We start from the raw sequence: 72,089 nt of genomic DNA, 5'->3' as shown, positions 1-72,089 counted from the left end.
GGCCAAGTTCAGTTTCCGTGCATGGCAGCCTGGTCGTACCCAGAGATTCTTAGCACCCTCTGCTTCCACTCTGATCCTCTCGCTGCCGTAAGAGGGGGAGTGAAAGCCGCTGGGGACTGAAGACCATTTGTTTTATCGTGCAGTCATATGCTGGAGGGTTTGGTCTTTTCCTCTTCACGCTGACCAGGCGTCTTGAAGAGAACCACTCTACACGTTCGTTGCCACCTAAGTGACGTAACAGGGCTTACCATCGAGAAGGTGTGCATGAGTGGATTTTAGGGAGGCAGGCCAACCGGACTTCTCCTAAATCTTCTGTAATAGAATGATATTGGATCCATCAGTGTTTTAGACTGAGTGTCTGATAACACACAGGATACCTGTTCCCTTCTAAGCCCTGTTCCCCCCTAATTTCCCTCTATCTCTATACCCGAACTGAAATATTACTTTGATATAAAAGCAATTCCAATAAACACCTTAATATAAATGAAGATGAATGAAAATGAACATAATGATTATAAAAAAGCAATACACAATAACAGCAAATGAATTATATAATGAAAGCATATTCATTCCCATAAGGCCAATTTTACCCATTAAAAATCTTCTCACATTCACGCATTAAAACCGAAAAAAAAAAAAAAAAAAAAAAGATCAGCGAGCTTCAATCTAATTTCATATTTCTGATAAAGAAGTTTACATTTGAAGAGCAGAGACACGGAATAAACGACCCCCACTGCGGTGATCACTTTTCGGAATATACCTCCATCAAAAGGGTAAAGGAAATCGCTCAGCTGATACTACTGTTTTAGCAGGCATGGAAAAGGGAGCGGCTCATAAAGGCGAAATAAAACAGCATTAGAAAAAAAGACCTTCCCTCAGATTAGAATAGAACTAAACAGGCCTACCAGTTTAAAATTTTCTATCGCCCTTGCAAGTGACCCAGATTTAAGCTGAGGTTGGGTTAACGGGATAAAAAATTTAATTTGTCGATATAAGCTAACGAAAGATATTCCAGATGTTCTGTTGGTACATATTCATTGTCTGAGTCATTTACAATGCTCATTTGTGGCTTCTACAGCCTACGAAACGATCACCACATCGACGGAATGCAGACGATGACGAACAAGACAGACACCAACTTCTTCGGTCGACAAATATTTGATTCCGAACAGATGGTTTTAGAATTCACTGAAACGGCTGTCCTACTAGAGAAATGCAGAAAAGCTACTAGTTAAATAAACCGCATCGCCCCTGCCCACTGATGACAGATGCACGCACGCGTTCCGTTCACGCTAGGGTGGTGCACAAACAAAAGTGGCACGGCACAATAAAGACTACAAATGGCTTGTTTTCGTTCAAACAGTGATAAACTTCAAATAAACCCTCCAAACAGAGACCATTTTACACCATTTTATAGAGCAACTTGTCTTACAACCGGCAGCTCTCGAGACTTATTGTGGGCAGGCGCTGTTTATACTGGTTCGCGTGCACAGTTCCAACTCGCAACTGTTGTGGGACTTCATGTTGTAATCCCGTCATTTTGTTTATACGCTTCAAACACTACGGTGTGGTCATAATTGTATATTGGACGTGAGTATACCAGAAACGGCACAATGTTTGCTTTTGTAAGGCATTTCGGAACAGTCATTATTCAAAACCCACACATGCACAAGCATTCCTATTCTTGCAGGATGAAAAAAAGAAGAAGAAAAAGAATGTAGAAGAAATGGCTGACTGTTCGCATTTGTTTTGTGAACGTGTCAGTGCGATTGGTGCAATATATATATTTCTAATATATATATTAGAAATATCACTGCTCATTCGAAACAAAATCAATCAGACCAAGTTCATTAAATTTGTCAAATAGCATTCTATGATTGTTTAAGTATTACGGGACCTTGCTTTCCGACTTTCCTTCACACAAAAGCGCCCTCGTGTGTAGCACAGTGTAGGATCGCCGTCCTGTCCACACCAGGTGGAAAAGACCCGAGTTCGAGTCCCGTCGATGACTAGGGGAATTTTTATGGGCCTTTGTCAGTGGCTGCTGAGTTAGTCGGTCTCAGTCGAGGAAACTAGTGTTGTTCGTTCAGCAAACAGAAAATCGACCTCAGAACATGCATTTTACAGACAATATCCACGGAGCAATATGGCCTTAGTCGCTGATGCTTCTAAAACCCTTCAACAACACATAAACGTAGGCTCTGATTAACGAGGTATACGTAGGTGTTTCTGAAAACTATGGTTATATCTAAATCATTAATTCAGTGGGAATCCAAAATTCCCACTGAATTAATGTATTATGACTGGTGCATATATTTTATTCAAATTGTTTTGAAAATGAAACTTAAAAAAACAGAAATGATATAGAAATAAATGTGCTTATATTATTAATAAATATAAACCACGTCTAGCTCAGGCGAACCTGGTGGAGGCCAGCCAGAGTATGATGGGTAGCCTGACTCACCTCCCAGCAGTGGTGGCAGGCAACACAGACTCTCACCATAGGCCCTGCAGCCAAGTAGCCAGAGATACAATAACAGAACATAATGCTACTTACATAAACCAGACATTACACTTTTTCTGGCTTTTACAGAGATTCTGTACGCCTTCACAAAGTATCATGGCGCAAATGTGGGAACCACCGGTGGCGCCTTCCACAAGAAAAAGTGCAGCCATTATCAACCCACTGCAGGATGGAAGCCTCCTCAACAATTCATGCTGAGGGAAATGGACCATAGTCTGCCACGCTGGTCCAGTGCGGGTTGGCAGATCGACCGTATTCAGCAGTCAGGGGCTTGAACCCCGGTCTACTCAAAGAGCGTGTGCTACTGCACTCCCGCTCCTGACCACTCGGCTACGGAGGCATGTGATCCGATAAATGGAATTTGCACGTTTCAGCAAGGGAACAACAGATTTAACTCTGGAAACCAATGACTGCAACTTCTTGCCAGGGTTTACACTATCACTATCAATATGGTAGCATCGCAACGTCCTAGCAAGACGTGCAGATACGCCCGGGTAGTGGGAATAGAAGCAGTGGCAATAAAGTCACTATTGCGATTCAAGGACTTCAGACTGATCTCAGTGGGCTGCTCTCTATTAAAAGTGTTTGAAATATCTATCTTATCAGCACTGATTGACCAATGCTTCTCTCATAGACCTAAACATCTTCATACTGTGATCCCCAAAAGATCTACATATACAAACCTACTGGACACCCTACTTAAAATTCAAACTGCTCTCAACAGTAAATCTCAGCTGGACGTCATCTTCCTTGATATTTCATCTGCTTATGATAAGTTTTCAATTCCCGCTCTCATCTACATTCTGGAAAAATACTTTGACATTACAGGAAGCCTGTTAAAAACCATCAACCTCATCCTTACGCCAAGACAACTCATCATCAGCCATAAATTCTTCCAACAGGAGCGTGTTATAACGGGGGGGGGGAGTATCGCAGGGAGGTGTCCTGTCTGGTTTGTTGTTCGCCGCGGCCCTTGAACCTTTCCTCGCAAGGTACACTGATTTCTTATCATATGCAGATGACCTCAAATTATACTGTAAATGTATATAAAATCAAAAGACCCTGAACAAACCCACCTGGTAAATCAGCAAGTCGCCGTCCTGATCAACAGTCATGTAGCCTGTCTACTGCAAATAGGTCTGGAGCTAAACATATCTAAATCAGTCCAAATCACATTTACAAAAAAGAGAATCAAAGTTGATATCAGAGCCTATCACAACGAAGTGCAGATAAGGAAAGTAAAGTCTCACAATGACCTCGGCTTGACTTGGGATGAGGGCCTTACTTTTCAGAACCATTTTTCGACCATGAAATCGAAGACTTTCTCGGCGATGTGGGCAATTCGACAAGAGCTAACGTGGTTACTCAATGTCGATGTAGTCGGAGGATACGTCCAGCGGTGCCTACAACCTATCGCATTATATGCATCACCAATCTGATCTTCTGCCTCGACTTCGTACATAAACAGATTCCTGGCAGTCGAGTACTGGGTAATGCGATGGATGAACAGGGCAACGCATTCACAGGAATATTCTTCTTCTGTCTCAGATGCTAACTGGTGTGATTGACACCCCCAGTCTTCATGGAGTTATCTCTACTCCACGTGCTGGACGCAGTAATGACAACCCCCTACTTACCGTTGCATTCTACACTGCCCAACCTGTGCTGTCTGAATAACTTCTTTCCGAACAACGCATTCAACCTTTTCAATTCATTGGTAATAGACCCTGTGAAATACTCTGAAGACAAGCAGTACAGAGTGAAGAGCCTCTCTGAAGCGCACAGCTTGCTTCAACTATAGAAGTATGAAGAAGAAGCTTGACCTAGAAAGTGGCTAGAAACTTTAACTTTATAAATAGGATGGAATGACCAAAATACAAAATAGCTGTTGTACATCTACTTTTATATGATACTGTGAATAATTTCCTCTTCTAATGTTGTCGATAATTACATTCTTTAAATAATACTGTAAATGATTTGCACTATTGTAAATACTGTATTGTAAAAATTGCTATTCCTGCGTTTTTGTACACCCTTCTAGCCGGTCGACTGCATAAAAGGGGGTGAAAACAATCACTTGCGATAATAATAAACGGGTTTAATAATATATTCCCATATAATTGAAATCTATCCAAAACATGTGGAGGTTATCCGTACCTAGATAAATCCGACCTGATCCTAGAGATTTCAGCATCCCTGTCGCCAGTGTAATCACTGTGGGACCACGCTCAACTAAATAACGTTCGTGCTGTGTTACGTAGATGTCCTGGAGCATGTGTCGACTTATAATTGGTGAAATGTCCTTGGCATGTTGGTTTTCTATATATTGAGAGAACCTACACGCCGAACTAAGACATATAGAATCGAAAGAGCTTGATCTACCTCGAACTCCATGGTAAATGAGACAAGGAAATGAGATATTGGAGGAGCAGCACCTCTGACCCGCGTGGAATGGCTGAGAGCTTATGATGTGGCAAATGTACACTCCCGCCTAAAAGTTGATCCTATATTTTTATTAAAATAGGACCAACTGGTTTACAGTTTTTACTAAAATACTTTGTTATGTATAAAAATCAAAAATTCTTAAATAATATTTAAGAAATTTCTAGAACATTCGGGAATATTCCAGAAAGTTATTAACAAGCAGGACTTTATGATCGTGTAGCGGTCCGAAAACCAGAAAATCGAAAGGAACGGGGCTTGGGCTAAGAGCCATCTACATCGGAAAACTGAAGAGTGGAAAAACATACTGGAACGGATGAATTCCAATTCGAAATTTTTTGATCCAAGAAGAGTTTACGTGAAACGATCAAGAAAAAAAAAATAGTTTAGTGCCTACAGTTTAATGCTTCCATCATGATCTGGGGCTGCTTCTGTTTTTCCGAAGTGGGTGACATCGTCAGAATTAAAGGAATATTAAGAAAATAAGACTATAAAAACATTCTAGAACAAAATGCAATATCCTCTGGATTCTTCGATTTTGCGGAAGGAATTTTATATTACAACAAGACAATGACCCAGAGCACAGCTGTAAGCTGTGCAGGGACTTTCTAGCAACTAAACAACAGGTGGGGTATGGCAAATTATGGTGTTGTTGTTGGGTTTTAGGAGCCTCAGCAACTAAGGCCATATTGCTCCGTGTATATTCTCTATAAATTGCTTGTGTTCTGAGGTCGGTTTTCTGTTAGCTGGACGAAAACCTCGAGTTTCCAGGAGAAAAGACCATGCTACCCGCGCCTGAGATCGATTAACTCAGCCACGTTGTGAAAAAGATTCGTTAAAATTCCTCACGTCATCGACGGGACTCAAACAGATCTTTTCCACCCAGTGTGGGGAGGACGGCGATTCTACCAACTGTGCTACCCACGAGGGCACAAATTATGGCGTGCTACTCCAATTGCCTGACTTTAACATAATATAGCTTTTATGGGATTATCTGGACCGTCAAGTCCATGAAGTCTGCCCTTCTTCACAAATTTTAAGGGAAATCTTTTAGATCGCTTGGAATAACATGACACTATTAGACTCTTAGTCAAGATACTATTATAAAAGTAATCGCCAGAATGCCACGTCTGTGTAAGGCAGTGATAAAATCTCGTGGAGGATATTCTGTTGAAGAATCGGTATAGTTGTTAATATTAATCATTTCAATATTTTTTGCTGTAAATTTTTCAATGCTTAATAAAAAAATCTTAAAATACTTTATTATATGTGTGCTTTTTTTATATTAAACCTTACATGGTCATAGCTAATTTCAAAAAATAACGAAAACTGTTGTCAAACGCGTTGTAATTCCAAACTTTTAGTCGGCTTACTTCCGCAGAGTCTGACAGCTAATGTTCTCCACCTTTGTTCTCCACGCCTCCCCCCCCCCTATTTTTTACCGTTCACAATCTGTATCGGTTTGTTGTAGCGAATGAGCATACGTTGCTAATCCCCAGAAAATAATGATGTTATTTGATACTACTTGTCTTTTAAGTTAATAAAGAAGCACATTGCTCCAAGAACTACTTAATGTATATTTTGCTTTTGTTCTTATCACTTTTAGTACTTTTATCAGTCTTAGCATTTATCTGTATATATAAGTTGTATTTTATTACTATTCTTAATAAGTTTCCGTACACTGCATTTCATTTTTACAATATGTTTAATAAAGTTTTATTTTACAGTTCTACGTTTCGTCGGCAGTGATAAGATTTGTTTCAGTATGCTTATTCCTGACGTACAAGGCCTTTTTGCTAATATTAATTATTTTGCCAATGAACACAATCATTAACCCTCACACTGGCTTGAACCACGGTCCACTCAATCGCGTATGCATTACTGATCTGTTCTAAACTGACTCATTTCTTTTTTTTTTTTTTTTTTTTTTTGAAGTCGCCACTATTCATAAACGGTACCCAGACATTTTTCTGGGGAAGACAAACAGACACCCACATTACGGAACCTAGTGTCCGCCCTTCAACAGCCTAGTAAGAGGTGGAAAGTAATGTCTAAAATTCAGGAGTATATACTTCCTTGGTTCCCCTCCCCCCTCTCTGCAGACACCCATGCGAATATTGAGATGGTTCAAAATTTTAAACAATTAAAAAAAAAAATCAAATAATGCACAGTGCTGTTTTCATGGCAATAAAACTGGAACTCATTTACTAACCCAATTCATTTTTTATTGAAAAAGTATGACGAATATTTTTCAGCAGTTTTGTCTCTGGGGGTATTGTTTGCAAATGTCAGCGACCGTTAGCTATGCAAGGATGACATTATCGATGGGAAGGGAGGGTGACCTCGTAGCTCTGTCTGAAATCACTAGAAGGTTAAGGGTCAAGTGGGATTAGCGAAGAAAGTGGAGTGAGAAATAATGAACTTCGCAAGGGTGGTCATCGTGCAGGAGGTCTCCAGACACATTTCTCATTAGGCACATTTCTCTGGGTATGGGGGAACACACACATTGTGGACAAGTTAAAGATATTTAGCCGTGCCATAACACATATAAGATTTAGTTTATAGAAATAAACTATTTATTACTGTAACAAATTGGCTTTGTAATTGCTAAGAGGATTAGGCATTTGTATGTGGAATACTAAAAAAAATGGAGCACGAATAATATATGAAAATAAAGCAATTCGTATACCGTATATTCATTCAATTCATTCTGTTCATGTCAGTTATGAATAGAATGTGCAGAAACCACCCAAACTGAATTAATAACTCTGTGAATTAATAACGAGAATGACGGTAATTCATGGGACGTAAATGGAAACGTTTACCCTATATTGGCAGTGAAAGTATTTTTAAATACAAGTCGGACATGAGAAATGGGCAGCATATTTGGAAGGTGTTTTATATAACACAGAAAGTGCATATACTCTGATTAAACTGCATATTTCGCAGAAAATATCATGAAGTTAAGCCAGATTCGTCGAGACATGCTGAAGAGAATAATGTGTATTAAAAACCATCAAAAATATTGAAGTTTTGGAATTGGCAGCAATAAATGCTTCAAAATCGTATTTCCCCGGAAGTCGATGGTTTTTTTTTTATTCCTGTACAATATGAGTGAAGAAAAATTCAAACGAGTGGATTACTTTTTAGATACGACAACGATGAACAAGTCAAATTAATGCTAAGTCATCTGTTTACATTGGGCTTTATTTTTACCTGACGAAATTCTGGCAGAATTTGACTTTCTGAGCTGCAGATGTCCAATGGTTCGAAAATAATTACATTCAGAGAAGAATAACGCGTTACTTCCGAAATGGTACTGCTGCTCGTCATTGTCCCACAATCTTATAATTCGTTTATGACTCAAAAAAGCTGTGAATTCCATGCACTCAAAATACTACGGAAGCATGGCAAAAAAGAAAAAAAAAAAAAAAGAGAATTTATTAGGACGGGAGCATATGGGACGTCATAAAATAATAAAAGAATTTCAAGGAAAACAATGTTGATAATCAAGTGGAGCGTGTTCTTTGCGACGAGAAAGGTGTAAAACGAAAGAAGATGGCAATGTATAGAAAAAGTAAAATAATGCAGATGCTAAACGACTTGAGAAACACATAAATTAGAATCATGACGGTGGTAAAAAGTAAAGTAAGTGCAGCCATTATCAACCCACTGCAAGATGGAAGCCTCCTCAACAATTCATGCTGAGGGAAAATGGACCATAATCTGCCACGCTGGTCCAGAGCGGGTTGGCAGATCGACCGTATGTAGCAGTCAGGGGCTGGAACCCCGATCTACTCAAAGAGCGTGTGCTACTGCACTCCCGCTCCTGCCCACTCGGCTACGGAGGCCGTTGGTACATGACCGTAAAATTCGATCAGTGACGGACTACCTTCATGGTACTGCACATAGGATTTCACTATAAACAATTACGTTCATAGAAGAATAAAAAGTCATTTCTGAAATGTAGTTCAAACGGAAAACAATTATAAATAATTACAACAGTTTTGTATGTATGTAATATCCGGTTATTGACAAAGTTTAGTCTCACCCCTATACAGCCATCTGCTTAGAAGGGTGTGCGGAGAAGCATAACAATTTCAGTGACTTAAGGATTTCTTGAACAAAATTAAAGATATGTATATGGGCATTCTTAAAATAGTTAAAAAATTGTTACTTCATGGCTGCGTAATAATTAGACAAACACATTTAGCCTAAGCTAGATGTGTTTGTCTAAATGACATGTTGTGTTTGAATGTGAGAGGATTTCTCGCAAGGGATGATTGTTTGGGCATATGGGCCAGTACATCGTTACTCAACTCTGACAACACATTCCCCATCACATTTCGAATAGTAGAACTACCTACAGTACTTTCATGTATTGCCTCATTTTGCTTCTGGCAACGCTGGCTTCTGCTTTTTGAGGACAGGAATCATGAAAATGTTCGGTTGGTTGTTGTACTATGCTGCCATCTTTTGTCTTCATAACTGAATGACAACTGAGGGTGCAGCAGGTAGAGATTTCCAGTTTCCAATAAGAATATGGAATCATCAGGATGCCGCTACTGATCGCCTAAAACTACAAACTGCTGTGAGGGATTTCACAATGCACTTAATTCCCTATTCCACTGCAGTCATCCCAGCATGTGGATTGAACAGGGTCCTGGCTTGCCACAGATTGACACCGGCTAAGGCACAGGTGTCCGTATAGAGGTGAAAAAGAGAAGATATGATGCACTGCATAACTTGGTTGTCACATTTGTGCAGGAATATGAGCAGGTAGAAGACAAACTGAAATACTTGCAGAGATTGGCTAACTTACAGTAATGAAAATTCTATTGAAATCTTTCAACAAATCACTGAAATATGTCTAAATTAGTTGTTTGTTGATAAAAAAAACCAATAAGTGTTGACTGTTCACTTTGTAAGACAGAGAAAAAATAATTTATTTTTTATAAATAAAATAAAAGGCTTTAGTTGCAATAAAACCAGAGCATTTTATTTCCTGTAATTTCCCTTACGAACATTTACATTCAAATATTCTACTTTATATTAAAATCAAAAGTTTTATAACAAAAGTTATATTTGTATTATTATTTGTATTAGTAATGGCCGCATGGTGCAAGAAGGCCTATGGCTTATGCTGCACCAGCCAAAAAAAAAAAAAAAAATATATATATATAAAATATTAAAATAAAAAATATTTTAATATTAAAAAATATATATTAAAATACATCGTACAGAAGTAGAAATAAAAAAATATAAATTCAACATTTTGTTGCGTTTTGAAATGTAAAATAAATTGTTTTTTTTGTAAACTAAAAATAATGTGAGCATTCTTCCGTGTGAGCAATTTTTCGTGTGGGTATTTTTCTTGTGAGCATTTATGACAGTGGGGATTTTTCTGTGCGGAATTTTCGTGTGGGCTTTTGTCAGGGAACCCTTATGGGCATGCTGTGATCCAGTAATTGTTTAAATCAGTACAGTATACCACAACCCCAGGGGCTTATATTTGGTGAGTATGGGCTTGGCACATCCAGGGTCCTGAGCTGGACATCATCATTCTTCTCTTTCTTGGTGATTCCCTTCTACTTTTGACTCTCTCTCTCTCTCTCTCTCTCTCTCTCTCTCTCTCTCTCTCTCTCTCTCAGGGTAACTAGGGATTTTTTTTTTTTTTTGGCTGGTGCAGCATAACCCTCAGGCTTCCTTGCACCATATAGCTGATAATAATAATAATAATAAACCCGCGTGCGCGTATACTACTTAATCCGTGGATTTTGTGGTCTTTAAATTAGAATTTTGAAAAAAAGTTTTATCTAGTTACTACTTTTGTGAGCTCTGCAGTCGCAAAGTCTTTCCTTGCTGATTCATTCCAAAAAGCCTCGATGCATTTCGCAGTTGTTATTAGGTGAAAATTCCGATTTATTATTTACTTATTGGGACCGGTAAAACACATCTTCCCGTTTATTCTTGTTCAGGTTTTGCCTGAAGCAAAGGAATGCTTATAAATGCGCACCGTTGCATTTATCATCAAAAATAAGGAACAAACAAGGATAAGGCGTCGAATACGTAGAGAATTTTCGGTTGGCTGCCGAATTAGTTTTGGACACAGTGTGTCAGCGTCAAAAAAAGTTTTCAAAGCCCTGACATACAGTTTAAATTCTACGTTTATTGTCAGAAATTATTATCAGAATTTCCGCATGATGGGAACCTTATCTACCGCCTCATATTTACTGCCTTTTAGTTTCCTTTTAGTGCTAGTGAGTTGCTTAGGACATAGATTCTGTGAGGACGAACATTTACTGGTAAATATCAAATTTATTTATAAATGCAAAATTGTTTTAATTGTTTTTATTACAAGCGCTTATCGTAAAATTCCTTTAAATAGTTAGCAAAAATATTCAATGAGGTATTAAATCCAGTAGCTTCTGGAACTGCTCCCCAGGGGGAACGCGACGCATTTTCAACACATGTGGCACGCTGTAGGGATAGTTTGCCCACCCCTATTCTAAAATATTCAGACCCTTTACATATACCAGCGGTAAGTGCTGGATAAAGATTCACCTTCTACGTCATAAAATCAAAACTGGACATTATAATACATTTCCTTTTTGAGATATTTCTCACAACTATTGAAGTGGCTTGGACACCATTTTCTTCCAAAAGCGTGGAAATGGTTTGGGTTCCGTCTCGGGAGGAACTGACGCATTTTTCACAGTGGCTGAACCGCATTCTGTAGAACTGTAATCACAAGCATGCTGTTTTAATCGAAGAAACTTTTCTTGGGAGTCCATCTGGCGCGCATCATTGATCAAAAGAATAAAATGTAGCTTTGGGTTTTCATGATCCTCCAGTATCTAATGTACATTTTTTCCCTCACTAAAAAAAATGGCAATCTTAATGGGCTAAAAATATTGCAGCAAAACAAAGGCAACGTTTTACAGGATTGTCAAAAAAAGTAACTTAAATAACTGAACATCACTTATATTTCAATTACCTTTTTGGCCAGCCTTTAATATGTTTTGTATACAAAGCTATATTCGGTTTAATTTTTTTCGAAATTTCACAGATGATCAGAACTACATTTGGCAGAAAAGTTCGAAAACCGCATTCAGTTTAGTTTCCACAAGAAAAGTAAATGCGATTATGTTATTTCTCTTACAGTGTAAAGACAAAAAAGAGACAGAAGACCACCTTTTAACATTAGGTTTATTATAAGATAAACTGATGGAAAATTCGGTGCATCTAATCTTTTATCCTCTCTATTAAGGAATATGTTGCTGTTTACCATACAATACAGGACTAATTATTCCTATAAAATTCCAACAAATTTTATAGGAATTCAAAGTCATAACAACTTCAAGTCAATAAAATTTACCACGAATTATTTATGTTTATGTGATAATATAAGGAACAAAAGCCCAATTGAGTTTCTGCAGTCTTACAGTGATTGGCTTGTGCTGTCTGGAATTTGTTTTTGTTATTTTAAGAGAATAAATTGGCGAGTATACAGTAAGTAGCATCCTTCTTCAGGAAAGTTATCCTTTGTCACGATTAAAAGATCATTCTCTCCAAGTACTGATTATACGAAATATTCAGTATTCGCGCTTCTTAAATGTTTTTAAATAGTTCTATACGACCTCGAGTGAAAGGCATGATGCACCACTCCAAATTCTAAGGAACATCCACGCGACTTATCCGAACGAGGGGATTCTTGATAACATAAGTCACCTGTTCCTCAAAGACGAGATGCTCTTTTACCCTCAGTTTGGATAACACGGACGATGGGTCGACTACTGAACACGCGCTTACTCGTGCAGGAAGAGGCCAGTTGACAGTTGAGATGCAATCACTTTGACATCGTCCACATTGTTGCCCGCCGGGAGTCTTCGTAAGGCATTTTCAGAATAAAGGACGAGTGTGCGGAAGTATTCGGCACTTTCATCCGGAAACTGTATCCTTATTTAGGTGGTTATATCTGGCAGGGATCGGGTTATTGCACGTGTCTGTGTTCAGAAAACAGTCAACAAGACAGTGCGGCGGCCTCTTGTATACGATAATCTCTCTCTCTCTCTCTCTCTCTCTCTCTCTCTCTCTCTCATCGTTGCACTGTTTCTTTGAATACTAGGAGACACGAAGACGTTGCCTTAAACCTACTTAGACCACAAAACAGCAGTGAAAGGGACACCGAGACGGTCCCCTAAAGAGCTATTACACCATAAACACTATCTTTAACTAGGGAACCTCCCTAAGTCAGCTGCGTTTGTATAAGAATGACATTCCGTCGAAAACTGGCGGCCGTCCTGGAAATGTGGCAGCTGTTTCATGTCCCCCTCTGTTGACGACGGCGGTAAACAACCACAGACGTAGCCGCAAGCGGATGGGCAATTAGGGAAGATGGTGCGGAAGGATTAATTTTCTTCAAGCAGCTGAGCAACATCCGGAATAATATGTCTAGTTTACTGGTCAGTACGCATGCGTCATGAGTGGCTGAGAAAACGATGGACAGTAAACTTTACTTCGAGTCCTATATCGTGCTCGCTCTTCTGCTCATCAGGTAAGAATAAATCGTGGATAGTGCAATTAAAAGTACTGTCTATATAGACTAGATATTTGTGGTACAGAAACAAATTGGCAATTTAAGTAACCCACTATTAAGATTGCTTAACATCTCATTTCTGAGGTTGTGACAAATAAAATGAAATAGCATAGTAAGGCAACATAGCATCGCTGGAAGGATTACCACGTACTTGGCTGACTGGTCTGCTAGATAGTTTCGACGTTCATTGTTTCATTAAAGAACTGATCGTTTTAGGAATCTCATTCTTACTTAATCTCACAGTTCTGTTTTTTTTTTTTTTTTTAGATTTAAAAGAGAGAAAGAGACAGACAGATTCATCATTGCTAAAGATATGACTTTAAGTAAAACGAAAAACAAAGACTGTCACAAGCTTTCCAGAATTTATTTAAATGAATTTAAATGATTGCTTCTGTGCCGCCTTGTTCCATGTAGTTTATTCGGTTTGATCAAAATCTGCCACTAGTGATTTCAGAATTTTAGTTTTGCACTTAATAGCTTTACCTAATACAAATAATAGTTGTATTTTAACTGGTAATAATAGTTGTATTATTATTAAACAAATAATAGTTGTATTTTATGTTTAGAATATGTCATGCAAATTTAGAAGTGCGTTTTTACGCGAAAATCACAATACTGACCTCAAAAATGAAAACAGAAAATGCCAAATATTGCCTTAAAAACTTTTAATTAAGATAGAAATGGGAAACCAGTCATGATCTCCTCTTCCTACTTCCCTTCTCTAGTACCCCCCCCCCCGCCCCAATACTCAGAAATTGAGAGTCTGCGATAGCTTAAGAAATAACGATTACTCTGACACACATACATCCTGAAAAAAAAATTCAAGATATGTTAACCTTTGAATTTCTTTCTGTCGTCAAACAAAAGGACGTACGAGGTCTAAGAAATTTCAATAAAAACAGTTCTCTAGTAATTTACATTAATTTTTCCAAAACGTATTTTTTGGTTGTCGTAATGGAAATACAAAATCATATTTACAAAACTTGCTAATTTTTGTGGCTGACTGGTCTATTAGATCTATTATCGAAAAAACAAAAAAGATATTGTAAATGAATGTATACAACACGGTCCAAAGAAGCCCATTATCAGAAACTTAGCCGAGTGGTCAGGCTCAGGGGTGCATAAGTATATGTGCTTTGAGTTAACCGGAGTTCAAGCCTGTGATTGCTAAATACAGTGTTGTGTCTTGTATTCTTTCTGTCTTGTAAACTCCTCTGACAGTGTGGTCGTCCGGGAGTATAAACAGAAAATTGATTTATTTAAATGAAATAACTTGATTCCCTTGTCACGTTTTTGATGCAAGCGTCTAAGCAGCCATCTCAACTACCTATTAATAAAATTGTCTCCAATTACACTATGTAACAAAAAATGTTTATATTTAACTGTTTCTTATAAGTATGTATTGAATCCATCGGTATAATTAGTTTTTCTATATTTTATGTTTTTGTGGTATTATGTATTACATAGGTGCGTACCAATACTGTGATATACACTGAGTGATCACTGAATTATAACCACCTACCTAATACTTGGTAGGTTTTTCTTTTGCCCTCAGTACAGCAGCTATCCGACGTGGCATTGATTCAACAAGATGTCGGAAGCGTTTGGGAGGTATGGCCAGCCAAGCTGTGTACTGTATAATGCGGCCAGCAAGCAGGCATGGAGGTGATTGGTGTATCCAGACGCCTGATATGCCTTTCCATAGTGTCCCACAAGTGCTTTATGGGATTGATATAGGGGGAGTTCGGAGGCTAATCGATATGCTGGAAGTCAGAACTGTGTTCCTCAAACATTTCTGCACAAGTGCCCGATGGCTCGGCGCATTGTCATCTTCGAAGACACCATCGCCATTCCGGAAAAAAGTGTAACATAGCGGGGTGTACACAGTCAGCAAACAGTTGACGATAGCGGAGACCAGTGATACGTTGTTCCACATGCACCAGGGGTCCAAGTTCCTTCCAGTGAAACATGGCCCACACCATACAACCGCCTTCACCGGCCTGCACTTTTGATACCATGCATGATGGATGAAGAGCCTCATGTTGTTGACGCCAAATCCGTACACGACCATCCACAGTGTGGAGTAAATAATGTGACACATCCGACCAGCACACCTTCTTCCAGTCTTCTAACGTCCAACTTGCATGCTCTTTGCACTAGGCGAGTATTTTATGCCAATGAACCTTTGTTAGGAGAGGATGCCGTAGGGGTCGTCTGCTGGTATACGTGCGAGTGTGCGATGCATGGTCATGGCAGATATTGTTCCGGGTTGGCCCATGTTGTATTAGATAGTCAATTCTTGAACAGTGCTGCGCCTGACCTCTGCAGTTTTGCCGTTGGGTTGTTGTTTGACCATTTTGATGCCAGTTCTGGTACGCTTTAACTACGGCGGCTCTCGAACACCTCACCAGTTCAGCCGTTTGGGAAATCGAGGCACTAGCTCGTCAAGTTCCCACAATCTGTCCTTTATCAAAGTCCAATAAATCCTTCCTTTTACCACCTACTGAACCACTGACACCTTATCTATGCTACGTAAGTCGACTAACTGCGCACTCTCGTGGTCAACAGGTCGCATTCACTTTTCATAAGGGTGGTCATAATTCAGTGATTACTCAGTGTATATAAGAACCTATAGTGTTATTCTATTAATTTTTTTTCTCGCAGTTTGCTATGGTTACCAAACGAAGGTGTAAGTTATCTTCAACTCTTAAGATTATTACTAAATATAATACTACTCTTATACCACGACAAATTAATCTGAAATGACCTTCAGCTCGTTGTGCTGGGTTCGTTTATATTATACACACGTGTAGGTCCGAATGAGGTGAAGCATATGCGTCATTGGTAGCATAAGTTTCTCAGTGCACATGAAGCCTATGCGTATTTGGGAATGTCTATGAGCAATCAAGACAAGTTGTGGGCACCTCATATCTGCTGTGGTAGTTGCAGGTCAACATTAGAAGGCTGGTTTCGTAGCAATTAAGTGTATACCATTGCTGTGCCTCGAATAGTGAGTCAGCCCATAAACCATGACTACTGCTACTGTTGTATAGTGGCTATATCAAAATTTAAAAAGTCTGCAGTTCGAAATGCTGTAGTGTATCACAACATCCCGCTCTCCATTATTCCAGTGCCATGCCACACAACAAAGGTTTGCAAATTCCCAGTCCACCTTCCGGAAAAGAAGCCTCAGAATTGGAAGTTGAATTTGAACATGATAATGGATTACATCTCAGAAGCCTATTCAAGTAAAACGCCATATTCCCCTAATCAGCAAGAATTGGATGACTTCGTGAGGGACTAGCTCTAACCAAATACAGTGCAGAGGTCCTCACATATCATTTAAAAAGAATGGAACCTACTAGATCTCAGCTGCAAGGCTTCTACAGAGAAAAAAGACATGTCACTTATGCACGTTTTCACACTATTGTCAAATCGTGTACTATTATTTTGATTTGACTGGTCTTTATGAAGAAATTGGCATTAGTCACAGTCCAAAAGAACAGCATCTTTTCAGAGATAGTCTAAAAGCTGTATGGTTTCGCAATGGAAATATACATCATCGATTCCTTTTGCACACCCTGTTAAGATTAAAGAAGACTACAGAAATGTGAACCATATGCGAGTATTAGACAAAATTAAGTATAACCAGTATATTTGGAATTCCGGCGGGGCCTTCAAGGTGCAGAAGTTCCTTCTGGGTTTCCAAGGCGATTCCAAAGGGAACCTGCTTTCTCTGTCTCTGAAACAGCAGACAGTAGATAAACTCTAGAGGAGACCAGAACTGATTTGCAACCTTGCACACACAGCGTAGTAAAAATAAATCCCATGGTTTTAAGAAAAAACGCCTTGCTTCCATCACTACATATTATCAAGTTGGAAATGGGTTTTAGGTTACGTTAGCAGGGGCGGCTCGTTGGTAGGCACTGCGGAACTGCAGCACACCCAGCTTTTTAAATCTAAATATACAGTCAACGGAGTTATATGAAGTTTTGTGAAGAACAATGCAACCCAATGCATATTTTCATTAACAGGTCCCGCATATAGTATACTCATCTTCTATTTCCAATAATAAAAAAAAAAGATTATTTAGTACAAGTATTAAACAGAGCCCGGGCCATCCAGGCCCAACCATAGCCTAAGACCTTTGGTTCAAGGGAAAACAACTATTTCCAATAATCATTTCAATAATAAACGAATAAAAACACGAAATCGTTTTCAACTTTGAAGTTTAACCGTAGGCGAAACTGTGCGCTAGACACTTCCACATTTTGCTTCCAGTGATTGAGTAAATTCCTGGTCGGTGGGTTGCCAATACGCATTCTTTAGAGGTGACAAAACGAGTCAAAGAGAAACTACTGAGGCATATCCCATGATTGAAAGAGAAAAACTTCTAAAGGAATTACAAGTTTTTTATAGCAGACATGATATACACGATTACTGCAAAGTAATTGACTTGCTGAAATTTATCTCAGAAAATAATCTAGCCGAAGTTCTTGGTGAACTTACAAAGCTCATAAAAATTCTTTTGACCATTCCGATGACTACTTCAGAGCCCGAACGCTGGCATTCGACATGAATGCCAGCGTTCATGTCGAAATGAATAAAAAGAATAAAAACATTTTAAGGAGCATTATGAACCAAGAAAGGCTAAATGCAAAAGCAATACTTTCAATAGAGAAAAGCTTGGTCAACAGTGCACCAAACTTGAATGAAAAAGTTATTAATCTATTTTCAACAAATAAAGCCCGAAGAACGGATTTTATTTTAAAATAAAATTTCAAGATTACTCAAGTGTGTTAATGGTAAGTGTCTAGTTAATGTTTTGTAGTATTTTTAACTTGCTTATTATTATTACTATCTATGTCTACATGTTTTATAACCAAGGAAATTTAATGTAACTTTAAGAAGCAGCACACCCCCATATATCAGAGTCACGAGCCGCCACTGTACGTTAGGTGTGTGTGTTAAGCGTCAAAGAAACTAATGCTATGAGGGAGTCAGTATATTGTGTCTGTAATTGCGTGTATTTTTCGCTTGCTATGCTGTTTGCTGGACTAAATATCCGAGTTTCTGGGATAAAAAAAAAAAAAAAAAAAAAACGTTGAATTAGTTGGTCTCGCTAGAAACCAACTAATTCAGCTACGTTGTGAAATAAGCCCACAAAAATTTCTCGCTTCATTGACGTGATTCTAATTAAGACCTTTTCTGCCAGGTCTGGGAGAACGGTAATTATTACTACTAGGGGCTAGTCAAACAATTTGTTAAAGCAGTGGATCCTTTAAATTCTGATTAGATATTGTTGGGCATTAATAGAGTAATAAGAATAATAATAATAAATAGGAGCAGTTATTCAAGTGTAATAATTGAGACAGATTTCAGCTTTATACTTCCAGTCCTTTGTAAATAAAACGAGTTAATAGAGACTAGTGATGGTCTTCGAAAAAACCTATCAAATTTAACCCGGTGTCCAGTAATACCAGAGAGGGTTTGGACCGTGTATTTTGAGAAGAAATATACTAGCCAATTTTGTTCCACGTCGAAGGCGAGAGCCAATGCTGATTACATCGTTTAGTGAAAGAATGTAAAGCTCTTAGGCTGATAAGACGCTTAAAAGCATTCAAAATGTATGTTAAGGTCAAGAAGCCCAAGTTTTGGAACACCTGGGTTCTAGAAATGGTGTAAATAAAACCCTAGTTATGCTTAACCCATTTGAGGAGCCGATACCCAACTGCTAGCAGGTTCTTTAGATTGGAATGAGCAGCACTAGACCAAACTTCAGACCTATATAGAATAGATGAGTAAAACAACACCACAACGTTTTTTTGGATAATATCTAAATTGCTAATATGTACCAGATTTTGCCTTAATAGTCAGCTTCTTTTTTAGGGAGGAGGTTTTAAGTTTTTGTGCATGAATATTAAAAAGAAATTTCTCATCAAAGTACTGTATAGTCCCTGTATGTTAAACCTGCAGGTGGTATGGTAATGATCTGAGAAGAAGATTGGGTCAAAAGTCTAGTTAATAAGTTGATTAAAAATGATAAAAATGGGTTGCAGAATGTCATCAAGCTCCGTTACTTGCATTCTTACCTAGATTTTTTCAGACCAAACCTGAATGTGAAGGGCATGGGGGTGGGATTCCACTAGGACATACTGTAGGTCACTAGGCCAATGGAGAAGAGATACTAAGGAAAGTGGGATGAAGGTATGATGGGAAACAATATTCCCAAGTCTTTATGCACAGGGACCTTTGGAACTGTTGGTCCAGAAATATTCGGAAAAATTAGGAAAGGAACTTTATTTCTGAGATAATGAGATGATTATAATTGGGAAGTAATGGTTAATTAACTGGTTGTTGGTACTGGCTTCCTCAAGGGTGCCAGAAATGGCCAAGATGTTTCAGTTATTTGCATAAGAGAAACAAGTTGAACTCCTAGAAGAAATAAGGGGAGAATTGATGAGAAATAAGGCCGAAAGGGCTCCACCCTATGGAATGCCAGTTGAAATGGTTTTACTATATACATCTGACCTAATGGAAACGAACAGTAACCTATCAATAAGCGAGGTTCTAATGAAGTTGAGGGTAAATGAATAAAAAGAAACAGCAATGTCGAGATAGATAATACCAAGTTGTGCCTTCTGGTGAAGAGCCCAGTGACAAGAAAGAAGGTTTCAAATAGATTAGTGACAGTGAAGATATGCTTCTTTCCATAGTATACACTTGAGAACTCAACCGAAAGGATCTGCTGGGTAAGGATAAGAAGTAATGCTTTTATGCATGATCTTCAACAAGGAAAATGAAATGAGGGAAGGGACAGAAGTCTTTAAGAGCCAAATAATTTTAAATCTTGAGAAAGGAAAATACTTTGAATTATGGCCAAGATTGAGGAAAGGATCTGTCTCTCAAACACCCACTGAAAATGGAAGTAATGGGATCTAAGATGCATACACTAGCAAGCTTAATGATAAAATAAAATTTGAAACAGCATCAGGGACAATTGCACAGAAAAAAGGTAGTTTTTAAGCTGATGAGTTTCAAATTTAAAGGAACTGATGGGGGATTTTTAATAAGTATTCTGTGGCCAAGATGGGCTACTCAAATAAAGTCCAGCCATTCGCTGGGTCAATTGGCTGAGATAAGGATTATTTTTTTTGGTATAATATTATTGCCTGAAGAAACCCTAGAAGACAAGAATTTTTCAATTTTGGTTCTTCTAAGTCTTTTGCAAATTTTGAAGCTGCATTGTTGCCAACACAGACAAGCCATACCAAAAGAAGGGAGACAGACAGGTCAACGAGACGGGAGTTGGGAAGATGCGAAGGAAAGATTTTCAAAAGTTCAAGAAAAAAATTAACATTACGAAGTTTAGCGGAATATACCCGCCTGGTTATGATTACTTATTCCAAGAGGGAAAGGAAGATTGAATTTTCGATATGTTAAACCTGCAGGTGGTATGGTAATGATCTGAGAAGAAGATTGGGTCAAAAGTTTAGTTAATAAGTTGATTAAAAATGATAAAAATGGGTTGCAGAATGTCATCAAGCTCCGTTACTTGCATTCTTACCTAGATTTTTTTCAGATCAAACCTGAATAATGTTAGTGAAGGGCATGGGGGTGGGATTCCACTAGGACATACTGTATAGTCAATGGAGAAGAGATACTAAGGAAAGTGGGATGAAGGTATGATGGGAAACAATATCTGGTACTTCGTTCGGGATGATCATACGATCATACAAAAGCCAAAGGCGTTCAAATGTATCTTTATAGGGAAATTTTTTGATTGATCAGAGGAGAACTTGAACTTTTTAATTTGTGATTTTTTTTGTTTGTTGTTTAGTTGTAGAAAAGATCAATATTCAGTTCTACAAAACAGAGTATTGATCTATTGATACAAACTAAAAACAATGCTTTTGTTTTTAGTTTGTGCGTAACTATATCTAATATAGTATTATTATTTTTCTTTAATTTCTCAGAAATTATTGATATTATGCAAAAACAACGGTTATATTCGAAATCAAAATACTCAAATTCATGAAGGATCACCAAGAAAGGTAGATAAATGGATCCAATTTTGAAAATTTGTTAATTAAAGTGATTTCTTCTTTTTCTATAAAACATTTTACAGATTGGAGAGGATTTTCTATGTGGCGAGATCACAAAAAAATTATTCATGATACGACTTCGATGAAATCGAAAGTCGTATCATGAATAATTTTTTTCGACATTGTTTATTTAGATTTCAGCAAAACTTTTGACTCAGTCTCACATGAGCGGTTGCTTTATAAGCTGGAATAGGTTGGAATCACTGGGAAAATCCTTAGATGGATAGAAGGATGGCTTCAGGGCAGGAGGCAGAGGATTGCGATAAATGGCTATTCCTCAGATTGGGTTGATGTAAGAAATGGGGTTCCCCAAGGATCAGTATTAGGACCACTGTTGTTTTTAATTTGCATAAACGACATCGATGAAGGGATAGAGGGCGTGATGTCTAAAGTTGCAGATGATGTTAAAATTGGTAGAGTAGTTAATGATCACTGTCAAGCTGAGCTTCTTCAGAGAGACCTAGATAGACTTCAGGAATGGTCAGAAAAATGGCAGCTATGCTTTAATCCAACAAAGTGTAAGGTACTACACCTGGGAAACAGTAAACCCAAAATAACTTATTCACTTGGTGGAGTTCAACTAAACCCAGTACTGCAGGAAAGGGACTTGGGTGTTACGATACGGTCAGACATGATATTCTCTGAGCATTGTAAACAGGTTGCAAGGAAGGCCCATGGTCCTATCGATGATCTATCGAACTTTTGAAAGTAGAGATAGGGACGTGATAATCCCATTATATAAGGCTTATGTTAGACCACACTTGGAATACTGTGTTCAAGTATGGAGACCGCACCTAAAGAAAGATATCGAACTTCTTGAAAGGGTGCAAAGAAGGGTAACTCGCCTGGTGAGATCGGCAAAAGGGCGTCCTTATGAAGAAAGACTTCGAACATGTGGGTTGCAGAGTTTGGAAACTAGACACCTTAGAGGAGATTTGATTGAGGTGTTTAAGGCTCTGAGAGGCATCAGTAAAATGAATGAGGACGAAATTTTCAAGATTATAAATGATGCTAGAACTAGGGGACATAAATTCAAGTTACGGGGGGAAATGTTTAGATTGGACTGCAAGAAGTTTTATTTTAGCCAACGAGTTATAAATTACTGGAATAAGTTGCCTTCATGGGTGGTAGAGGCCGACAGTTTGGGGAAATTCAAAGGTCATCTGGATAGTACTTTCGGGTAAGGGAAGGGCATAGGATGATAGGTTTAATTTCCTTTTTTTATTAATTATTATTTATTTATTATTTTTTTGTTGTTTTTATTATTGTTTTGTTCGTTTTTTTTTTTTTTGGCTGGTGCAGCATAAGCCATAGGCTTTCTTGCACCATGCAGCCATTACTAATACTAATACTAAATCGTTAAGAAATTAATGGAGGCTCGGTTCTTATATAACTGTAAAGTAAGTAATGTAAGAACGTAAAGCTGCGGGAAGAGCTCTCGAAGTAGAACATGCTAACCCTGAAGGAGAAAAGGGGAATTATAAAAGTGCTATGTAGAATAAAGGATGTAGATCAATGAATAGATAATTATTTAAAGAAAAGGCTAATAGACTATGCTAGGGGCGTCCAAACTTTTTGATTAGTGACCAAAACAAATAAAATGCTGAAGGTCGCAGGCTGCTTTGATTTTTGAAGGCAACTAGTCATTTACCGCAAGAAGAGCTCCTTACCACTTATTCTGTTATGCATTTTTTACAAATGTGATTTAATTTTTGTTGATCAACGTTTAAATTCAAAGTGTAATTTTTTTCATTTAATAATTAAATACAAAAATCCAACACTGTTATTACATGACTGTAATAACATTCTTATTGAATGGTTCTAATAATATTAAATATTGAGGAAGATACATGAAACTCATCCTCTTCACCAATGCACCCTAGGGCGTTGGACATCCTTGGAGTATTTAAAATGAAAAGTGGTCAGTTGTTTAGAATTGGCACCGAGGCATCTAAAGCTACGAGGCATCAGTATATTGTTTATATAAATTGGGCGTATTTTGTGTTGGTCCATATGGTAGAAAATGCTTTATTTCACAGCTTATACTGTTGGAAGGGTAGTAGTAGTAGTAGTGGCATGTGATGCAAGAAAGCAAGCGTATGAGCTTATGCAGCATCAGTCAAAAAAAAATAATAATAATAATAAAAAAATAAAAAAATAAAAAATTACAAAACAATCCCCTCTAAATATTTGTCCAGTTCCTCCTTAAATTTATTTAACCTATCAACTTCCACAACGACAGATGGAAGTTTGTTCCAGCAATTAACCACCCGCTGGCTAAAGGCAAATTTCCGTACATCTGTTCTACATCTATCCTTCCTCAATTTCAATTTATTCCCCCTTAGGTTCGTAATCTGAACAAGTGGAAGAATCCCATCAGAATTCAGCGTGCTCAACCCATTCAAGGCCCCACACACCTCAATCAGATCACCTCTCAGGTGCCCAGTCCCCAGCCGCCGCAACTTGCAGAACTAAAGCCTCTCCCGGCAAGAGGATCCCTTCATTCCCCTCACCAATCTTGTTTCCCCTCTCTGCACACGCTCAAGCAAATCCACATCCTTCCCAAAATGAGGCCTCCAGACCTGCACGCAGCACCCAAGGCATGGCCTGACCATTGCCTTATACAGAGGGACAATCACCTCCTTCCCCCTGCTAACAAAACCCCTGTACATCATTGACAAGACCCCACGACCTACCCTAGCAGCCCGTCTGCACTGCTCAGAAAACCTCACATCTGACTACACAATTACTCCCAGGTCTTTTTCATTTTCTACCTCCTTAAGTGTAGTACCACACAGTTGGTACGTTTCTCTAGGGTTACTTCTACCCACATGCACCACCTTGCATTCTTCAATGTTAAACCTCAGTTGCCACTTCTCAGCCCATCTGCCCAAATCCTCCAGATCTTGTTGCAGTAACACACTGCCATTACCGTCATTAACAACCCCGCCAACCCCTGAATCATCCGCAAACCCCGACACTAAGCTTGATATACCTTCATCAATATCATTGATATAAATATACAAAACAACAGTGGACCCAACACCGAACCCTGCAGGACTCCACCAATAAGATCAGTCCACGAAGAGCAGCACCCATTGATTACCACCCTCCGTCCTCCCCCACTCAACCATCCCTCCATCCACTGCAGCAACCCACCCCCAATACCATCCTGCTCCAATTTGTACAGTAGTCTTCTATGAGCAACAGTGTCAAAAGCTTTCCTGAAATCCAAGTATATGATATCAAAATTATTTTTTGCATCCAGTTCCTTTGTAACCACATCATAATAACCAATCAAATTTGTCAGACAAGACTTTCCCTTAACAAACCCATGTTGTGTCTGAATTATTGCTGTAGTCTTGTCTAGATGATCCTGCAATGTATCTTTAACCAGTGACTCCATTATTTTACCCGGAACAGAAGTTAAACTAACTGGTCTGTAATTACTCGTGTCATCCTTCGATCCCCCTTTGTGAACTGGGGACACATTTGCACATCTCCAGTCCGTGGGGATCTCCCCTGAGTCCAAAGATGCTCTCATAATTAGCATTAGCATCTGTAGAGGCATATGATGCAAGAAAGCAAGCTTATGCAACATCAGCCAAAAAAAAAAAAAAAAAACTTCCACTTCATCCCTCCGTTCGTTCGAAATATCTGTCCAGCTGAGCCTTAAATTTATTTAGGCTATCAACTTCCACAACAAGGGATGGAAGTCTGTTCCACCAACCAACTACCCGCTGGCTAAAGGCAAATTTCCGCACATCTATCCTACATCTGTCTTTCCTCAATTTGAATTTATGCCCTCTCAAGTGATTATTCTTAGCAAGAGGAAGAATCCCATCAGCATTGAGCATGCTCAAACCATTCAAGGCTTTATACACCTCTATCAGATCACCTCGCCGGTGCCTAGTCTCCAGACACTGTAATTTGCAAAACTTAAGCCTTTCTTCGTAAGAGCAACCCTTTGTTCCATTCACTAATCTTGTTGCCCTTCTCTGTACTCTTTCCAGCAGCTCTACATCCTTCTTGAAATGAAGCCTCCAGACCTGTATACAGTACCCAAGGTGTGGCCTGACCATTGCCTTATACAAGGGAATAATCACCTCCTTATCCCTGCTAGAAAAATTCCTGTATATCATTGACAAGACACCATGAGCTACTGTTGCAGCCCATCTGCACGGCCCAGAGAACTTCATATCTGCCTGCACAAGATATGAACATATTCACACAAGATATGAACTTCATATCTGCCTAGGTATGAAGCTTAGCACACCACAATAAGTGGAAAAGGCTATTCTGCATATACTACCCCCCCCCCCCCTCCCTTCAACGCGTATCTGGACACATTCTGTTATTATTGTTTATTTTATTTTTTATTAGAAGTATACAAAGAAGGCGTATCGGCTACACGTTAGCTGTTCTCGTTATGGCACGTAGAGTAGAGCTGACTGATTTTGAGAGAGGGATATTATTGTCAGATGTCACATTGATAGCTTGTCGATTCGTGTTGTTAATGAAACGTACACCATCCATAGTCTACAAACGATTATGTTATCATGATATGGAAGCGTGCTGGTACTACTACAGTTCAGCAATGCACAGGAAGACCACGGAAGCTTACTTCACGTGACCAGTGAGTACCCAAAAGTGTAGTAAGCCAATCTCGTCAGAGCGCTGTACTAGGTCCAGAATTTCACAGCCTCGGTTTTCATGGCAGAGCGGTGGCATATAAGCCAAACATCATCAACCACAATCAACAATCTCTCGCTTTGTATGGTGCAATGAACGCCGTAATTTGTCCTTCCAACGAAGGAAATCGGTTCTACGGAGTGACGAATCTCGCTACACTCTATTCCAATCACATGAACGGGTGTGGGGGATGGCAGGAGAACGCCTGCTGATGGAATGCATTGTTCCAACAATGAAAATCGGAGAAGGTAGAGTTATGGTACGAAGTATGTTTCATGGTACGGCCTAGGATCTTTGGTGGTTGTTCAGGGAACTATGAACGCCAATGACTACCTAAACGTTTATTCACAATTTCATGCTCTGAGGGCAGATCAGCATGTTCCACATCGGTAGATCAACTGTTCACTATTCTGCAGGAGAAATGGGACACTATACCTGCTGCAGTCTACTGTTCGTTGGAAAGACAACCCATGAGGATGGAGGGTGGAGTGTGTCATTGCAGCCAAAGGGGACCGACGCACTATTGGAGTGTTAGTGACGTCAGTGTGAAACTGAAGTGCGTCCGAATATATTTTGAAGAGTAGTATACACTCCTCAAATAGGCCTCTGAGGTTGGGTATATTCATATTACGTTCTTAGCGTTTTTTTTTTTTTCACCAACCTTTCATGGAGTAAAATAAAATTAAAATAAAATAAAACAAAACAAATCTTGATAACTATATTTACAATAACTGTATTTACAAAATTAATATACGTATTACAATATTAAAAGTATTAAAACACAAGATTAAAATATACTAAGTTAAAAAGCGATAAAATTCCGTAGCTTTCAAAGGCTCCAGCCTTCTTCTTCAGCAGTACTCTCTATTATTCAGTACACCTTTAAATATCAGCAGGGTAATGGTAGGCATCACATGTTTCCATTCTCACGTGTTCCGCTCTCTTGCATTGTGGAACCGGAAGTGGCTCGAACAGAAGTCGTACGGAACCGTTCATCCTTTTTTAGGATAATAGTCTCTAAAAGGGGGTGAATCCGTACACCCCTATCCCTATTAATGTTGGTTGTAGAGCTGATCCGCAAACTCTCGAGCCACTTACGGTCCCAGAACCTATGCGCCCGATCGGTGATAGTGGCATCGTCTGGGGAGATCTGGTGCTGCTTCTCCCAAAAATGTTCGGCCACGGCGGACTTGTCATATTCCGCATTTCTTATTGCTTTCTTGTGTTCCCCCAGACGATCTTTGAGACGACGTTTTGTCTCCCCTACATAACATTCCCCACAATCCGGGCATCTAATATTATATACGACCCCACTAGCATCCTCTTTTTGAATGGGGTCCTTAACTTGAGACACAACTGAGCGCAGTCTTCGTCCCGGAAGCTGCACACAGCGTGTCTGATATTTTCTTAATACTCTAGTTATATAATCCGTCAAGCCCGGATAATAGGGAATGTATGCAGTAGATACTGGTATAAAAGATTCATCTCTCCTCTGATTTTCATTAATAAATTTATCTATAATCCTCTGGGGGTAACCACATTTAGCAAGATCCGCCGTGACACGTTCATACTCTGCTTTCCTATCATCGGAGTTACTGCAATGTGATTTCGCTCTATTAATTAGCGTTCTTATCACACTGTTCCTATGATGGCTGGTCAGGGCTGAATTATAATGCGTATATTGCCCTTTACACATCGTTTTTCTAAAAACTTTTGTCTTTAACTGCTGGTCTTCCCTACAGACCAACACATCCAGGAACGGCAGAACTCCTCCATCTTCAACTTCCGACGTAAATTGTATGAATTGGGAGAAGCCATTTAAGATATTCAACACATGATCTTCACTCCCCTTCCGAACAAATGTAAACGTATCATCCACATACCTTTTCCAGGGGCGCATAGGGAGAACACTAGCATTAAATATTCTGGTCTCGAGCTCCTCCATAGCTAGATTTGCTATAATTGCGCTAATGGAGAGCGGAACACGTGAGAATGGAAACATGTGATGCCTACCATTACCCTGCTGATATTTAAAGGTGTACTGAATAATAGAGAGTACTGCTGAAGAAGAAGGCTGGAGCCTTTGAAAGCTACGGAATTTTATCGCTTTTAACTTAGTATATTTTAATGCATTTTAATCTTGTGTTTTAATACTTTTAATATTGTAATACGTATATTAATTTTGTAAATACAGTTATTGTAAATATAGTTATCAAGATTTGTTTTGTTTTATTTTATTTTAATTTTATTTTACTCCATGAAAGGTTGGTGAAAAAACGCTAAGAACGTAATATGAGTAGTATACACCAACAACTTTCAAATATTGGAAGAATTAAAAGTCAATATCCAATCAGAAATTTCAACGATTACGAACTTCATGTCAGCTATCAGCAAACATGAAGAAAACAGTTTATGCTTACATTTGGGAAGGAGTAGATTACGTTCAACATTTATTGTAATCTCTCTTATAATTACGTTCCATTTCAAACTATTTTTCGGGTTTGCGCTATACCTACGCTTTTCCATCTGATTCATTTCTCCACAGTTGTTTCCCCACTCCTTCAGCGACTGATTCCTCTCAGCGTGACACCAGTGCATCCTCGTTTCGCATTATCATTTCAATGAAAGGTTTGCAGGCAGAATCCCATCCTTACAAGCCCCCTTCCCCCTGCTGATGTTGTAACACCTTGCAGTATGCACAATGATGCTCTGGTACATTCCCTGATCTCCTGGTGATTCTTTGACTAACATATTTTTTTTATGTATGGGTTTTGCCGACAACGTATACTGTTTCCTTGGTCGATGTTCATGATGAAGACTAGGAAGTCACCCAGTCAGCTCTTCACTCATCCCTCCCACGTTTCAAATGGCTATAGAAAGAAGTATGCTGCCAGTTTGTTAACAATGGATCAATCGGAAAGAATTTTACTTGAGGGTCATCTCCGGTTAAAATAGTCTGTTACATTTTAACAAACTTTTTTTTTTTTAGCAAAGGAGCTCGTGCAAAGCCCCATCCCCAAGTCACTTTCAGCACACCAGAGGCTGTGGTTAATTCAGAATTTTAACCTTGTGAAACAACAACTGAAGTTACGGAAAAACTAAACTAATGAATCTGCACATCAATATCGACAAATAATAATTATTGATTATTTAAAAATATAAAATAAAAAAGAAGTTCAAGACGTTGCAATATAGAGGAAATGCACTTTCAAGATCAATATATCATACGTTAACAAAGTAACAATAAACTAAAATATTCTATTAGAATAATTACACTTAATAAATTCGTATAATACTAATTTATAATTTCTTTCCACTTTCTTAATCTATTCATAAACAATATAATGAATTATGCTCAACTCAACTTTGTGGAAATATCAGTGATGAAATTAAAGATTTCACTACATTAGCAATAGACTTCCCTCTAACTAATCTACTTTTTGTTTCCACTGTAGCAGATTTGCCAATATTCAGTTCTTAAATTTATTTTTAGATTTTTATTTATTCACTTATTTGACAACCATTGTTTCTTAATATTCAACCTTAGTTCACCACAATAGTGTACAGTAGTGATACTAGATGGCAGCACTAACAGACTCCAACTCGGTTTTTTGTACCTACATGGTACAAAAAGAGAATTTCCAACTTTACAATACCGCGACCCCCGGAAATAAATAAACTAATATCACTCATTTTTAATAATTAAATTTTAATCTATATTAAAATTAATAAAACAGCAATGAATCTTACAATTGTATAAAAACAAACGGTTCCACGAGAAAAAAAAAAAATATATGTACTTTAAACCTGAGTCAAAATTTTGCAACCCCTGTCCCATTTAAGCTGATAGCAACTTCCTGGTGGTTCACGACCAAGTTTGAGAATTATTGTCATACAATATCCGTTAGTAGAGGTGTAATAATGTGGGGAATGGTTTTGCGTGCACAATGGGCCGATATGATACCAATAGAGCAACATTTGGATGCAACAGGTTATAAAACACTAGAAATTGTTTCAGACCAGGAGCATCCCTTCATAGCTGCAGTGTATCCAACCGCGAATGGGTTCTTCCAACAGGATAATGCGCCATGTCACGAGGTGATAATTGTGAATTAAGCCTACTGTATTGGTCTCGCTAACCACCAGTTCTCTATGAAGTTGGGCACTTAGGATGGGGCTGAACGATCCCTTCACAGTAGAGATCCGCAATGATCTAATCTGCAACAACTATGGAAGAATTGGGTCAACATGGACCAGCATGTGGCACACCTTCGACACCTCGTTAAGTCTCTAGGGCGAATTCAGGTTGCTCTAAGGGCTAATAAGAGACGCTCGCTATTAAGCAAATACATGTATATCTAATAAAGTGGCCTCTCAGTGTATACAATTTGGTAGAGTAAAACGAGACAAATGTAACCACTCAAGGACCGCTCGAAACTGGTCACTTTAGGCAGGTAGTATTGTGGAATTGTCAATTTTCACGCAGAATCCGATTTTGAGAACTGTAAAATATGTCAAAGAAAGAATAAGAACATAGAATGCACACTGTGCTGTCACTTTATTAGGTACACCCCTGCTGTGCACACAAATGGTTTGTCCCACAAACGTTGCAAGTCACATGACCACAGTTGTGGATATAAATGCAGCAGAACAACCTTTCTAGTATCAGTTAAGCGTACAAACCGTAGCAAGAATGGAGAAAAGGAGTGATCTAACGGACTTCGAACAAGGCATGGTAGTAGGTGCAAGACGTGCTGGACAAACCATCTCTGAAACGGCAGTTCTCCTGAATTTTTCACGCACCACAGTTTCAAGGGTGTATCGAGAATGGTGCAACGAACAGAAAACATCCTCTCAACGGCACTCCTGTGGAAGAAAATCGCTTGTTTATGAGAGAGAGAGAGAGAGAGAGAGAGAGAGAGAGAGAGAGAGAGAGAGGTCAGAGGAGGACGGCTAGAATTGTGCAAGCAAACAGACGGACCACAATGTCGCACATCACGTCAGAATACAACCATGGTGCGCAGAACTAAATATCGCAACGGATAAATTGCGGATAAATTGGATATACAGAGTGTACTTTTGGCACGAATTTTCTATTGATTGCATCCTTTGGTGAATTTTCCCATCTCGTTTACCAGGTTTGTTGGAGATGCAGGGTAATTCTCCTTTTTTCTGTTTTGGTGTCATTTGTGAGGTCTATCGTAAAGTTCAGGCAAGTGCAGTTTGTCCTTTGGAGAGATGGTAAAGGAGTTTCTTATGTAGAGTTCTTCCCTGAGTGTTGCTGGTGTTAATTCTTTGTCCGTATCATATACAGTGAAACTTCTCCTAACGGACACCTCTCTTTAACGGACATCTCACTACAACGGACATTTTCAAATTCCTCAACTCTCCTCTATTGGTTTTAACGTGTTTTCAGCTTCTGTCTAGCGGACATTCTCTGTAAAGGACGCAGACAGGCAATCTGCACTGTTTCGTTTAGATTAGCACTTAATTTGATCTCCCCATAACGGACAGCGTGCGAGCTCACGGCCCTTTTTCTAGGAACTTTTCTTCCATGTATTGCCTCAATCGTGTGTTTATTTTCTATTTCCGATTCTCTGAATTTTATCAAGGTTTACGTCGTGGTTTTAAACCCTTTTTCAAGAATTTTAAGGCACGTGTAAAACTTCTGATGAATTCGGTGTGTGCAGGGGGGGGGGAATTTTGTCGGCCTTTCGTCTTTTGACTTTCACTTTTCAGTTTTGTTCAGTGTCGTGTGAAGTGCACAATGTCTTCTCGTAAAAGATAAAGTCGAACTCATTAATGCGTATGATCGGCAAAAAAACAGTGTTCGCAATCTCGCTGCAAAATTCAAAATCGGGAAGACGCAGGTAAGCGACATCCTAAAGAAAAAAATGAATTGCTCAAACAATTTTGGCAACACGTAAATGATCAGGTTCAAAATCATTCCCGAAAACTGTTGGACTTCAAATTGACAATGTTACGTATGAGTGGTTTTGTCGCGCACGTGCTAAAAAAATTCCCATTAATGGGCCTATTATTAGGGAAAAGGCTTTGGAGGTTGCGAAATCTATGGTATGGGAGTAAATGAGTTCAAAGCTTCTGTGGGATGGCTAGACAAGTTCAAAACTCGGCATAAAATTTCTTGGAAAACCGTAAGTGGTGAAGGCGGATCTGTTGATACTGGGGTTGTAACAGAGTGGACCGTCAAATTGGAAGATTTATGTCGTGATTTTGAAGCTAAGGATTACGACTGTGACGAAACAGGGTTGTTTTTTAAAGCTCTTCCTGAAAAAACAATGAGTCTAAAAAACGAAAAGTGCCAGGGCGGAAAAATTTCTAAGGAACGCTTGACTGTACTATTGTGTACAAATATGGTGGGAGACTTTGAACAACCTCTTGTTGTAGGAAAACCACAAAATCCTCCTTGTTTCAAGGGCATAAAGTTGAATCTTTTGAATGTTGACTGGAAGTCTAATAAAAAAGCGTGGATGACACGAGATATCATGAGCGAATGGATAAGTCACTTTAACCAAAACATGATTCGCCAAAACAGAAAAATTATTCTTTTCATGGATAATGCTGGATCTCACCAGCACATTGAATTGTCCAACATTCAAATCGTTTTTCTGCCACCAAACACATCTGCAGAGTGTCAGCCCTTGGATCAAGGGATAATAAAAAATTTTAAACTTCACTACAGAAAACGTGTTTTAAGACATCTCATTGCAAACATGAACGATGTAACATGTGCGAGTGACCTTGCAAAGAAACTCAGCATCCTAGATGCGATTCAATGGATTTCCTCTTCAGTAAACGCAATTAGAAAACAAACTGTCGTGAACTGTTTTGTAAAGTCTGGCTTCTCAAACGCAAAAACTGAAGTTGTGAACAGCAATGTGGAGCACCAAGAAGAACAAGAACTTCAATATCTATTGATAATGTACGATACAAAGTGACCCTGGCTACAAAGATATAGACTCGAACCTCACTACAGAAGATGGTGCTCTAGATATCAACAACATTATCATCGATATTTTTCAAGAAGTTCCTCATGAGGATGAAGAAATGGAAGGAGGTCATTCTGTCGAAGAACATATTAACGACGAACCACCGATGAAAATAGAAGAAGCGCTCATACAAATCAATCGTTTAAAAATGTTTTTCGCCGCTGAAGAAGATACTGAAGGACTTTCGATGGTTTCTTCACTCCAAACAAATGTTGAAAACAAAATTATCAGCCGGAAGAAGGCGCAGAAGAAAATAAGTGATTACTGTATGTATTTTTCTTAAGATAAAGTCATAATATGCATAGCACAATTGTATGTATATTATTTACAAAAATATTGTGCAAAATCTGCATATATTTTAATTTAATTTTACATTAAACGTTTAACGATTTTTCTTTCTTTCTTTTTTTTTTCTCCCTCAGACTTCTTGTTAGCGGACACGTCATTCTAACGACGGAAAAATTCTCGTTCCCCATGGCTGTCCGTTAAAGGGAAGTTTCACTGTATAATGATACTAGGCCTTTTCTTCATGGAGGTCGCTGATTCCAGGCCTAGGGTCTGTATTTTTGGGTTTGCTATTATCTTTTGGGCATCTTCTTTAATCAGGGTTTCTATTATGACCCCAGTGTTTCTTATTTTGCGGACATTATTCTTGTTTTTTGAGATCTGCCAGTTTCGTTATTACGGTATTTTTAACCGCCTCGCTTGTGGCGTGCTCTTCCTTGGAGGTTGGTCAGAGGATGACCAGGTTTGGAGTTGGTAATAGTGTTTTACGTTTGGTTATCGTTGCTGGTGGCTCATGCATATTTGTCCTCATCGCTTGGGCATATCTGGGAGCGCGCGCGCTGTGGCATTTGATTTGCCCCATATTCTTTATATGATTCTATACGTGTGACGGCTCTTTCGCATTCAAGATGCATGTCTACTAGTATTGTTTCCATTTTGTGGAAGATTGTGACTATTTAGGCCATAAGGCCAGTGGATACCCTGTTTGGGTTTTCCTTGAACAGATTTTCAAGGGCCGTCTTGAGGAAGAGGGGTTTCTGGTAAACCGTGCCCTTTGGCAGGGTAGGATCCAGGGTAAATGGGGGTACGTCCTGCTGCTTATCTTCACTCATTTCCTTCTGCTGACTTACTGTGTCCAGATGCTCCTTCGCCTCTGTCTGGGATCGCGTTTCCGATTTGAGAATCAGCCTGTTGGTATTTTTCCACTTGGTCCGGAGGGGGCACCCGGTGGATTGTATTTCGTTTCATTCAGTTTTTCTATGATGATCTGGAGGTCCTCATATTGATTGGATTGCTGAGTCCTTGTTTTTTTCTAGTGTCCCTTTCATGTCGGCACCGTCCGGATAAGCGGGAACCATTCGGATTAGCGAGAACTGGTTTGTAGCGCCTGCTAGGGCTTAAGATTAGCTGGCAAAAAATGTCAGCCACAAGTTCGTAGGCAAATTTGGTGACTACTACTGAGCCGTTTAAGTTTTGGGCTGGTTCCCTTGTCACTTTGCGGAAGGAAACAGCCTATTATTAAAATACCCCTAGAAGAGCGGGATCACTTCCTTAAGGAGTCTCTGAAGGCGGCGAAGACGCTGGTAGCATTGAAAAAGTTGATAGCGCACAGGGAAAACGATGGCACATCACCATTTTAAGTCTATGGTAAATGGGGAGGAAGGCACTGAAGTCATAGTTCCTTGTATTATCATACAAAAAACGTTCGATTTTGGGGTTGAGTCACTGTCCAAGGTTACGCGGTTTGGGATACTTCCCCAGTCAAGAGCCAGATCCTAGGGCGGCAGCCGCGTTATACGCGGCTGTCGCCCTAGGATTCGTTATAGATTTTCTTTCTGTGGGGGCCCTCAAATTTATAACGCGGGCATTATAGATTTGAGGGCCCCCACAGAAAGAAATCAAGGCTCGATAAATCAGGTGAGCGTGGGGGACAGGCAACGGGTCCACCACGGCCAATCCATCGATGCCCAAAACGCCTGTTCAAATGGTCACGAACACACCTTCCATAATGGGCAGGCGCCCTCATGTTGAAACCAAATGTTGCGTCTCACATTTGCTGGAACACCGTCAAGTAACCCTGGTAGAACTTGTTCAAGAAAGATCCGATATTTAGCGGAGTTCATGCGGGATGGTAACAGGTATGGGCCGACTAAGCAGTCACCGACCATACCTGCCCACACATTTATTGCGAAGCGATGTTGTGCCGCATGGGGGCGCACACCGTGTGGGTTGTCGTGAGCCCACAAAAGAGCATTGTGTTGATTGAATAGGCCTCCCCGAGTGAAATAAACCTCATCCGTGAAAATTCTTGTTGAACACTTTCTTGGAGAAACCACTGCCCAAAAGCCACACGTGCAGGATGATCTTGGGGGAGCAGTAACTGAACCTTTGGAGATGAAAGGGGGTGTAAGGAATCGTCGTGCCAGACACGCTGTACACTGCAACGAGACACTCCTAAGGCAGAGGCAACGGCACTTGTGCTGGTAGTAGGATTATTCTGGACGGCATTCAACACACTTTCTTCCATGGCGGTCGAACGTGGTCTGCCACCACTACTCCTGTTACCTCTAAATGACCCATAATCGCACAAATTTGATGCACACGCGCAAACAAACGATGTTCCGGTACATGTCTGTCTGGGAAGCGTTCTCCTCCATAAATTCGTTGAGCAGCTCGTCCATTTCCCTCTGCTAATCCATACACTAGGTGCATGTCTGCTAGCTCACAGTTTGCATATCGATGCATGCTCTTCGTGCGGCGAATACTGCTTGAATGAGTAAACCAGAAATTTTCCGTCTGGCGAACTGATGAACAGCGCCGTGTACCGACTTACGGTGACGTTTCCGGTTATGGGTTCCTATGCGATTCACATTCCATTAGTAGTAGTAGTAGTAGTAGTAGTGGCATGTGATGCAAGAAAGCAAATGTATGAGCTTATGCAGCATCAGACAAAAAAAAAAAAAAAAAAATCACACCATTCCCTCCAAATGCCTGTCCAGTTCCTCCTTAAATTTATTCAACCTATCAACTTCCACAACGACAGATGGAAGTTTGTTCCAGCAATTAACCACCCGCTGGCTGAAGGAAAATTTCCGCACATCTATTCTACATCTGTCTTTTCTTAATTTGAATTTATGCCCCCTTAGGTTCGTAATCTGAACAAGTGGAAGGATCCCATCAGAATTCAGCGTGCTCAACCCATTCAAGGCCTTATATACCTCAATCAGATCACCGCGCAGGTGCCTAGTCTCCAGCCACTGCAATTTGCAGAACTTAAGCCTCTCTTGGTAAGAGGATCCCTTCATTCCCCTCACCAATCTTGTTGCCCTTCTCTGTACACGCTCAAGTAAATCTACATCCTTCCTAAAATGAGGCCTCCAGACCTGTACGCATTAGATGTTACCTACCTCCCCTAAACGTTTGTACCAATATTTTTGAGACACCCTGTATACTAAACGAAACTTTGTTCAAAATCAAAGACGTTTACTCTTATAGTTTTACAAGTAGAGTTATCAGGTAATGGAGCCAAGAGGGGAGCAGAACGTTAACCACAAATAAAACAATTTAAATATGTTGTTTATTATTGTTCGGGTGCTGAACATTTGAGTCAGAAAAAAAAGTCAGACTTTATCTAAGTCCTGATATAGGCATATATTTTCCGGCTGTAATATGGAAGGATTGGCTGTCCTTTAAAAATACTGCCGTTTTTCTACACTCCATACTTCCTTTTGTTTTCTTTTCCATTCCTGCTTATTTGGAGGCTTCCATTTCCAGTTACTGTATTTCTTCTTCTTCTTCTTTGGTCCTTAGCTGGCAGCTGGGGGAGGCGGTTGGCCACGCAACCAGTATGCTGCTGTAGGTGCCGCAGGGTTTCGGACTTGCTCTGTGATGTTCTTCCATACCTTACGATCCATGGAGTCAGTCCTGGCCTGGTTAAGGTCGAGACGTCGGCTCTTCAAGTCATTTTCCACTTGCTTGGCCCACGTTTTCCTAGGCGCGGTCCGTTGGATGTTCCCTTGGGTGGGTCGTTGTCTCCAAAGGAGTGTGGATGGTATTCTGTTCGTGCCCATTCTACATACGTGGCCAAACCATCTAAGCCTTCGCTTCTGGATTTGGTCGGCAATGGTTGGTTGCTGTTGGCATCTGGCGCGGATGGTATCATTAGTGATGCGGTCGCGAAGAGAGATGCCCAAGATCTGCCGCAGGCATCGCATTTGGAATACCTCAAGTTTGTTCAAATCTAACTTGAGACAAATGCATGTTTCCGATCCGTAAAGAAGAATGGGCAGGATCAAAGTCCGGAAGAGTCGGATTTTAGTCTTTGTGGAAATGTTGGTCCTCTTCCACAGACACCATTTGAGCGAGGCGAACGCAGTGGCCGCCTGTCCAATTCTGCTGTGGATTTCCATGGTGGATGCAACTTTCTTCTCCTGGACCAGCGACCCAAGGTATTTAAAGTCCTGCACTTGCTCGATCTGGACGCCTTCGAGATAGATGGTGGCTTGCGACCCATCTGTTGTCAGGGCCTTTGTCTTACCAGCATTGATCTTCAAACCGTATGGCCGGGCAATGCGGGCAATGTCGTAGAGGATGTCCGTGGCTTCAGCGTCGTTACCGGCAAGGATAGCACTATCATCAGCAAAATTACTGTATTTACTTTTTTTTTCAACCAATTAGAATGCATAACTTGCTTCCTATATTAATTCTAAGCAATACTACGTATTTTAATATGAAATTCAAAAAATGAATTCAATTTCATCAATGCGTGTGGTTGGCTACATAACTGGTCGTACACTTGATATATGCCGTACGTTAAATGTTTAAGTTTATTCCCTCCCTGATAGATATACATGATACAAACTCATAAAATTAAGAGTTAAAAAGCGTTACTTATTAGCAACACCTTTAAACTTGGTTTATTTGTGACAAAGCTACATAGAACACTGTTCTAGATTCATTTTACCACAGGTGCGGAGGTCCTGAACACTGATCAATGACTTGTATCTGGAATATTGCTTGTTACAAATTAATCACTAGCTATATCTTTAACTTCCATTCATCTTCTACACTAGAAGTTGCGAATAAGAACAGAGCGCCTTATTCATTTCATTCCAGGAGCAAAAAGGGTGAGCAAGGTATTAAAAATTTAAAGAAGAGGCAGAATTACTTTTTTTATATCGATTTCATTTGGAATGGCCTCTTCATGTCTGTTGCAAAGGGCTCAAGAGAAAGAGAGGTTTACATAGCCTAAAATTGCATATTGGATTTTCCTTCTGTATCTGACATTCCATTGGCGGAAATTAGTGCGCGTGTGTATGCCACGTGGCATCCCAGCGTTCATAAATGTTTCCTACCGGCTTGTAAGAAGGCCGCGTGCTGAAATTGGCAGTTGACAGGGGTCTTCGACCTAACAGCACGCCATTGTTTCCGACGTAAACACAGGCCGCACGTAGTTCGGTGGTTTGTCTCCCGTATTGCTTAACATTCCTAGGCAAGACCTCCCACTTGTGCAGGTATTCCAGTGATGGGGTGTGCTAATACGAAGACCGGTGCATCGGCGGTAGGAGCTTACAGTGCTCCAGCTCAAGCAAGAGAGAATGAGGAGTTGTGTATGGCAATACAAAAGGCGATCACACCAAAAGCAAATTCTCCTATTTCAGATGGGATGTGGAACGGACAAGTAGGTGAGTTGAACAGACACCGGGGATAACTGAAACTACAGGTCTGCTTTTCATTTTGATATTTGTATTTAATAGCATGATATTAACTTATTAATCACCTCTTTATGCTCTCAGCGATCTATTATTGTCTTCAGAGTATTACTCACTGAATTGTTATATATCTGCATACATAACCTCCTTATGTATCCGTCTGTCGTTGGTGCAGTACTTTTTCTCTGTTCATTACTTTTCCTGCATTTCTTTTCTTTCCTCTTCTCCCCTTTATTTTTATTTTTCTATCTAGAATTAATCTGTTGTTCTCTCCCCTCATATCTTTTTTTCTCGATTCATCTCTTTCTACCTTCATTCTATACCGTATTTCTCTTTCTCACAACCTTTATTTACTTAAGTTTTTTTTTTCGTTCACTCTTGTGAACGAAAATAAAAAAAAACATTCAGTCTTTCTTCGAAGAGGAACAGGCGCATATTCTCTGTTCCTCTTCCATCTTGCTCCCATCTTCTTCTTCCTGTCTCTTTCTCCATCATGATACTATAAATCTTTCTAGGTTTCTGTAATTCTATGATTTTCAATCCAAGTATTATCCTCGCTTACATTCCCTTTATTTCTCAATGTATGAAATAATTAGCGGAAATGTGGCAGAAATAAATTTTAAGACATTGCAAAAAAATCAGCCGCCAGTTAATTTTCTACACCAACTGCTTCGCTGTCCGCCATTTTCCACTAGCACTGGTGTAACGATATTGATTGTATGTCAGGCTTAGGAAGAGACATTGTGGTTACCGAATGTTTTTGCCGTTCTGTGCATCACTTATGATTAAATACGATCAGCTCAAGTGTGCACCGTACATCCGTTTTCTTTCCTGGCGCCTGTTTGAGAACTAAAGTAGCAACTTCAGAATTTTGAATATACTTAATGTCTGTTTTTATATGGGAAACAAAATCTTTAAGTGACTGAAGTTAGGAATCTATCAATAAACGAGCATCAGCGCATATTTTGATAAAAAGAAGCCATCTTTCTTTCTGTAAGAACGCTTTCTTTCCTTAATTCATAACTTCTCTAAATTTTCTCAACAAATTATCTAATCAGAACTCGGAATAGCTGGGAACGCACCATAATGCCGTTTCGATTCCTTCAACATATGCATCGGAAGTATGATATATACGCATTAACTGCCTTCTGTTGTATAATCCTGATGAGCTTCTGCTTCGTAAAACTTTCCATTTCGAGCCCTGGATCTATATCACAGTACGCATATTTTATAGAGAGATTAAAGTTATAAAGAATAATTTTCATTGTGGTTATTCAACACAACAGTATTTTCAATTCGGTGACATCAGAAAAGCATTGCTCAACTTCTTACGAAGCTTACAACATCAGCCAAATCCTCCACGACAACGTTCATTACCCCTGTAGAAGTACTTTGCCCTCACGTCTGAAGTGTTATGTTCGTGCTTCTGCCACAGTGATCGATTGATTCTGCTCTTATCGACCGACTATTTTCATAAAGTTTCAGTGAAGATTCCTAACGAATCTGATTATACCACACTTTTAAACATCTTTTTTCGTAAAGGATAATTTATAGTATCATCAAGCAATAATTCATTCCTCATCAGGCATCCATAACCAAGGCAAAATCACTCCCCCTTTTTTTTGTACAAAGAGGTAATACCCCAACACGTACTGCGATTCCTTACATATTGTTGCTCAGTGTTAGGATCAGCTTTTGTAATAAAAGTTTCATGTACCAATTCAGACTACGAGGCCTATGTGCGTGTATCGTGTCTGTAAATTGCAAAGTGCTAAGGTTGTCTTATCTAGATAAAAAAAATGGCGTAAAACCCACGAAAAACCATTTCATTCCCTGCTAAACTCAGCAACTCTTCTTCCCTTGAAAATCCGCTTCACTTCATAGTGTCATAACTCCCAATGGGAGTTATAACGCCATAGCTTACCTTCGCTCCCCCTCCCTTCAGACAGCCATTGTTCACACCTAACAAGCCAAGATGATATTGCTTAATTTTCGGACTAAAGATGTGGTTTCGTGCAATGCAAATTCTATTACGGAAAATAGAAACAAATGTCCGGATTTCCGCCGAAAGAACTGCCTATCACCAAACACACGCCTGTTGTAGACAAACAAGGTCCAGTTCTGGCTGCACGCGAAGTGGAGCATTATTTTGTAGCTTTCATTCATTCAAAACATCAATCTACTTGACGGTGACGCGTCAGTAACTATGCTTCAGGAGGACGCCTCCCTCTGAGTCATCGTTGTATCCGCAATTTATAAGGCTGGATTTCCTCTTCCTGTAACACACACATACAAACACGCGCATGAATAAAACAAACAAAAAAAAAAAAGATAGAAGGCAAAAAAAAAAAAAAAACAGAAAAAATTGCACAAGATCAAGAATATATAGACATATCGAAAACAGCATAATTTTTCCATATATGTCTTATGGAAAAATTCAAAACATGAAAGACCTTCAAGATTAAGAGTAAGAGTACAACGCTCTGCACTGACAGTGCAGAGCGTTGTCAGATAAGAGTGAATTTGAAATACTTCTTTCTAAATTTTATGCAATCCACATTACTTCCCAATGTAGTACAGTATGGCATTGGTCGATTCACGAAAACTGGTTTTAGTCCTAATATCTTTTCACAGCATTATGACTACCACTGAGTGGAACTGATTTCAAGAACAAAACCATATCGAATTAACAAAGTAAACAGAAACTGTGAACAGTTCGGATTTCCAGACCTTCGAAATCTCACATTAATCAAAGTTTGCATTATAAATATTTAAATATTTAGCTGTTACATGACGTTATACCACTGACAGAGACCCTAACAGACTGAGCTTCAATTTTTAAATACAAATAGCAAATCTTTAAAGCCAACTTTAAAAACTCTGGCTTTACACGGTTATTCCTTTACCTACAATACGGAACTACTCTCAACTGTAGATGAATCTGAATCTACCTGTTAATTTTTCTCACATTGTAATCGGAGACCTTGTAAAGCAGGATTGTAAATTAAGTGAAATGTGGAAATTAATGGCATGAACAAATAGACAAACGTGACACGAGGGAGAAAATTGCGCAGTACTCAACCTGCATGTCAAATTAAATGTTAGCTGCTAGTTGTATGTAAGTAGGTACGAACATAGCAGGCAGCTAAAACCAACAAAAGACTAGGCATGGAGCTGTGATGAAGCTAATTTATAAAAACAGTAGAAATGCCACAGCTGCGCTTTATCGATCCTGAAAGGAATCTTTCTGCAAATAAGTTACTCACAATGAGAAGTTTGAAGAACAGGGGTCTAGTAGATGGGTGATGCTGCTGTTGTTGTGGTTGTAGTAGAAATAAGTTTTGTTGTCACCGAAAACAAGTTTGGAAATATGTTTTCATCCAATTGTGCCACAGCAGTTTTGGGGCAATTAACTTTTACATGGGCAGCTGTCCCACACAGTGCTAAGCATAATGCTACAAGAAACTGTAGTTTGGTATCCGTAAAAATCGACATAACGCAACAGTTAACATTGGCTGATCCATGGATGGTTTTAATAAGACAATAGGTAAAAAAAAAACTTGCTCAATAACAAAAATACAAATTATCGGATATTTTTAAGTCAGAAATTATATGACTGTGACAACAAATTCAGGCCACTTTTTGAGCAATTTGGAATAATACGTGAAAATTAAGAAAACAAGTGAGTTAATGTTATGTTACGTTAGGTTACGGGTGTGTTAGATTTTTATTTCTTAAATTAATTGATTTTTTTGTTTCAGTGATCAATAGAAGTGAAAAATAAGTAACTAATTACACTGGTAGGCATCAATTCCTCCCTAGAATAATTTCGAAAGATTCTTGTGGGAAATATGTTCAAAAGCCCAGATATGTGCTTAAAAAGTTCTCATCACCCTCAGTTTTCAAATATCGTAGGTTAATGACCGAAAACTAAGACATGTCGTTAATGTTTCATTTCCTACATTCCCATTTAGACTTTTTTTCCCTGAAATCTTGGGAGCGGTCTTCGATGAATACGGTGAAAAGTTTCATCAAGGTATTTCTCAAATGGCAAAGATACCAAGAAAAATAGAGTCCAAATATGTTGGCAGACTACTGTTGTAATCTCGTACGGGAGATACCAATAGACGATTATAAAAGATTATAAACGATTATAAAATGAGAAAATAAGTGGTTTGTTATCAGATAAACATTTCTGTAAATATAACAAGGTTAATAGACTCATTGTTCAATATTTAGTACTGTATGTATCATATTCTTAAAATATATGAAATCTTTTTTACTAGACGCTTTTTGACTTTAATCCCTTCTCCCTTAAAATTGGTGGGTGTAACAGCAATATGGTTACCATATTTGAATTCAGCAACATCAACTCTACAAGAATCACCCTGAATTTTAACAGGGAGCGAGAAAATTTTTTTCCCGCCTATTGTTATCTTGCTACCAATTAATTACTAACTGGTTAACTAATAATATATAAAAGTAATTGTTTTCACTTCAGAATGCACATACGTAATAGTCACTGTTTTGTAATACTTTTTTCAATTAACAATGAATGAAATGCAACACCTTTTCAGGATCTATGATTTAATAAATTAAACAATCGTAGTATACTGTTAACGCTTTCGTAATGCCGTTTATTTAGTTCTTCACGGATTTTAATACCAATTCAAAAATAACATATTTAACATTTCTGCTGTGATTAATCTAATACGCAAACAGTAATATAGTTAGGGAAGAAGTTACGTGGCTGTCTTCCATGAAAATTAATTACTATAATTAACAGCCACTCATATAACACGTGAAATTAATAATATAGTTTATTAAGCTTATAGCTCAAATCACTATACATTTAAGGTGACATTTCATGCATCTTACCGATACCCATCATCAGACTATGCTGCTGTCAGACTCCTGCTTGCCGATGCTTCCAAAACCTGATGTATGCACATCAGGTTTTGGACGCATCGGCACATAGGGCGGAAAAGACCTAAGTTCGAATCCCATCAGTAACACGAGGAATTTTTATGGGTCTTTTTCACACTGAGTTAGTTGGTCTCAGGAGAGCGTACAGGATGATTTTCTCCCAGAAACTCGTGCTTTTCGTCCAGCAAACAGCAAATGAATCACAAAATGACCAATTTGGAGATAGTATACACGGTGCAATATGGCCAAATTTGCTGATGCACCTAAAGCCCTACAACAACCAAACCAGTTGTTCAAATCCACATTCTTGGACTTCAGTTTGTGCAACCTGGGCTCTTTTGCACGGGTGCATTATCACGGAGAAGCGAAACCCGATGACCTAAATTTCCTCGTTTTTTTCCCTGAATTGCAGCTTTCAACTTTGACATAATACTGGCGTAATATTCCCCTGTTATGGCCGTTTTAAGTGCAATGTAATCAATTAACAACAATCCTTTTGTGTCCCACAAAACTGAAGCCAACACTTCTCCAGCTGATAGTAGTAGTAGTAGTAGTAGTAGTAGTGGCATGTGATGCAAGAAAGCAAGTGTATGAGCTTATGCAGCATCAGCCAAAAAAAAAATCACACCATTCCGTCCAAATGCCTGTCCAGTTCCCAGTTCCTCCTTAAATTTATTTAACCTGTCAACTTCCACAACGACAGATGGAAGTTTGTTCCAGTAATTAACCACCCGCTGGCTAAAGGCAAATTTCCGCACATCTATTCTACATCTGTCTTTTCTTAATTTGAATTTATACCCCCTTAGGTTCGTAATCTGAACAAGTCGAAGGATTCCATCAGAATTCAGCGTGCTCAACCCATTCAAGACCTTATACACCTCAAAAATGGGCGGTTAAATGCTGGAACAAACTTCCATCTGTCGTTGTGGAAGTTGACAGGTTGAATAAATTTAAGGAGGAACTGGACAGGCATTTGGAGGGAATGGTGTGATTTTTTTTTTTTTTTTTTTTTTGAGGTGAGCTCGAAACGTTTTCGGGGGAAGGGGTCTGGAGATCCCTTGCGCTTCCACTACATGCTTTTTAATTTTGATTGGATCCTAAATACATAAAAATATATCTGGATTAGCAAGAATTTATTTTAAATTCTTTTTTGATGACTCCATCCGCTCATATTTGTCATAAATATAAAGGCTTCTGGAACACATCGCATCCTGCATAAACTTGGAACATTCATAAATGCTCATGTATTGTTTTCAAAATGCTTCCATGGGAAATGGTAAGTACTTATTCAAGTTCAGACACTAATTCTTCTGTTTTATTAAAATGTTTTTCTTTAATGATGGCAACTAATTCAGAATTGATGGTTTCTGATGGCCGACCAGACCTCCGATTATCCTCAACTGACACCCGTCCTTTCTGTTTATTTTTTTAACTCTGCCAACCGTTCTGCAACAGTAGCGAAACTACATGATACTTCCCCAAATACTGTAGTAACTCTTTCATGAATTTCTGAATTTCTTTAGCATTTATATCCTCTTGGTCAAAAATTTTATTACTGAATGATGCTCAATTTTCTGTATATTCATTCTTCTTTCACTACCAACATAAAAAATTAAATTTTAACTGTATAAGACAATTTTTTTCATGTTATTCTTAAAACAGCTATCAAAGTAACTATGTATAATTTATTAATTCATTTTATATACCCTGTTCTCAGAAATTTTTGACCACCCCTCGTATCTAAAGTTATGCGGAATCAGCATAAGAGATTTATGAATTTTGAGTTTTCTTAGGGATAAAAATCTCGAGCCTTCAGGGGAAAAAATCCTCCTCTCAGTAGAAATGGAAACTATGCCTTCTCCCTGTTGTAATAGTTTTTAATCGCCATTCAAGTGGAATGAAATTTCTGCCAACAGAGTATACGCTCCCTGGCACATAAACTAGTAATAAACTTTCTTAGTAACGTTAACAGAAGTGATATTTAATCTTAGGAGAAACATTCTCTATTCATCTCCATCATCTTGGCTTTGCTCAAAACACGTTTCGAGCCCACGATCAGCAAAAGGAATGTATCATGTCCGCTTAAAGTTGCAATTCAAACATATCTAATAATGCGCATCTGAGTTCGTTCATTATGTTGTGGAGAGTTCAGTGTGTTCAGAACCTACAACTATTGCTACTAAAAGCTCCTGTCTGATATAATCGCTTTCACTGACTTGCAATCGGATTTTATCGAATATATATTTACGTTGTATTTTATTTTACGCTCTATTTATTTTATTTATGGCATATTTTGGTTTAGTAAAGTTTTTGAGCAGCAGATACTACTAACATTACGTTAATAAGATAATAGGATTCAGTCATTCGGCTGAGTTTTGTTCTCTTGTCTGGGGTGTATCTTGTCTCTTGATGCATCTTAAGTCAATAATCGTGTTCAGTTCGCCGAACGCTCCACAGTATTTCACAAATCCTGTCGACTGCTTTATTGAGACACCCCATGCTCAGTATAGGAAGGATTTATTTAGCAAAAGTGCCATTTAAAATTCAGTGTCATTGCGTTTAGTAATCCCAGATGAAGTCAGTAAGAATATCTCATTGAGTAAATATTTTGCAAATTTCTTTTTTTTTTTACAACTAGGTACGATAGCATTCAATCGAATATCAAACCTCAAAGAAAGGAAAAATTGATAGTGAGTGCTGAAATTTTCAAAATCTTTTTAAATAAAGAAATAAATGCCAAGGCTGCTTGTTTGATTTATTAGAAGATCTCGGAACATAATCTTAAGAGATTACCAGTCCAAGGATGCAGTATCTCATGAAATGCATACCAGTGCGTCTTGATCAGATCTAGCCGTCCAGCTAGCAGCAACGCTCAAAACTCCATAACGTTGAAAATTTAGTGGGGCAATTTCTGAAAAATGGCTGATTCGTGAGGGCTATGAAATAGCTCTGTTAACTGCTAAGTCAGAGAGTCATTTTCCAATCAAGATTTGTCTAGTCATCTTCACGACAAAATGTGCTTAAATGCCCAAAACTTGGTGTTCTTTTCGACTGCATGTGAAGAAAGTGATTTACGTCACATGTACTACATAGTTGCTGATTTCTTTAGAGGCGTGGATGAAAACTTTGTTGTTGTTGGGTTTTAGGAGCATCGGCAACTAAGGCCACGTTGCTCCGTGTAGACTGTCTGTAAATTGCGTGTGTTCTGAGGTCGATTTTGTGTTTATTGGACGAAAAACCCGAATTTCCAGGAGAAATAAAAACTTTGTTGTAACCGAGCAGCTCTCACATCTTTCTAGTATGCACACCACAAACAAGCAGATTTTTCGGAGAAAATCTGTTCGAAGACATTTTTAAAGTTGTGAAGGTTGTCAGCTTCCTTAAGAAAAACTGACTGGACTCACTACAGATGAAACTGATAATGTGCCATCAATAACCGTTTGATCACCGACTTACATATATTTGTAAAGGCTTCAGAAATGCCCTCCTGGGAATAGCATAGTGAATATAATTACCTGGGTTCGAATCCTGTCAATGACACAAGGAATTTTTATGGGCCTTTTTCACAACGTGGCTAAGTTAGTGGTTCTCTGGTGAGGATTGCAAGGTGGTTTCCTCCGGAAACTCGGGGGTTTCCTTCCTGCAATGTCCTTAGTATACATAGTTAAAAATGCACTGTGTGTGTGTATGTGTCTATCAGCTTTCGAAATGAAACAGTTGCTTTGGAAGCAGCAGCATCTGAAGTAACACATCTCTGCCCCCTTCCATGTTTCAGAAAAATACGTAAGCAGTACTCAGATTCACTGATAAATTTCCTGTAATAAATGTGAACCAGAATTGTGGTATTCGGGTTCAAGGTGGATGCAAGTTCCCGAATTCCAATGGGAAAAAATTCATTGACTTGCCTATGCTTTAGTTCTATTTACACACACAGAGAGTTTTCTGTACCCTCTTCACCACACGGATTAGGTTTTTTTTTGCATCAACATATATAAATGCACCCTCTTCAGCTCACGGATTAGGGTTTTTTTTTTTTGCATCAACATATATTTGTGAATAGGTCTCCTCCATAATAAAACTGAACAAGATGGACTAAAAATCAATATGACTGATGCTCATTTACGAGATGTGTTAAGGGTGGCTCCAATTAGGGAGGAATCACAAATTTGCAAACCGAAACAATCAAAGCACCAACTCCATATTTTTCATTGACGTTTACTCCAATAAATAAGGCAACTCCCTTTTACATTAATTAATATTCCCAAGTGAAGGTTAAGATTAAACAGTGCCCTAATAGGAATGTTACTATACAGGAGGCACAAAAGATCAAACTGTTGAGCATTCCCTGATTTAAACTATCCAAATAAAAGTCAAAGAACACTTGTAGTATGACCAAAACACGTACTTTTCAATTTAATAGCGTTTTCGCCAGCCTTGGGCCGTAATAACTGCTTCAATGCGTCGTGCAATACCTTAATTTCCAGCAGAAGGCTGGTGAATTTAATAATTTAATAATTTGGTATTGAGCTGCACACCTCCTTTAAAACATCCGTGCGATCCACAAACGAAACGGCCGTCTTCAGTTTGCTCCAATTCTTCGAACCAATTCACAAAACAGATGGTCAACCGAGTTGAAGTAGATGCTCTGTCTAGTTATTAGAATGTTCCGATGTTATTCTCTTCATTAAAAGATAAATACTAATTTTTACACTATTACACAGCGATTATTACCGCTTCTCTCTCTTTTTTAATAGCATCACGTTCCGGATTTCTGCCTGTCCAGAAAAAAGAAACACTGATCATTGAGAGGTAGTGCAAGCGAAAAAGGGATTGGCAGAAATTTAGAACGTGATGCCGTTAAAAAAATGGTAATAATCGCGTTGTATGAATGTAATAATCGGTGGATAGCTCTTAATGGAAATAGATCACGAAAACGACTCTTTTAAAGTCATTATTATTCTCTTCAAACTGCGCGCGAGTGTGTGTGTGTGTGAGAGTGAATGTACATGTGTTAGTAAGGCTAAGAGGCAACAGAACATTATATCTGTAAACTGCGTGTATTCTTGCGATCGATTTGCCTGTTTGTTGGACGAAAAACACAAATTTCCAACCGAGAAAGAAAACAACTATGCAACCCTCGAGTGAGATTAACTACCTCATCACGATGTGAAAGAAAAAAAAATCTTGACGTTACTGATAAGATTCGAACCCGCGGGAATTTTTGACCTAGATGGGCAAGAAAGAGTGCGATTATATTAACTACACTCCTCACGAAAACTGGATAGTTGTAAGCCTTCTATAGTTTATTGTATTTTCATTCATTTTTTATTTTTTTGCTGGCTTCTAGGTCTGGACAGCCTGGGAGCGGGATTGCTGGCACCCACCAGTCCTGCACTACCCCTGGTGGGTGCGGGATTATAGTGCACTATTGCACTGACAGAATTAATAGACCTAGGTCCGGCTCCGCATGCCAGGGACGAGTAACAGGAAGCACTTACCCATGTGGTGGCTGCTCCCTGGTGGCAGAGAGGCCTAACGTAGCAACACACTACACTAACGCACATACATCTACCCAATTCAGGCTGGTATACTGAGATTTTTTTTTTTTTTTTTTTTTTTTTTTTGCCCACACAGTACACAGGTGGAGATAGACGAAAGTCTGGGAGCCACCCACCGACATGAATATACATAGATACACTGTGCTGCCACTTTATTAGGTACACCCTTGCTGTGCACACAAATGGTTTGTCCCATAATGTTTCAAGTCACGTGATCACAGTTGTAGATATAAATGCAGCAGAACAACCTTTCTAGTAACAGTTAAGCGTACAAACCGTAGCAAGAATGGGGAAAAGGAGTGATCTAACAGACTTCGAACATGGCATGGTAGCAGGCATAGCCGACCGGGCTAGCCGAGTGGGTAAAGTACCTGCCCGGCAACCCAAAGGTCGCGGGTTCGATTCCCGCCTCGGGCTTGGATCAAAGTACTGCAAAAACCTTGGGAGGTGCAATATGGCCACAGAAGCCGATGGGCCAACAACTATCAAATCAAAAAAAAAAAAAAAAAAAAAAAGGTAGCAGGCATGCAAAGCATCTCTGAAACGGCAGTTCTCTTGAACTTTTCACGCACCACAGTTTCAAGGGTGTATCGAGAATGGTGCAACGAATAGTATTAGTATTAGTAACGGCCGCATGGTGCAAGAAAGCCTATGGCTTATGCTGCACCAGCCAAAAAAAAAAAAAAAAAAAAATCCGAACAAAACAATGATAAAAAAAATAAAATAAAATAAATAACTAAATAATAATAATTAATAAAAAATAAAAAAAAAAGGAAATTAAACCTATCATCCTATGCGCTTCCCTTACCCGAAAATACTATCCAGATGACCTTTGAATTTCCCCAAACTGTCGGCCTCTACCACCCATGAAGGCAACTTATTCCAGTAATTTATAACTCGCTGGCTAAAATAAAACTTCCTGCAGCCCAATCTAAACATCTCCCCCATAACTTGAATTTATGTCCCCTAATTCTAGCATCATTTATAATCTTGAAAATTTTGTCCTCATTCATTTTACTGATGCCTCTCAGAGCCTTAAACACCTCAATCAAATCTCCTCTAAGGTGTCTAGTTTCCAAACTCTGCAACCCACATATTCGAAGTCTTTCTTCATAAGGAAGCCCTTTTGCCGATCTCACCAGGCGAGTTACCCTTCTTTGCACCCTTTCAAGAAGCTCGATGTCTTTCTTTAGGTACGGTCTCCATCCTTGAACATAGTATTCGAAGTGTGGTCTAACATAAGCCTTATATAATGGGTTTATCACGTCCCTATCTCTACTTGCAAAAGTTCGATAGATCATCGATAGGACACCATGGGCCTTCCTTGCAACCAGTTTACAATGCTCAGAGAATTTCATGTCTGACCGTATCGTAACACCCAAGTCCCTTTCCTCCAGTACTGGGTTTAGTTGAACTCCACCAAGTGAATAAGTTTTTTTGGGATTACTGTTTCCCAGGTGTAATACCTTACACTTTGTTGGATTAAAGCACAGCTGCCATTTTTCTGACCATTCCTGAGATAGGAACAGAAAACATCCTCTCAACGGCACTGCTGTAGAAGAAAATCGCTTGTTGATGAGAGATCAGAGGAGAATGGCTGGAATTGTGCAAGCAAACAGGCGAGCCACAATGTTGCACAATACAACCTTGGTGCGCAGAACAAAATATCGCAACGGATCACTAGTCACACTTTGTAGAGAATGATCTACAACAGCCGACGACCACATCGCGTACCTTTGTTATCAATGAAGAACAAGACAGCACGCCTCCTGTGGGCACAGCAACACCAGCACTGGACTAACGAGGATTGAAAAACAGTTGCTTGGTCTGACGTGTCGAAGTTCCTGGTGCATCATGTTGATGGAAGTCTCAGAATTTGGCGTAAACCGCATGAGTCCATTTGCTGGTCATGTCTGACGACTACTGTGCAAGGTGGTGGAGGCAGTGTTATGGTGTGGGGAATGTGTTTTTTGGCAATACAAAAAAGGTCCACTGATACCCATAGATTCACATCTGAAAGCCACACGTACCTAAACATCGTTGCTGACCAAGTGCATCCGTTCATGTTGACAGTTTATCCTCAGTCAAATGGTTTTGTTTTTTTTTTTTTTTTATGTGAACCCCAAACACGAGAGGTATTAGAACCTATAGTACTTAGTACCGTGCTTGGGTTGGAGGATGAGAAGACGAAAGAAGATATTTGTTGACATTGGACTTGAACTTCTGTAGATTGTAATATTCAGGAAATACGTATGAAGGAAGGTTGTTCCAGAAAACGGCAGTTGAATGAATAAATGAGGAAGATGAAAATTTGATTCTGTGGGTTTGAAGTTGGATAGTAAATGGATGTTGGCTGGTGGCGGCACGTGTTCGGACTGTTTTGAAAGAGAGAGCGGGAATTATAGAAACCAATTCAGAAGAACAGTGCCCATGGAAGTATCTGTAGAAGAGGCATGCAGCAGAAACAGTACGTCTAGGAGAAAGCGAGTGGAGAGACTCTGTTAGAGATGAATCATTAATTAACCTAACTGCCCTCTTCTGAATGGAATCTCGAAGTCTGAGAGAGGTTTTGGGGGCACCACCCCAGATGTGGGAACAATATTCCATGGCACTGCGGATTTGCGATTTATACAATTACGTTTAATTTATACAACGGTTACTTCCAGCAAGATAATGAGCCGGTGCACGAAGCCCGAATCACTATGGAATGGTTCCAGGAACATGACAATGACTTTGCTTTTGCTGCAGCGGCCGGCTTAGTCCGCGGATCTCAATTCCATTGAACATCTTTGGGATGAGCTGGAAAGGGCAGTTCGCTGAAGGCCTACACCTCCGTCGAATCTCAAGAAACTGCGTGACACACTCATGTCTGCATGGTACTCCATTCCTGCACAACGGTTTCAGCATCTTGTTCAATCCATTCCTAGGCAAATTCAGGCTGTTTTGAAGGCTCATCACGCTACTAGGTAGGTGTACCTAATAAAGTGGCAGCACAGTGGCACAGTGTAGTTTATTGTAGTCTACGCTGTAGCACAGTGCTATCATCACCGTCCGCTCCCGCACCCCCCGGAAAAAGCCCGGGTTCGAATCCCGTCGATGACATGAGGATCTTTAATGGGCTTTTTTTCACTCCGTGGCTGAGTTTGTCTGTCTCAGGCGTAGATAGCAAGATTTTCCTCAGAAACTGGGAGGTTTTCCAGCAAAATAGGCAAATCGACCAGAGAACACAAGCAATTTACAGACCCAATGTACATGTGGGTATATGAAATAACCATCCGGGTGACCCTCATGTAATAGTTTGTATAGGTTATTATATTCATGTTTCGACTTCTTCTTCTTCTTTGTCTTTGCCTTTTGCCACATTATATGGGGTCGGCATTCAATGTTCCCAGTTCACACTTTACATCCTCTTCTTCTCCTCCAGTTGGATTAACTTCTTAACCAAAAGACATCTATTGGTTTTGGCACAGTTTTTACGACCGGATGCCCTTCCTGACGTCAACTCTCACCATTTATCCGGGCTTGGGATTTAAGCTGCCGATCTACTAAACCTGCCGCAGCCATATAAATGGAGTAGCTCTTATTCAGTGATGAAGCTTCCTCGTGATGTCACAATGTAATAATTTTACGCAATTTATATTTTTAATAAGAAAAGATACTTCTATCTTTTCTTATTTTTCAGTTTCTTTATACTGTCCAGCCATTTCTGATATCACTGTTTATCTTCAATACCTTTATAACGTTATTGGTACTGTTGGTTCCGCACACCTTTTCATCATGTCAGACGTCAATTCAAAGTCTGTACTCTGGTTTTCATCTTTTATCAAGTAAATTTTTTTTCCAAAGGACATCTTTCTTTTTTCCAAAATACACTTTTATCAAGCGACTTTGTTACACTATAATAAATGTTTGAAAGAGGCAACTTTTATTGTCCTTTGGAAGACGGCATTGTTAAAATTAATTTCCAAACCTGGTACTCCTACTTTTGCTAATGCCTATCGTCCTATTGCATTCTTCTCCAACTTGAGTAAAACCCTTAAGCGACTTATTGCTGCCCGTCTAGATTGTCTTTTTACTGAACGCTCTTCAAAGTCCTCCGCCCAGTTTGGTTTTCGTCCGGGGCGTGGGACTGAAGAGGCCTTGGTTGAACTTCTTTCCAGAGTAAAACAGCTGCACGTTTACATATTTATGGCTATTTTCGTAGACTTTTCTAGAGCTTTTGACCTCATTTGGTGGGACAGCATTTTTGCTCGCCTCAGGGTTGCTCAATGCTCCTCACAACTCTACAACTTAAACTGCAACTACTTTCTCCACAGTTCTATCCAAGTCATTTCTGGGACTGAGAAACTTGGTCGCTCTTGTCTCTCAAGGATGCCCACAAGGTTCAATGCCTGGTCCACTCGTCTGGGATTTGGTTCTAGATGAATGGCTTCTCCGTTCATTTCCCAATGCTTCTAAAATCGCATATGTCAATGGTCTAACGCTTTTTGTCCTTGGTAACTCTCATTCTTCTATGGAAAGTACTGCCAGTAACGTCATGAATAATCTGTGCTCTTGGTCCGTTATTAATAAACTTACCATTTCTCCTGACAAGATTAAGCTTCTTTATGTTAAGGGCAACATTTTAAGGCCTCTGACTGTTAAACGTTTGGTCGCTCTCTCTCAATGATTGACTCACATAAATTTTTTGGTATTATTCTTGATCGTAAGTTAAACTTCCAGAACCATGTCTTCCTTGGTGATAAAACAGTCAAGTGTACTTTTATATTTGTCCGTCTGTCGCATTGATCCTGGAGTATTAACCACTGTACCCTTCGTCTTTTGTATAAAGTGGTTATTTTTTCGATTTGTACCTATGGTGCCTGGTTTTGGAAACTCTCCTCCAACCAAACACTTATGCTCTTAATGATGAATTGTTCTTGTCGCACTGTCTCAACAGCTGCGCTACAAGTTTTAAATGGTTATCTACCTCTGAACCTCCAGATCACATATCAAGGTTTTTGCTATTACCTTAGACATGCCATTTCTGCTGACTTTTTAGACATAACTGTTAATATCTACCGCGATCCTAAAACCGAAAAATGCTCGTTGCTGGAACCACCTACTCCTGCACCAAAAAAAAAATCAAATTATGATATTAGGGCCCCCCGTAAATGATTACATCTACCCATATATTTCCTTTGTCTGTAAATTGCGTGTGTTCTTTGGTCGATTTGCCTGTTTGCTGGACGAAGAAAATCACAGTTTCTGGTGGAAAAACCTTGCTATCTACGCCTGACACCGACTAACTCAGCCACGGAGTGAAAAAAGCCCATTAAAGTTCCTCGCGTCATCGACGGGATTCGAACCAACCCGGGCCTTTTCCACCCGGTGTAGGGAGGACGGTGACGATACCACTGGTAGTCCAGCTGGTAGGAACGCCATCCTCTCCACAAAAGACCTGAATTCGAGTCCCGTCGAAGACGTGATGAATTTTTATGGGCCTTTTTCACGTTGAAAGCATGGTTTATTTTTTTCTCCTAGAAATTTCGGTTTTAAGTCCAGCAAACAGAAAATCGACCACAGAACACACTTCACAGAAAATATACACAGAGAGCAATATGGCCTTAGTCGCTGATGCTCCTAAAAACCTCACTACAACAACATCATCCGCCTTACAGCCTTGCCCGCTGCAATTTGTTTTTTTTTTTTTTTTTTTTTGTAATTTCCAAATTTAAAGAAGGAGGTGCGAAGTAAACGCTTCCAGTCGTCAGAATAAGTTGTAAAGACATCGGAGGTGATTCTCAAAGGCATGTCAAAAAATAGCCTTTAGCATGTTTTTCAAGAATGGTAGAAATGTTGGAGTAAGTGCATTTCATCAAATGGGGGACTACTTTGAAAATGACCACCAAAATATGGATAATTAATAAAGGTATGTTTTGAAAAAAATTATGATCATTCTTTATTGAATAACCCTGGTAATAATCGAATATTATTATCGAGTTAATTCAATAAAAAAAAGAGTCTGAGGAAACAGAACCAGCTGCAATCGAAACAGTGAGAATTTAAACAAAAAGCCAATAGGTGAACATCAAGCTAATATTCAAAATATGATTGAAGAAAAGTTTGTTTCATGGGAGGAGCAAGAAGATTTAGCAAAAAAAAAAAAAAAAAAATCTGAAACAATGGATAATACAAAAGGTCGAAAATCTCTGCCAAACTTAAAGCTTTTCCTCAAGAAATAAGTTAGAGAAAATCATAAAGGACCCTGATGGGTCCTTTATCATTTTCTCTAACTTATTTAATCTAACTTATTTAATCATTCTGCTACTGTAGCGATACCAATACATTTACAACAAACATACCAGTTACTAAACAGCACAGCTGCAGTTATACGTAATAACGTAATTTGCTTATAAAGTTTGAAAGACGGAAAATTACAAAATTCAAAAGACCAAGAAAACTTTACAACAAAAATAGCATCTGAAGACAACGTATTCAGAAGCATTAGAAATATTTCAACTGAGAATAACAGCAGTTGCAAAAAAGAGATATGCACATCAAGATATGATGCGCATATAAACCAGTTAAAGGAAAACGCCGTTTCGATGTAATCAACAACAATTCTACAAACCTGTGACAAGTAAAAACTGCAGCCATTATCAATCCACTGCAGGATGGAAGCCTCCTCAGCAATTCATGTTGAGAGAAATTGACCATAATCTGCCCTGCTGGTCCAGTGCGGGTTGGCAGATCGACCGTATTTAGCAGTCAGGGGCTTGAACCCCGGTCTACTCAAAGAGCGTGTGCTACTGAACTGGTAGTAACATCAATACGCTTCTAGATAAAAAAAGAAACCATCTGATTTTGTCAACACTGATGGGACTGTCCAAAAAAACATAACAACGCACATGCAAAACTGGAGATTAAAACGTTCAGAATGAATTGATGCCCAGAGATATGGCAGATCCAATAATAATCACAACAGAGAATGTGGCAAAACAAGCAGAGTTAAAGATTGGGAAATCTCAGAAAAAACTTAAGTACATGGATTTTGGTTTAAAAATCTAATCAACTTACGTCCAAAGCTAACACAGCAGTTCAACAGTTACCTTTGATGACCGGATGAAAACCAGAAGAACAGCGCTCATAATCAAAAAATAAAGACAAAGGGGTTATTCCAATCAATTATCGACCAATTACTTGATTGCCAACAATGCTTAAATTGCTAATTGCAATAATTACTGATACAATTCAACAGCACATAATTGCTAAAAATATCCTTCCTAAGGGGCAGAAAGGAAATTGTCAAAACCCTCGCAGAACTCCTGCAAAACGAGGAAAACAAATTTGCATGTAGTCTGGATTGATTCTAAAAAAGCGCTTGATTCCTGGTCGAATACGTGGTTTGAAAAATCTTTAAAAGTTCCTGGAATAAGCAACAAGGTTAGAAAATTCTCATTAGCAGCAATGAAAAAAAATGGTGACAGTCAATGGGGAGGAGAAACTAGAAAGTGTCAACGTCAGGCGTGAAGTATTTCAGAGTTTTGCCTTTACTGTTCGTCGTCGTGATACCATTTATCAATATTACTGAACAAAACAAATTGAAGTTATGAAATATCGAAGCAGGTTGGAAAATTTTCCCGTCTGCTAAATGGATTATCTTAAACTACATGGAAAATCTCAAGCAAAAATTGAATCACTGCTAAACACAATCAAAATATTTAGCCAGGACACAGCCATGGACTTTCGAACAGAAAATTGGGCAATGTTACCAATCAGTTGCGGAAAAATCGTGGAATAATATGGAATACAAATTATAGATGATGATGTAATTAAAAGCTTTGACTACGAACAAAATTATAAATATTTAGGTTTATTACATGTTGAAGATCACGGCGAAAAAATCAGTGCTCAATACACAAAAAGAGTTAGATAACTATTAAAATCAAAATATATATGGCAGAAACACGATTTAAGCTATAAACATGTGGACTATTCCAGTGATATCGATACATTGGTGGTATAATAGACTGGACACAAGTTGAATCGAACACTTTAGACCAGTGGTTCTCAAAGGTTTTCCGCTCTCTCTGTTTCATAAAATTATCCCCAGCATCCCCCCCCCTACAAAAAACATTATTCAGACTAGCGTTTTGTCATTGTATAAAAAACATAATGGGAATCCTGTTGTCTCGAAACTTTACTAGACAGGTTGGACAGATCGAGACCCACCAATATTAGTAAAATTGGACAAATGCTAACTTATTGTGATTTTCTCTTGTAGAGAATCTGTCCTCATTTTGAATTTAAATCAATGTTTTGAATTTAAACTAAATAAAAATAGAATAATAAAAATAATAAATAAATAGGATATTAAGAAATATTATATTTTAAGTCAGAAAATCTCTTACCTGAGATATTTTTCAGGAATAACTGCATCCACGTAAGATGTAATCAGAATAATGGAAATTATTTCAAAGACCTGCTTAAAGATGGAAGAACCTTGTAACAAGACAAAGGAATAAAAATAAGCTTTGACCCTAAATCCATGCAAGTTTTGACTCTAAATCCATACTTCCAATTATTCGCCATGCATGGATTTAGGGTCAAAGCTTGTTTTCATTCCTTTGTCTTGTTGCAAGGTTCTCCCATCTTTAAGCAGGTCTTTGAAATAATTTTCATCTATTCTGATTACATCTTACGTGGATGCAGTTATTCCTAAAAAATATCTCAGGTAAGAGATTTCCTGACTTAAAATATATTTCAAAATTTTAATATTTCTTAATATCCTATTTATTATACTTATTATTCTATTTTTATTTGGTTTAAATTCAAAATGGGGACAGAGATTCTCTATAAGGGAAAATCACGATAAGTTAGCATTTGTCCGATTTTACGAATATTAGCGGGTCTCGATCACACAAGTTGTCTGTTCAACATGACTAGCTTTTATATAACTCACTAAGGAAGATAATGAAAAAATACAATTCAAAACAGTAACAATTAATTGCACATTTATTCAAAATCTAATCAAAACTTTTTAGTTTAATTAATTCAACAAAACTGATAAACTTGACTCAGTGATACCAACTTTTCAAAGTCTGATAGTCATTTAGCAAGAGTCATAGATACCACACTTTGTAACTAATTCACAGTTCAATAAATTCTTAATGGAATGGGTGGGTTGATGAGGCGCCACCAGTTTCCCAATATATGATTTAAAGTCACTTATCAGGAATCTTAAATCACTACGTTTAGTAATCTGGAGTCGATTTCTTTGCTTGGAGAGAAGTTGGATGATCATACTAAAACCACATTCTACCAAACATGATGTTGGAAGTGCAACAAGGAGCTTACATTTAATTCGTAAATACAAACAGAGTGACCGAAGGAAATAACTTTGAAAGCGATAAGAGCAGTAAAACTTTAAATACGAAGCGAGGAAGGTGTTTCACACTGCTCTAGCTTGGTCAATCGTAAATAAGCAATCAACGCGCTCGGAGGGACCCATCTCCTCCAGCGCACCCCTGCCTCTTAGTGCCTCCTAGGTAATCCCACTTTGGGAACCATTGCTTTAGACCATAAAAATAGAAAAATCATGCCAGCCAATCATGCCCCACCCTCGAAATGACATTGACCGACTTTACTTACCACGAAGCAATGGTGGCTGACGATTACTGCAAGCGAAACAAACAGTAGAAGAAACAGAGAGCTCTGAACGATTGCATCAGGAGTAAGAAAGAGAAAATATTGGATGATGTCTGAAAAGGAGATATAATTAAAGTAGATTAAACAAAGGACAGCTACAGAAAAGAAAACTTAAATTCGTATCGCTGCATGAAAAAATAAACAACTACATGCCCAATAATATACAAAGAACATCGACAGTAAAGTTGATAAGACAAACAACTGGAAATGACTACAAATTTGAACATTGAAAAATGAAACAGAAAGATCGTTTTTGCAGAAGAGGAACAGTCACTAGAAACGAATGTGAAGTCGAAAACTGAACCATTACAGATTACGCAAAGAAAAAGATGAAACTATCAATCATATCATTAGCTCGTGCAATAAGATCAAACAAACTGAATACAAAACACGTCATGACAAAGTTACTACATTAGAACTTATGCAAAAAGTAGCCCTCGTGGGTAGCACAGTTGGTATAATCACCGTCCTCCCCATACAAGGTGGAAAAGACTTGAGTTAGAATTCTATAAATGACGTGAGGAGTTTTTATGGTCTTTTTCACAACGTGGCTGAGTTAGTCGGTCTCAAGCAAGGGCAGCATGCTTTTTTCTCTCCCGGAAACTCCATTTTTTCGTCCAGCAAATAGCAAATCGAACACAGAGCACACGCAATTTACAGATATTATAGGGCGCAATATGGCTTAAGTTTCTGATACTACTCAAACCCTACAACAACTAAAGCAACCTAAACAAAAAGTAGGATTTACCATCCAAAAAATAATTAGTGTCATCCCATAAGCCTGAAAAGGTCATCCCATAAGCCTGAAAATACACTGGAGTTCAAAGAAAGTGCATAACCCCTTAAAATTGTAATTGTCGTCCGAATAACGAAAGTATATGGCAATATTTCTTACAGATTGCACCAGATAAGATTGACACGCGTAGGTGATGCCGTAATATTGCATCAGCTGTTACTTTCAGCTATATAAGCACGCTCTGCAAGAGTCGCAGTCATTCCTTGCTTGTGTCAGGATGGAGAGTTGCGTGCAGTTGATGCCACGAAAAAAGAGTGCTATTGTTGCTTTACGTGAGGAAGGATGTTGTTCCCGTCATATTGTTTATAGTGTTTTATAATCAGTCGACAGTGAGTAGATTTCTTTCCAAACTCAAGAATACAGTACTGGTTCTGCTGATAGGAAAAAAGGAACCGGACGCAAACGAGACTCTACGCCAAAACAGAACCTCGTTTTGAACGCTTATTCCTTAAAAACCGTAAAGCTTCTTCGTCTGAGCTTAAAAGAGAATGGGAAGAACATATGGGAGTGGCAGCAAGTGCAGTAACAGTCAGAAGCGCCTCTTCAAAAATGTACTTGTAGCCCGTCGTCCTAAGAAGAAGACCCTTCTCCCACAAAAAATGAAAAAGGTCCGATTAATTTGGTGTAAGCAGCAGGTCAAATGGACAATCGAGCAGTGGAAGTCAGTTATTTTCTCGGATGAGAAGAAATTCAACCTGCATGGCTCTAATGGGAGACAAACAATTCGCCGTAGACGTGGTGAAGAATACCATCCAGACTGTATGGTGTCTACAGTGAAATTCCCTACCAGCCAAATGATATGGGGATGCATTTCGTATCGCGGAGTAGATCACCTGCAGTTTATAAAAGGTTCCGTAAATGCCAATGGATATATATACTGGAAGGCAAATTGCTGCAACCATTAGAGACCATTTCAACCTGCCAAGTAACTGCATCTTTCAGGACGACTCTGCTCCTTGTCATCGGGCGAAAAGTGCAAGTAGGCACTTCTGTATTTACTTTAGCTTCATTTCTGCATTAGAGGATGGCCAGTAATGTGTTTACCTTTGTTACAGGTGAAAAAAATGGTTGAAAGAACGGTCCATTAAAACTTTTAATTGGCCAAGAAACAGCCCGGACCTGAATCCTATAGAGAACTGTTGGCATCGTGTGGAATCTGCTGTTGCCAGAAAGAAAAAGACCCTTCGTTAACTTCAGGAAGCCATAAATTCATGTTTGGAACCACAAGCTATCAGTTGATTATCTTCAGAAATTGATCTTGTCAATGCCTCGAAGGTGTGCTGCTGTCATCAGGACCAGAGACAGTTCAACTAAATATTAGTTTGCACCTGGTGAACTTTTCATTTTGTTTTCCATTTAAAATGATAAACTGAAGCAAACTGAGGGCTTCTGATAACATTTCAACATAATTGTCGTGTTTACCAAAACTGTTGTATAAAGGTTGCAAATGCTCATTTTGGAATATTGTGAGAGCACCTGTCAAATATTACTTAGCGTTGCCTTAACTATTAATAAATATCTTTTGTTTATATTTATATTTGTGATGCTTGTCATTAATGTAACATTCCGACGTGAAAAAGGGTTAGAATTGGGGCCTCGAATTATGGGTGCTGAAGTGGGCCAACGGTCGCACCAGATCTACACGACATCTAAATCTACTCTCTGCTGCAACCTGCAATATACGCCCATAGTCCACAGAGCCCATGTGCTAAAAATAAAGTCATTCCTTCATCTATGCTCAGCTAAGCAGGATCACATCAACATCTGGAACACGGTTGGTTGGCGTTTGCCAGGCAGACATCTCCGTAGTACTCCCTCCTTATGCTCAAGGCTCCAGCGGTTACAGAATTTCAAGAGACACTTCCCTAATGTGACTCTGGAAACTCTAAACTCGCTCAACATCGACATCGACCTGTGGAATATAGACAAGGCATATCGAGATGGCATCTTGTCCCATCTTGCTGCTTGTAAAGGACATTTATGTAAGTTCCGATCTTAGTTAGCCGATGTCATTTCATGTTCTGCTCAACTTGTAGTCCTTTTTCGCTGTAATTACTACTTCATTCATTTTTACATTTGACTATTATCTTTACTTTGATCTATTAATTATTATTTAGTTGTTATTATTATTATTTTTTTTTTTTTTTTATTTTTTTTTTTATTTTTTTTTTATAAATCAAAATCACTTGTATAAACAACTAAATGTAAGATTCCTCTGGCTTTCTGCGTAAGGAATCACGAGTGTATAAAATTTATGTTAATAAAGAATCTTATTATTATTAATTGTGAAATTCCTAGGTGATGCACTTTCTTTGAACACCAGTGTATTTCTAAAACAAAATATTGTGGGATTTTAAAATCCAAACTGAAAAGCAACTGGGACATAATGCATCAGACATCACTGTGGTTAGAATACGAAGCTACTTTGATGTGGTCATCCCATGAGACAGCAGAATTGAAGACAAAGAAATAGAGAAAAATGACAAAATATCGCGATATACAAATTTAAGTCCAGCGAATTTCGGAGAAGAGAACAACTGTTATTCAGTAGTAACTGGAGCACTTGGTGCTGTCCCAAGAGATTTGAAGAAATGTCTGGACAAAATCAGCAAAGACAGAATAACAACTTGACTCTTTGACTTTTACAAAAAGCGACACTACTGAGAACGTTCACTTTAAGATGATACCTCGCTGACCCTTGGACTCTTGGTTAGAATCAGAATCAGTGATGAACCAAAAATTCGAAACGCAACATAAGGTAGACTATTATGGCCATATAATAATATTCATAGTTACCATTCCCACAAGGTAACCAACCAATTTCGCTTTGAACGTCGCTAGACTCATTGCCTCTATCACGTTGGGAGGCAATTTATTCCATTATTCGACAACATGCTGCCCATAAATGAACTTCGTGATATCCAGTCTTCTGTGTTTTCTGATATTTTATATTTGTTCCTGCTGGTTCTTTCTCACCTAAAAGGGAGAGCAGACCTTCTTCATTCATTTTACCCAATCCCTCCAGCGCTTTATACACCTCAATCAGACTACCTTTAGATGCCTAGTTATCAAACTTTGCAGTGCACACCTTCTAAGCTATTTTGCATATGGGAATCGATTTGCAGCCATCATCAACCTAGTCGCTGTTCTTTGAATCATCTCCAGAAGTTCTACGTTTTTAAATAGATGCCGACATTCACAAGTTTGTGCAAGTCACTATCTAATTAAAGAAAATACAATTCATGGTATAATGTCAACTGGGTACACCACAGCAAAGGTTGTAATACTTTTTTTGAAAACTCTGATGTGTATGAAAAATCCCATCAGCTATTAAGTGAAACTGTGATCATTTTCAGTCAGTAAAAAATCATATAATCGGGTAATCTATTAGTCAGTTCAATGAGATAATTTCAAGAATAGGGGAAGCATCGTTAGTAGAATTTCCTTGCGATAATAAAACCGCCATCAGGCATCTAAGTTTGCAGATGATACAAAGGTCGACATGATGGTTAACGACAGTATTGACGGTATGCTATTGCAACAAGATCTAGAAAAATTAGGTCGATGGGCTGAGAAACGGCAGTTGAAGTTTAACATTTACAAATATTTGTAGAAGGATAAGAGAAATTTCCCTCAAATAGGAAATATACGTAGAACACTTCTGTATGATACTCTCCAGAAATTAAAACGAATAAAAGATTAACACAAAATGATTACCGTAAAAAATCAATTGAACACAATTCAAAAATTAACTGAAATTCAAAAAATTAAATTAAAAATCAATTAAATAAATTTGAAAAACGATTTTCCTTCCTGAAGCAGACAATGCTTTTCGACCGTGTGTCGTGATCACAGGAATGGAAATTACGGATTGTGTGAGCTTGAATCTTAGAGATAGAGATTATTTGTCTTCGCGCATACGCGCAAAAGACCACGAATCAGAGATTAGATATGGACGACGAACGTTAATAGAATTCTCATTTAATTCAATTTCGACGGTTTCTGCAATTAATAGTTTCGTATAATTACGTTAGACACTAAGTATTTTGGCCTTGTTAAATAAAAATGTATGTTTTTCGTTAACGGCATGAAAGGTCAATTCTGACGCTGCTGAATGAGAAGCACGAACTAAGGATGCGTGCTGTTTTATGCGGACAATAAGAGGAAATAACGTCCATATTTTTAGATGCATAAGACAAGTCGCAATCACTGTCAGAAACATTTACAAATGTAAGGTACTGCGTATGGGGTGCAGTAATCTCAGGGTAACTTATCAACTGTGCGGTACTACATTCAGGGTAGTGAAAAAAAAAGACCTGTGGGTAATTGTTCAGTCACATATGAAATTCTCTAAGCAGTGCAGACATGATGCCAGAACAGCTCATGAAGTTTGGTCAATAATATACAGAAACTTTGCTAACAAGGACAAGGAGGTGATTATCCCGTGTACAAGGCCGTAGTTAGGCCGCATCTCGAGTACTGTATACGGGACTGGAGGTCTCACTTTAGAAAGGATATATACAGGGTGTTTCAGTTAAACGTTTCAGAACTTCTAACAGGGGTAGGGTACATCCTGACAACTCGAAATCATATAGCAATGTGGGGTCGGAAATGCTTTCCTGAAGCGGTGTTGTACACAGAAGCACCATAAAGAAAAGAGACCGTAAGTGAGAAATCGTTTTAATAATACATGAAAAGAAGCAAAAGGTACATGGATTAAAGTAAGTGTTCGAAGTTTCTTCCACGGGCTACAATGCACGCCTCACATCTCCGACGCATGGACATCCGAACATTCTGGAATACTCCAGGCGAATTTCGAATTTCTTCGGCAGCTACTGCGATTCTTGCAACCAGCTCCTCAGCATTGTCAACAGGGGTGTCATAAACTAGCGATTTCATATGACCCCAGAAATAAAAATCAAGACATGATAGGTCGGGTGACCGAGCAGGCCAACGCACGGGACCACCACGTCCGATCCACTGTTGACCAAATGTGACATCCAGGTAGTTACGAACATCTCCGCTATAATGGGCAGGGGCTCCATCGTGTTGGAACCACATTGTCTTTTGCGTCGATGCAGAAATCTGTTCATCTCTCAAAAGTTGTGGCAATACTTGCTGCAGAAAGATCAAGTAGATAGGTCCGGTTAGACGACACGGTAACAGGTAAGGTCCGATGAGGTGATCTCCCATAATACCGGCCCATACATTGACCGAAAATCGAATCTGTGCTACACGACGTCGCACGACGACTTCTGTGTACAATACCGCTTCAGGAAAGCATTTCCGACCCCACATTGCTATATGATTTCGAGTTGTCAGGATGTACCCTACCCCTCTTAGAAGTTCTGAAACGTTTAACTGAAACACCCTGTATATGGAACGGGTGCAGAGAATGGCAACCACATTGGTGAAGGGAACAAAAAAGATGTCTTACCTAGATTCGGTTCTGCAAATTGCAGCGTCTGGAGACTACCTGTGCGGAGATCAAATTGAGGTGTTTAAGGCCTTGAATGGATTGAGTAAGCTACATGTTAATGGCATTCTTACTCTTGTTAAGACTACACGTGAGGGGGCATAATTCAAGTTTAGGAAGGATGGCTGCAGAATATATGTGCAGAAGTTTGCTTTTAGCCAGAGTGTGGTTGATTGCTGGAACTGGTTTCCATCTATTGTTGTGGAAGTGGATGGTATGAATAAATTCAAGAAAGAATGAGAAATACTTGGGTTGAAGTGTCTGCGCGGGTAGCACAGTGGTAGCGTCACCGTCCTTCCCACACCAGGTGGAAAAGGCCCGAGTTCGAATCCCGTCGATGACGCGAGGGACTTTAATGGGCTTTTTTCACTCCGTGGCTGAGTTAGTCAGTCTCAGGCGTAGATAGCAATGTTCTCCCCCATAAACTGGGGTTTTTCGTCCATCAAAACAGACAAATCGACCATTGAACGCACACAATTAACAGATATAAAACACAGCACGGCAGATGAATTTAATTATTCGGGTGTCCTAAAAATAACAGTTGTTTAGTTTGGGGTGAAGTGTGGTTTTTTATTTATTATTATTTTTTTTTTTTCTTGGCTGATGGTATTTTCTGCTGCTACTACTGCGTTTCCGTCTACTAATGGCTTGTCTTTAAAGTTTTTTGAACGTCGTGTCAAGGACTGTCTTGGTGGATCACTTTCGTTTCTCAATGTTCGCTTCTTTCGTGACTATCCCACTGGAACAAAGCGAGGCATTTTTGTGTAACCAATTTGTTGGCCAACTAGAAGACCAAAAACTTTAAAATCTCTACACAAGTGAACTACGATCCTTGTACTAATTTTTTTTTCCAAAAGAAGCTTAATATTTTCGCAGTTTTCTTGGACTATGTTGCGCATTGTGTATTGTCTGCTTCGGTGTGTGTTCACGGACTGATTTGCATGCTGTGCTGCTGAAAAACCCAGAATAACTGAGGGAGAAAACTCCACTCCTGGAATCACTAACTACAACTTCTACTAAAGCAGACCTTAGAAATTTCTCCAGTCATCGACGGGAATCGAACGAGACCAATCCAAACGAATGAGAAGTGGCGAAACCACTTGTTTCGGAGGATCCTGATGTGGGAGAACGATGATCATAATCATGGTTCTACCCACGAAGATCCAGAAATGGGCTTCTGCTACCCTTACATGAGATATGCATCTAAAGTAAGAGGAGTAGACGCCCATATTTTAGATGCATTTAATACTGCTGGGTGAATAATCTTATCAATACATTTCAGTGAAATTTCTAGATGTTTGGAATCTGTTCATTATCCTTAACATCACTTTAGCCGCATGCTATGCTCCCTCAATTTTCTTACATCCATAAACTTACGTCCCTAGTCAATTCTCTTAAATCAATCATCACTATATTGTGATCGCTATTAATACCAAGTTCTGGAGATGCATACGAACTTTCCAAACTGTTCCTATACCTTTCTCTTTTAATTCTATAATCCATTTAGTATCTTTCCATATCATCTGATATTTTCTAAGTATAATGCCTCCTTTTATGATTCTTAGCTATGTATTCGTCACGACCGATTTATTTCTCCTTCCAAATCCAACCAGTTTCTCCTCTCTCATTCTTCCTTCCTAATGTGGACCTTAGGGTGTACACCTGTTGGACAGGGTACAGAGAGGAGAGACAAGACTGCTTAAGAACTCAATGGGGTATTCTTATCAAGAGAGACTTGAGTTTTGCAAGTAAGCGTTTGGAAATCAAGAGTCTGCCGGGTGACTAGTTCGAAGTGTTTAAGGCCCTAAAAGGGTTGCATAAACTAACTGCTCAGGGTATCGTTACGCTTAGTCGCGTGACATACACAACAGTGCATAAATCTTAAATCTGGAATCTATTCAATAAGAGACTTCTAGAACAGATTGCAAAAATTTCCTTTAGTCGAAGAGTGATGATTGACTGTTAAAGTAAACTTTCACCTATTCTTTTTCCGGAAGCTGGCAGTTTGTCTAAATTTAAGACAAAGATATTGAAAGATTGACGAATACTTGAAGGAAATTGATAAATGAAGTGAATGAAAACGATATTGGTTATTCTGAGAATTTTTTTTTATTGATGCTACACAGGCTTGTTTCCTCACATCATTTTTCCAATACTAATACTAATCCATAGTAACCCTCAAAATTCTCATTAATTTCCTCTCCCATTACCTCTTTCTACCAAAGGGAGAAATGAAAAAGAGTGGAAACAATTCTTTTTCTCTCTATTAATTATTTCTTCTACTCTTTTCAATATCTTCGTCATAATCTGATGGTAGCACAAATACAAGAAAGTCGAAATAGAAAATTTTAGGAAACGGAATGCTCGTTAATGAAATATCTTATATTTCATAATCACGTAGGGACATGAAATTACCCAAGCGTGTGACGAACCGAACGGCATTCAGGTGAGCTCCAATCAATTCAGAGTCTTGGTGATATACTAGCACCATCACCTGCGCATTTATCTTGACCATCATTATCCTATTAGTATCATATTCAATCTCTTCCACACATTCCCTTACTTCTTTATCCATTGATTCTCTCTTTTCTATGATATGTAAAACTCTTAAATGCTGACTTCTAAAGTCGTCTTTCCCCTCCCACTTAGTCTCACAGAAACCTACCACATCCAGTCTACTTTCAAACTATTAATAATGAAATCCATAGTGTAGCATCCATATTAAATGTGCGCTACCTGCTATATTAATAATAGATGAACTCTTAAGCAGGTAAGTTCAGTTTCTTATTACTTGCATCGCGTTTGGCTTTCAAATGCAAATACCGTACTTAATAGAGTAAAACATGGTTCTTTTCAATGGCCTGTAAATCTGTAACGGTTTTTTCTAAACTTCCCGCCTCTGAAGCGTGCGCGCGCAATTCACATACACGTACGCACGCATGCACACATATGAGCTCCGTTTGAAATGCAATCGATATTTGCCGGTAGCTACAATGGTAAAGCGCGGAAGTCCGACGGCTGCACCAGTCGGCGTTCGATCGGTCGTTTTCCGTACATTCACCCTTGTCCCTGACATTATGGAGGACAGTGACCTTCCACAAAGTGTGCTGGGAGATGTGATGCAGAGACTTAACCATGAAGATGCGGAGAGGTTGGAGGCAGGATGGAAAGGAGCAAAAGTGACTGCGCGCGAAAAGTACAATGTCGTAGTTAGCGCCAGTTATATTATCGGCTAAAAAAAATTTAAAAATCATCGTTTCTTTTTTATTGTTAAAATCTAAAACAGTGAATTCACGGGAACTGCTATTTTGGATTTTAATAATAAAAAATAATCCATTTTTCCGTAAATTAATTTTAATACAATAAACTATAAGGTTTGCAGATTATCTGCTCATGATTCCTCAATTTTATTTCCTTTAATATCCATTACTTGATGAAATTTGAAGCTCTGATAGCGAAAAATGGGAAACCAGTTAATTATCAGCTAAAAACAATCTGGTGGGTAGACAAAATCAAAATTTAGAAAAACATGAACATGAAAAAGTATGATCCTCAGAATATGTATAATGGATTTTACAGGTGAGCTTAAAAAAAATAATGTAGTAATCTGAGATTGAATTAGGACAAGAGTTAATTTTTATAGTATAGTTACTTTACTTCTTAAGTAAATGTTATTTTACGATATTGGCATACATATTAATTTGTTTTCTCTCTTTAGAAAATGGAGAAGAAGTTACTGCAAATGGGGAGGCTCTTGAAGATGGCGAATCAAAAGCTAAACATGTTCGTCTTTCCCCTGACAGGAGTGTCGAAACGCAGGGCACACTGCCAACAGCGGGAAGCGATGATCCCGAAACTGCTCAAAATGTGCACAGTGATGAAAAACAGTGCGATAATGCCTCAAAAGGCGATACTGGTACGCAGGCAAACGAAGACAGCCAGGAAAATGAACAAGAAAGTGATGAAAACCAGATTAACGGCGGTTCCAGGAAGGAGAAAACAGAAATGGAAATATCTGAAGAAGGAGGGGCTGAAAACGTAGCTGAAGCTAAGCCTGATAGTGGTTACGAAACAATTAATTCCGGAGGAAGTGCAGAATTTAAAATTGAATAATTGCGCAAGAGAAAGAATGTTTGTTGTTGTGTACCAAGATTTTACGAGATGGTAACTTACGGAAAGGTCCGTTCATGAAATCTATTCTTTTCATAAAAAAAATCTGTGTAAGGTGAACGGGGTCCTAGTGTTAGCATGTGTTTGAGCCAAAAATGTGTGATGAACTTAACTGAATGAAAGATTGAGAATGATAAAGCATTCCATAACTCTCCTCTCCCGCCCCACCCCCATCAATACATAAATTTACGTATTTTTTTGTGTGCAAAACAATATTGTCATGATCTGGAGTGTTTTTAGCCTTCTATTTTTCTGTTGTTATTTGAAAGATGTGCTGAATTTACTCCAAACAAGCCAATAATTTAATTTAATGTAACGTGCAGCGTGTAGATTTTTCGAGATTTATCGATCAATCCTCTGTTATCCATACTGATTCCCCCATCAATCCCCCTTGTCATTCTTTGAACATTGCAATTTTTGTATATTTCGTGAAAATTACAATCCCATCCTGATAGAGGCGGGGTAAATAGTTTCAGTTTTTCATTTATAGTATTTATGATAGTAGACTATATATTTCCCATTACTAATCAAATATCCTGCCTGTATAATAGCATACTTGTAGTGAAAAATAGGCCACAAAAATCAAATGATGACAATTATTAGTAACAATTCTAATGATATATCCATATGTTATTGTATTTAACCAATAATATATCTATCATATACATGCATATTTATTTATAGTTAAATGTCCTATACATAATCCTATATGGATATGTGTGCATATATTATAAGGTATCCATTTTTAAAGTTGTAATGACTATATGAGAGGTTTTTAAAATGCAATTATGTTATGTAATTATTTCCTAGAAAGCGTTGTACAAGATATTAACTTTGGTATTCTATATGGAATCTCTGCTGATGTAAACCTTTATATATATAGAATATTTATAGCGATTCAACCGCAAAAAAAAAAAAAATCTTATATAGATTCTGATAAACAGAACTCAGCAAGGTTCGTACGTTAGTGTCACAATCTTCTGTTGTTTTTTAGAATATTCGTTACTGCATTCCTCTTGTCTTTTTTTGATAAGAGAATCAAAAACTAAAAGTGAACGAAAAAAATTCATTGTTATCGGATACAGGGTTAATTTTAATGATGTCTTTAATGGAATCCAGTATCACATTATTTCATAGTGGAATCTATGTAGTTAATAGTGTGTGTTCGTTCTAGTAGCTCTAGAGTTTCATTCATCTGCTTACAAAAAGAAAGGGGAATGATATATCACTTTTATAAGCCCACATACTTATTAACGTCCTACTTGAAATATGAGTGGTTATTGCCAAAAGGAAAAGCAAATGATGTGATTAATGCCAAAAGTAGAATCAATCACTTTATCTTTCGAATTATCTCAGTACAAACAGATCTTATATTTCTAAGGATTCATCTTTATCTATAATTCTGCATTCATCAGTCTAAAAGATCCAAATGAAATATGACTTTCCACACAATTTTAATTTTTCGAAAGAGATCGTAACATTTTGGGTTTTATGATATCTTCCGTATTTCGCTTAGCCTTCATAATCCAGTTCTTTTAACCATGTATTGTATAAAAGTAGAAAAAAAATTTAACTATCCGTGTCAAAAAATTCAAAACAAGAAGGAGAAATATATTTTGTTTCCTTTTTTTTGAACGAATTCGGATAATTATATGCAATGTCCGAGATGTTCAAGAACAGTAAGACATTACTGTTCTTAAATACCATCACAAGGCTGAGTTCAAAAATAAAAGCCGCCGGCTATCGTTGACATTAAAGGTCTACCAATCTTTCATCTTTATAGCTGTCAGCGGAACTCTGTAAAAGAAAATATTCACTAAAATATCTGCAAATGTTCACCTCTAAAACACAGGGCGCGTATCGTTAACTGATCGAGTCTAGTTGCTCCCCTCCTTCCACATTCCATCCAGGACCGTATGAAATGCCCAGATGCAAACTAGAAAATGATGCCTTCCTTCCAAAACATGAAAAGATCTCAGTGTTCATTTTGTTGTTCAAAACTCCCTAAGCATGAAAAGGTCTGTATTCATTCTGTCGCCCCGGAAAGCTGTTACCTCAATAAGGCAGCTTCAATTTCCATGTTAGTACGGCCCTGATTCAGTGTTCCATTAAATTAACAAGTAGGGGGGTCTTCAGCGTGCTTTCCTTCTCAGATTCCAAATACTGTAGTTGAAATCGGTGATTAAAAATTAATCATTTTAAAAAGTTTTTAAATCAAAATTACCGTAGCAAACGCACACAATATAAGCAAATCAAAATGAACTCTTGGTGCGTGTAAGGATGCATACCATTAATCATAAACTAATTCTCTTATTCAACTAAAAAAATAAAATAACAACATGCTCAACTCTTTTAAAACGTTTAAAGCTTGACTATGAAGTGAT

At 38.7% G+C, this 72,089-nt stretch overlaps 1 protein-coding gene across 1 annotated transcript; it reads left to right on the top strand.

Annotated features, from left to right (window-relative positions):
- The first annotated feature begins 38,833 nt into the window (after positions 1-38,833).
- LOC150081048 (uncharacterized) lies at positions 38,834-69,648 on the top strand. The gene is made up of 2 exons (XM_090380898.1): positions 38,834-39,062; positions 69,254-69,648. Exons 1-2 carry the CDS (start codon positions 38,903-38,905, stop codon positions 69,646-69,648), a joined length of 555 nt encoding a protein of 184 aa, XP_090237024.1. The 5' UTR covers positions 38,834-38,902.
- The last annotated feature ends 2,441 nt before the right edge of the window (positions 69,649-72,089 follow it).

Source organism: Mastigoproctus giganteus, chromosome 9 (genome assembly GCF_048544385.1).
Source record: "Mastigoproctus giganteus isolate SK-2022 chromosome 9, ASM4854438v1, whole genome shotgun sequence".
Lineage (NCBI taxonomy): Eukaryota > Metazoa > Arthropoda > Arachnida > Uropygi > Thelyphonidae > Mastigoproctus > Mastigoproctus giganteus.
The sequence above is the reverse complement of the archived record's forward strand: the minus strand, read 5'-3'. Positions and strand labels throughout refer to the sequence as shown.

Excerpts from the sequence above, each read along its gene's own strand:
- LOC150081048 (XM_090380898.1), top strand. The coding sequence starts at position 38,903 with ATGGGGTGTGCTAATACGAAGACCGGTGCATCGGCGGTAGGAGCTTAC. Across the intron at positions 39,063-69,253 it reads GATGTGGAACGGACAAGTAG|AAAATGGAGAAGAAGTTACT; the intron begins GTGAGTTGAACA and ends TTCTCTCTTTAG.